The sequence below is a fragment of the Grammomys surdaster genome, unplaced genomic scaffold (genome assembly GCF_004785775.1).
Source record: "Grammomys surdaster isolate TR1022 unplaced genomic scaffold, NIH_TR_1.0 126035, whole genome shotgun sequence".
NCBI classification, from domain to species: Eukaryota; Metazoa; Chordata; class Mammalia; order Rodentia; family Muridae; genus Grammomys; species Grammomys surdaster.
Genome location: NW_021620848.1, coordinates 4,709,448 through 4,769,369, shown reverse-complemented (window position 1 = coordinate 4,769,369; position 59,922 = coordinate 4,709,448). Strand labels below are relative to the sequence as shown.

At 39.5% G+C, this 59,922-nt stretch overlaps 2 protein-coding genes across 2 annotated transcripts in view; both read left to right on the top strand.

Moving 5' to 3' along the window:
• The first annotated feature begins 31,644 nt into the window (after positions 1 to 31,644).
• LOC114610244 (olfactory receptor 1L6-like) lies at positions 31,645 to 32,574 on the top strand. The gene has a single exon (XM_028754741.1). It carries the CDS (start codon positions 31,645 to 31,647, stop codon positions 32,572 to 32,574), a length of 930 nt encoding a protein of 309 aa, XP_028610574.1.
• Positions 32,575 to 57,819: 25,245 nt separating this feature from the next.
• LOC114610247 (olfactory receptor 1G1-like) overlaps positions 57,820 to 59,922 on the top strand; it is a 5,904-nt gene continuing 3,801 nt past the window's right edge. The window contains exon 1 of the mRNA XM_028754748.1: positions 57,820 to 57,981. The gene's annotated coding sequence lies outside the window, so the exon portion shown is untranslated. The remainder of the gene's footprint in view (positions 57,982 to 59,922) is intronic.

The following is a 59,922-nucleotide window of genomic DNA, read 5'->3' as shown; positions in this document are numbered from 1 at the left end:
CAATCCTGCAATCCTACAATCCTGCAATCCTACAATCCTGCAATCCTACAATCCTGCAATCCTGCAATCCTGCAATGGCGAACCAGAAATACAGCAAAGGCAACAGAAACCACCAGCAACAAGGAGAGCAGCAGGGCAAGCAACAGCTGCCTCAGAGCATCCATGGCTTCTCAGAGCATCCATAGCCCTCACTGTGGTTCTCATATTTATATCCTCTCAAAAGTTCTCAGAATCCCAAATATCACACATTCACAGGAACTACCCGCAGCTGGCAAAACCATGGACCTACTATTGCACAAGGAGAATCATAATCACCTGCTGTAAAGAAGAATGTTATCCTACACCTGAGATTAAAACAAAAACGTATTCATATAACTGAGTTGTTTATTGGATGTTTTATTTACATTTCATATGTTATCCCCTTACCCGACACCACCCCCCGCCCAGAAAACCCCTATCCCCTCACTGCTCCTCCTGCTTCTCTGCAGATGTACCCCTACCTACCCCACCCAATCCCACCTCCCCACCCTCAAATTCCCACCCACTGGGGCGTCCAGCCTTCATGAAACCAAGGATCTCTTCTCCCACCTATGCCCAGCAGGGCCTTCCACCCTTACATATACAGCTGGAGCCATGGTTCCCTCCCTAAGTGCTCCCAGGCTGGTAGTTTAGACCCTGGGAGCTCTGGTTGGTTGGTATTGTTGCTCTCCTCATGGGACCACAAACCCTTTCAGCTCCTACAGTCTTCACTCTGACTCTTCCATTGGGAACCCCATGATCAGTTCAATAGTTAGCTGTGAGCATCTGCCTCTGAATATGTCAGACTCTTGCAGACCTCTAAGGAGACAGCTATATCAGGCTCTTGTCAGCATGCACTTCCTGACTTCCACATCAGCATCTACCTTTGGTGACTGCACATGGGATGGATACTCAGGTGGAATGGTCTTCAGATGGCCCCTCCTTCAGTTTCTGTCCCTCACTTTGTCTCCATATTTGCTCCCTTGAGTATTTTGTTACACCTTCTAAGAAGGACCAAAGCACCCCCAATTGGTCTTCCTTCTTCATGAGCTTCATGTGGCCTGTGAGTTGAATCTTGGGTATTTCAAGCTTCTGGGTTAATATCTAATAATCAGTGAATGAATACCATGTATGTTCTATTGTGATTGGCTTACCTCACTCAGGATGCTATTTTCTAGTTCCATTCATTTACCTAAGAATTTCTCGAATTCGTTGTTTTTAACAGCTGAGTAATATTCCATTGTGTAAATGTACCACATTTTTTGTATCCATTCCTCAGTTGAAGGACATCTGGGTTATTTCCAGCTTCTGACTATTATAAATAAGGCTGCTATGAACATAGTGGAGCATATGTCCTTGTTATATGTTAGAGCATCTTCTGGGTATATGCCCAGGAGTGGTATAGCTGGATCCTCAGGTAATGCTATGTCCAATTTTCTGAGGAACCGCCAGACTGATTTCCAAAGTGGTTGCACCATCTTGCAGTCCCACCAACAATAGAGGAGTGTTCCTCTTTCTCCACATCCTCGCCAGTATCTACTATCACCTGAGTTTTTGATCTTAGCCATTCTGACTGGTGTGAGATGGAATCTCAGGGTTGTTTTGATTTGCATTTCCCTGATGACTAAGGATGCTGAACATTTCTTTAGGTGCTTCTCGGCCATTCGAGTTTTCTCAGTTGAAAATTCTTTGTTAGGCTCTATACCCCATTTTTAGTAGGGTTATTTGGTTGTCTGGAGTCTAATTTCTTGAGTTCTTTGTATATATTGGATATTAGCCCTCTATCAGAAGAAATCAAAATACTACACATCACCTTGGTGACCATAGTCATCATTCTAGTCTAAGATGAGTATAACTCTTGAAGAATTCATACTGCCAAGTAAGTACTCTTGTCCAGAAGTAATTCAGATCTTTTATGATCAGAACTTACTAGCCAGGTCATGCCAAGACTCGATCAAAATAAAGGGATCCAATGAGATCTAGCTTTGTTCTTATAAGGCATCCAGAAGTATTTAGTGGCAACATTAATGACAATTACAGAAATGTAATAATGCACAAATTCTCATTTTATCCATCATCTATCTATCATCTATCCATTTTACATTTATCTATCCTCTATTGATCCATCTCCAATCATGTATCCATCCATCTATCCAACCATATATCCATCCACCCATTCATCTATCCAGCTAACAATCTTCTGTCTACTCATCTTTTTATCTATCCATCAATTCATCCATCCATTTAATTACCTCCATCTTTCTCAAATTTATCAGAAGCTCACAAATGTCAGTTCTTCTGTGTCAGAAGGTTTTTAATAGTATCACATAAGACACTTGGCCTAAAAGATATAGCAATAGATATATAGTGTGGAATGGAACACAGGAAAGGCTAGGGTGTAACATCGAAGTTCCTGCCATTGCTTCCCTTTATCATCTTTCAGTAATCAGGCAAAAACCAGCAAGCAAGAAATAAAATGCAACTTGCAATAGCTTTATATCCATACAGGTTCACCTGGAATTCACTTATATCACATCTAGCTCTCAGTTAGATAATGCCATCTATAACATTTGTACAGTTACCGCTTAAGTAATGCCATCTACAAGATTAGTACAATTCCCAATTAATCTATTAATGTGATACATTTTTAATGCTCAGTTCAGTATGAGACATTTTAAAATGTAAGTCATGGCATACATTAAATAAATAAATTCTTTTTTTTATTGGATGTTTTATTTACATTTCCTATGTTGTCCCCTTACCCCATTCCCCCACCCACCCAGGAACCCCCAATCCCCTCACCCCTCCTCCTTCTTCTCTGTGGATGTAACCTCTATCTACCCCCCACTCCCACCTCCCCACCCTCAAAATTCCCACCCCCTGGGGCATCCAGCCTTCATGAGGTCAAGGATCTCTTTTTCCACCTGTGCCCAGAAGGGCCCTCCACTCTTACATATTCAGCTGAAGCCCTGGATTCCTCCATAAGTGCTCCCAGGCTGGTGGTTAGGACCCTGGGAGCTGTGGTTGGTTGGTGTTGTTGCTCTCCTCATGGTGCTGCAAATCCTTTCAGCTCTCCTTCAGTCTTCACTCTAACTCCTCTATTGAGAACCCCATTATCAGTTCAATGGCTAGTTGTGAGCATCTGCCTCTGAGTATGTCAGACTCTTGAAGATCTCTGAGGAGATATCCATAACAGGCTCTTATCAGCATGCACTTCCTGACTTCCACATCAGCCTCTACCTTTGGTGATTGCACATGGGATAGATACTCAGGTGGAGTGGTCTTGAAACAGCCCCTCCTTCAGTTTCTGTCCCTCACTTTGTCTCCATATTTGCTCCCTTGAGTAATTTGTTGCTCCTTCTAAGAAGGACAGAATCACCCCCATTTGGTCTTCCTTCTTTATGGGCTTCATGTGGCCTGTGAGTTGCATCTTAGGCATTTCAAGGTTCTGGGCTAATATCCAATAATCAGTGAGTGAATACCATGTGTGTTCTTTGTGATTGGCTTATCTCACTCAGGATGATAATTTCTAGTTCCATCCATTTACCTAGGAACTCTCGAATTCATTGTTTTTAATAGCTGAGTATTACTCCATTGTGTAAATATACCACATTTTTTGAATCCATTCCTCAGTTGAAGGACATCTGGGTTCTTTCCAGCTCCTGACTATTATAAACAAGGCTGCTACGAACATAGTTGAGCATATGTCCTTGTTATATGTTCGAGCATCTTCTGGGTATATGCCTAGGAGTGGTATATCTGGATCCTCAGGTAATGCTATGTCCAATTTTCTGAGGAACCGCCAGACTGATTTCCAAAGTGGTTGCACCATCTTGCAGTCCCACCAACAATAGAGGAGTGTTCCTCTTTCTCCACACCCTCGCCAGCATCTACTATCACCTGAGTTTTTAATCTTAGCCATTCTGACTGGTGTGAGATGGAATCTCAGGGTTGTTTTGATTTGCATTTCCCTGATGACTAAGGATGCTGAACATTTCTTTAGGCGCTTCTCGGCCATTCGAGTTTCTTCCATTGAAAATACTTTGTTAAGCTCTATACCCCATTTTTAATAGGGTAATTTGGTTGTCTGGAGTCTAATTTCTTGAGTTCTTTGTATATATTGGATATTAGCCCTCTATCAGATGAAGGATTGGTAAAGGTCTTTTCCCAATTTGTTGGTTGTCGTTTTGTCCTATTGACAGTGTCCTTTGTCTTACAAAAACTTTGCAATTTTATGAAGTCCCATTTGTCAATTCTTGATCTTAGAGCATATGCCATTGGAGTTCTGTTCAGGAACTTTTCCCCTGTGCCCAAGTATTCGAGGCTCTTCCCCACCTTCTCTTCTATTAGTTTCAGTGTATCTGGTTTTATGTGGAAGTCCTTTATCCACTTAGACTTGAGCTTTGTACAAGGGGATAAGAATGGATCAATTTTCATTCTTCTACATGTTGTCCTCCAGTTGAAAATGCTGTCCTTTTTCCACTGGACAGTTTTAGCTCCTTTGTCAAAGATCAAGTGACCGTAGGAGTGTGGGTTCATTTCTGGGTCTTCAATTCTATTCCATTGATCTTCCTGCCTGTCTCTGTACCAATACCAGGTAGTTTTTATCACTATTGCTCTGTAGTACAGCTTGAGGTCAGGGATGGTGATTCCTCCAGAAGTTCTTTTATTGTTGAGAATAGTTTTCGCTATCCTGGGTTTTTTGTTATTCCATATGAATTTGAGAATTTCCTTTTCTAACTCTGTGAAGAATTGAGTTGGGATTTTAATGGGGATTGCATTGAATCTGTAGATTGCTTTTGGCAAGATGGCCATTTTTATTATATTAATCCTGCCAATCCATGAGCATGGGAGATCTTTCCATCTTCTGAGATCTTCTTCAATTTCTTTCTTCAGAGACTTGAAGTTCTTGTCATACAGGTCTTTCACTTGCTTGGTTAGATTCACACCAAGGTATTTTATATTATTTGCAACTATTGTGAAAGGTGTCATTTCCCTAATTTCTTTTTCAGTCTGTTTATCTTTCATGTAGAGGAAGGCTACTGATTTGTTTGAGTTGATTTTATAACCAGCCACTTTGCTGAAGTTGTTTATCAGGTTTAGGAGTTCTCTGGTGGAAGTTTGGGGGTCACTATCATATCATCTGCAAATAGCGATATTTTGACTTCTTCCTTTCCTATTTGTATCCCTTTGACTTCTTTTTGTTGTCTAATTGCTCTGGCTAGGACTTCCAGTACTATATTGAATAGGTAGGGGGAGAGTGGGCAGCCTTGTCTAGTCCCTGATCTTAGAGGGATTGCTTCAAGTTTCTCTCCATTTAGCTTGATGTTGGCTACTGGTTTGCTGTAAATTGCTTTTACTATGTTTAGGTAGGGGCCTTGAATTCCTGATCTTTCCAAGATTTTTATTATGAAGGGATGTTGAATTTTGTCAAATGCTTTCTCAGCATCTAGTGAGATGATCATGTGGGTTTTTTTTCTTTAAGTTTGTTTATATAGTGGGTTACATTGATGGATTTCCGAATATTGAACCATCCCTGCATTCCTGGGATAAAACCTACTTGATCATGATGGATGATTGTTTTGATGTGGTCTTGGATTCGGTTTGCTAGAATTTTATTGAGTATTTTTGCATCGATGTTCATAAGGGAGATTGGTCTGAAGTTCTTTTTGTCGGGTCCTTGTGGGGTTTGGGTATGAGTGTAATTGTAGCTTCATAGAACGAATTGGGTAGTGTTCCTTCTGTCTCTATTTTGAAGAGAATTGATATTAGGTCTTCCTTGAAGGTCTGATAGAATTCAGCACTAAAACCATCTGGTCGTGGGCTTTTTTTAGTGGGGAGACTTTTAATGACTGCTGCTATTTCCTGAGGGGTTATGGGACTATTTAGATGGTTTATCTGCTCCTGGTTTAACTTTGGAACCTGGTATCTGTCTAGGAAATTGTCCATTTCTTCCAGGTTTTCCAGTTTTGTTGAGTATTGGCCTTTATAGTAGGATCTGATGATTTTTTGAATTTCTTCAGTTTCTGTTGTTATGTCTCCCTTTTCAGTTCTGATTTTATTAATTTGGATACTGTCTCTGTGCCCTCTGGTTAATCTGGCTAACGGTTTATCTATCTTATTGATTTTCTCAAAGAACCAACTCCTGGTTTTATTGATATTTTGTATTGTTCTTTCTGTTTCTATTTGGTTGATTTCAGCCCTGAGTTTGATTATTTCCTGCGTTCTACTCCTCCTGGGTGTATTTGCTTCTTTTTGTTCTAGAGCTTTTTAGTTGTGCAGTCAACTTGTTAGTGTGTGCTCTTTCCAGTTTCTTTTTGTAGGCACTTAGAGCTATGAGCTTTCCTCTTAGCACTGCCTTCATGGAGTCCCACAAGTTTTGGTATGATGTGTCCTCATTTTCATTGAATTCTAAAAAGTCTTTTATTTCTTTCTTTATTTCTTCCTTGACCAAGTCATCATTGAGTAGAGAGTTGTTCAGTTTCCATGTGCACGTGGGTTTTCCATTGGTTTTGTCATTATTAAAGACCAGTCTTAGTCCGTGGTGATCTGATAAGATGCAAGGGATTATTTCAATCTTTTTGTATCTGTAGAGGGTTGTTTTGTGACCAATTATATGGTCTATTTTGGAGAAGGTACCATGAGGTGCTGAGAAAAAGGTATATTCTTTTGTTTTAGGATGAAATGTTCTATAGATGTCTGTTAAGTCCATTTGGTTCATAATTTCTGTTAATGTCAAAGTGTCTCGGTGTAGTTTCTGTTTCCATGATCTGTCCATTGCTGAGAGTGGGGTGTTGAAATCCCCCACTATTATTGTGTGAGGTGTAATGTGTGTTTTGAGCTTTAGTAAAGTTTCTTTTATGTATGTAGGTGCCCTTGCATTTGGAGCATAGATGTTCAGAATTGAGAGTTCACCTTGGTAGATTTTTCCTTTGATGAGTATGAAGTGTCCTTCCTTATCTTTTTTGATTAATTTTGGACGAAAGTGGATTTTATTTGATATTAGAATGGCTACTCCAGCTTGTTTCTTGGGACCATTGGCTTGGAAATTTGTTTTCCACCCTTTTATTCTGAGGTAGTGTCTGTCTTTGTCACTGAGGTGCGTTTCTTGTATGCAGCAAAATTCTGGGTCTTGTTTGTGTATCCAGTCTGATAGTCTGCGTCTTTTTATTGGGGAATTGAGACCATTGATGTTAAGAGATATTAAGGAAAAATGATTCTGGCTTCCTGTTATTTTTGTTTTTAGAGGTAAAGTTATGTTTGTATAGTTATCTTCTTTTGGGGTTGTTGGAAGATTACTTCCTTGCTTTTTCTAGGTTGTAGTTTCCCTCCTTGTGTTGGCATTTTCCATCAATTATCCTTTGAAGTGCTGGGTTTGTGGGAAGATATTGTGCAAATTTGGTTTTGTCATGGAATATCTTGGTTTCACCATCTATATTGATTGAGAGTTTTGCTGGGTATAGTAATCTGGGCTGGCAATTGTGTTCTCTTAGGGTCTGTATGATGTCAGTCCAGGCTCTTCTGGCTTTTATAGTCTCTGGTGAGAAGTCTGGTGTAATTCTTATAGGTCTGCCTTTATATGTTACTTGACCTTTTTCCCTTACTGCTTTTAGTATTTTTTCTTTGTTTTGTGCATCTGATGTTTTGATTATTATGTGACGGGAGGTATTTCTTTTCTGGTCTAGTCTATTTGGTGTTCTGTAGGCTTCTTGTATGTTTATGGGCATCTTGTTCTTTAGGTTAGGGAAGTTTTCCTCAATAATTTTGTTGAAGATATTTACTGGCCCTTTAAGTTGGGAATCTTCATTCTTATCTATACCTATTATCCTTAGGTTTGGTCTTCTCATTGTGTCCTGGATTTCCTGGATGTTTTGAGTTAGGAGTTTTTTGCATTTTGCATTTTCTTTGACAACTGTGTCAATATTTTCCACCGTATCTTCTGCATTTGAGATTCTCTCCTCTATCTCTTGTATTCGGTTGGTGATGCTTGCGTCTATGACTCCTGATCTCTTTCTTAGGTTTTCTATCTCCATGGTTGTCTCCCTTTGAACTTTATTGTTTCTATTTCCAGTTTCAGATCCTGAATGTTTTTGTTTAATTCATTCTTTGTGTTTTCTTGCATTTCTTTAAGGGATTTCTGTGATTCCTCTTTAAGGGCTTCTATCTGTTTACTTGTACTCTCCTGTATTTCTTTAAGGGAGTTACTTAATTCCTTCTTATAATCCTCTATCATCATCATGAGAAGTGATTTTAATTCTGAATCCTGCTTTTTACGTGTGATGGGGTGTTCAGGGCTTGCTATATTGGGAGAACTGGGCACTGATGATGCCAAGAAACTTTGGTTTCTGTTGCTTATGTTCTTGCGCTTGCCTTTCGCCATCTGGTTAACTCAAGTGGTACCTGCCCTCACTGTGTAAGACTGGAGTCTGTATTTCCAGTTATCTTGCTTATTGCAGAGCTCCTCGGAGTCCAGATGTCTCTCTGGTCTTATGCTCCTAATCTCCTGGGTGGAAGAACTCCTGGGACTCAGGCCACCTCTTGGATCTGGAAATCCTTCTGCTCTGAGTGCAGTGGCTCCTCGGCTGCTCTGAGTGCAGTGGGTCCTTGATGACTCAGGGTTCAGTTTCAGCTGCTCTGAGTGCAGTGGCTCCTCGATGACTCGGGATTCAGTTTCTCCACAGGACAGGAGCAGACCGACTCTGTGTCGGCTGCTCTGAGTGCAGTGGCTCTTCTAAGATGACTCGGAATTCAGTATCTCCACAGGACCGGAGCAGACTGATTCTGTGTCTGCACCAGCCCAAAGGACCAGGCAGGGGCGGAAGGGAAGTGGAATTCCGGAGGGGCGGGGTTTGGGTAGCTGCTGTGCCCTGAATGTCCCTGGCTCCCAGATGTATCTCTGGGGCTTAGGGAGTGAGATGGAGTTCTTACCAGCTGCTCTGAGTGCAGTGGCTCCTCGATGACTCAGGATTCAGTTTCTCCACAGGACAGGAGCAGACCGACTCTGTGTCTGCTCCAGCCCAAAGGACCAGGCAGGGGCAGAAGGGCAAATAAATAAATTCTTAATCATACCTTCCATTATCTTTTAAAGCTAAGCTCTTTAGCCTTAAGAATAGTAATTTATTTGCTTAGCCCTGCCTCACTCTGACATCAGGGCTAGATTTCTTTTTCTCAATAAAAGCATAGCAGTTTACAAATGAGACATGGTTAATCCTACCCTCCTGAAGCCACCAGACCAGTAGAGAAACAGTTGAGTCACCAGAACAAGGGATAAGAACAGCTAGTATCTGATGATGAGTCAGTATCTTGGAGGATAAAACACAAGGCAAACATCAAAGATATACTCTGATGTAGTCTTTGCCCAAAAAACAAGAATGAGTAAAAGTTTTAAAAATAAGATATCTCTGAATTTGAACCTATAACCATAGTTTCTCAACTATGTCATTTTGTCACTGTGTATAATAAAAATGTACCTTACTCTCCACATCTACAAAAATCAACACCTTCAATTGACAACTATATAAAGAAAATATGGTACATATATACTATAGAATACTACTAATTGTGAAATTTGTAGGTAAGTTAATGGACCTAGAAAAGATCATATTGAGTGAGATAAACCAAATCTAGAAAAACAATCACAGGTTTTTGTCATCTAATGTTCCTAGCTCCAGGTTCTCAGATGAACATGTACAACCTGGAGTAACTGTGGAAAACAGGAATGCAAATTGAGAGTATGGGGTGGGGAACAATAGAAAGGGGAATAACAAGTTTCAAGAAATCTGAAGGGAAAATGTGAATAAAAATGCGTTCAAATTAAAGATGTGGATATAAATACAGAAGAAAAGGTAAAATAACAGCAAGGATATCTGAAAATGTTATAAGGAATACACTATCTACCTATAGTAAACATAAGTCTGCATATAAGTATTCATATGTAGTTCAAATAAAAATGTCCTATCTGGGTTGACAATGCTCCACCCAAGAGCCATAGACTCTCCAACAAAAATTCCAACACCAACATGAAATCCTTTTTTTCTTTTTGAGTTGTTGGTCAGAGCTGCCCAAGACCTCACACCATTGGCCCACAGAGATCAAAGGTATGTCCCCAATGCTAAAGCTACCATGTACTTCAGACACGGGACAAAAGGACCTGAGCTGGATGAACTGATAGCCTCCCTGAAAATCAATTCTTATAGTACCAGAAGGTGCCATGCAAGTTTTCAAAAGAAGAAACCGTAAGCCATTGGTGTTCTGTTCAGAAACTTTTCCCTTGTAACCAAGTATTCGAGGCTCTTCCCCACCTACTCTCCTATTAGTTTCAGTCTATCTCATTTTACATGAAAGTTCTTTTTCCACTTGGACTTGAGCTTTGTACAAGGAGATAAGAATGGATCAATTTGCATTCTTCTACATGCTGACCTCCAGTTGAACTAGCACCATTTGTTGAAAATGCTGTCCTTTTTCCACTGGACAGTTTTAGCTCCTTTATCAAAGATCAAGTACCCATAAGTGTCTGGGTTCATTTCTGGGTCTTCAATTCTATTCCATTGATCTTCCTACCTGTCTCTGTACCAATTCCATGCACTTTTTGTCACTATTACTCTGTAGTACAGTTTGAGGTCAGGGATGGTGATTCTCCCAGAAATTCTTTTGTTGTTGAGAATAATTTTCACTATCCTGGGTTTTTTGTTATTCCAAATGAATTTGCAAATTGTTGTTCTTTCTATCTCTATGAAGAATTGAGTTGGAATTTTGGTGGGGATTACATTGAACCTATAGATTGTATTTTATATTATTTACAACTATTGTGAACAGTGTCATTTCCCTAATTTCTCAGCCTGTTTACCTTTTGAATAGAGGAAGGTTGCTGATTTGTTTGAATTAATTTTATATCCAGCACTTTGCTAAAGTTGTTAATCAGGTTTAGGAGTTCTCTGGTGGATGCTTTGGGGTCACTTAAGTACACTATCATATCATCTGCAAATAGTGATATTTTGACAATTGAGACCTCATAAAATTACAAAGATTCTGTAAAGCAAAGGACATTGTCAATAGAACAAAATGGCAACAGATTGGGAAAAGATCATTACCAATCCTACATCTGATAAAGGGCTGATATCCAATATATACAAAGAACTCAAGAAATTAGACTCCAGACAATCAAATAACCTATTTAAAAATAATGTACAGAGCTAAGCAAAGAATTCTCAACTGAGGAAATTCGAATGGCCAAGAAGCACCTAAAAAAGTGTTCATCATTCTTAGTCATCAGGGAAAACAACCAGTCAGAATGGCTAAGATCAAAAATTCAGGTGATAGCAGATGCTGGCACAGATGTGGAGAAAGAGGAACACTCCTCTATTGTTGGTGGGGTTGCAAGCTGATACAATCACTCTGGAAATCAGTCTGGTGGTTCCTCAGAAAATTGGACATAGCATTACCTGAGGAACCAGCTATACGACTCCTGGGCAGATTCCCAGAAGATGCTCCAACATATAGCAAGGACACATGTACCACTATGTTCATAGCAGCCTTATTTATAATAGCTGGAAGCTAGAAAGAACCCAGATTTCCTTCAACAGAAGAACGGATACAGAAAATGTCATATATTTACACAATGGAGTTATTACTCAGCTATTAAAAACAATGAATTCAGGAAATTCTTAGGTTAATGGATGGAACTAGAAAATATCATCCTGAGTGAGGTGACCCAATCACAAAAGGACACACATGCTATGTACTCACTGATAAGTGGATATTAGCCCAAAAGCTCGCAGTACCCAACATACAACCCACGAACCACATGAAGCTCAAGTTGAAGGAAGACCAAAGTATAGGTGCTTCAGAACTTCTTAGAAGGAGTAACAAAATACTCATGGAAGCAAATATGGAGACAAAGCATGGGACAGAAACTGAAGGAGGGGCTGTCTGGATACTGTTCCACCTGGGTATCCATCCCATGTGCAGTCACCAAAAGCAGAAACAAAAGCATGCCAGGAAGTGCATGCTGATAGGAGCCTGATATAGCTGTCTCATTAGAGGTCTGCCAGAGGCTGACATATACAGAGGTGGATGCTCACAGCTAACCATTGTACCTCATGGGGTTCCCAATGGAGGAGTTAGAGAGAAGACTGAAGGATCTGAATGGGTTTGTGGCCCCATGGGTAGAGAAACAATACCAACCAACCAGAGCTCTCAGGGTCTAAATCACCAGCCTGGGAGCACATAGAGAGGGACTTATGGCTCCAGCTGTATAGGAGCTGTAGGATGACCTTGTTGTGCATAGGTGGGAGAGGAAATCCTTGGTCCCATGAAGGTTGGATGCCTCAGTGTGGGGGAATTCGAGGGTGGGGAGGTTGCAGTGGGTGGGCGGGTGGGGGCACATCTTCATAGAAGCAGGAGGAGGGGCAATAGGATAGGCGGTTTCTGGGTGGGAGGAAAATTGGGAAAGGGGATAACATCTGAAATGTAAATAAAATATCCAATAAAATATTTAAAAAAGAAGAAGAAAGCAACCAACAGTTCTATGCAGCTATTACTCCTGTGAACCCAACAATAGACAGGGGAATAAAGGAGTTCAAAATGGTATAGTAACAATAAAGGTGTTGTAGTAAGTATTTAAAATGGCCTCAGGCTCAGACCAACTATTTAAGCTGCAGATAGATAGTCTAGCCTGTTTTTCCTAGCCCAGAAAGGGCTCTGCCTAGCCCAGCCACCATGTTTCTCCAGCCACGTGCACGCTGCAGTTAGAAATGGCCAACTAGAAACACCTGCCCTACCACCCACAAGATGTTAGCATGGGAGATGGCTCAATCTCCCATGCTGTCTCTGCAAGGCTGGGCATTGCCTAGACCATCCCACCATCCATGCAGGCCCAGTAAGAGAATGAGACTCTAATTCTTATAGATTAATAAAAGGCTTATATATTTGGTAATGATCAGTAGCAAGATGCCCATACAATCAGAAGAGTAACCCAATACCCAACCTATATATACCAACTACCTTTGACTGCTACAAACACGTGAATATCTGCCTCCATCTCCTCTCTGTCTCTCGTTCTCCTTGCCTCTCTCCTAGCTCCTCCTCTTCCTTTTTCTCCTCCCCCCTTACTCCACCTCTTCCTCTCCTAACTCCTCCCACCTTAGCTCCTCCTACGTAAAGGTGTAGTAGTGGCACACTTATCTTAGTGGTAATCAACAGCTCTCTATTGGAACTTAAGACTGACTCATCAAGATGGAAAGAATACCTAGTACCGGAAACTAGCCAACTCCTCTACACTAGTATAATCAAACATTTTGCATGAGAACCCACAACTACCACTTCAATAAACTAGCATAATCTCTAAATATACTCTAAATACTTATTTATCCTTTACCCATAGATAAATGTAGTTCTTATCCTACAATCAAGAAAACTTCTCTTTGCAACAGATGGAGACCATTACAGAAAACTAAAACTGAGCAAAGTGCACAGTTATGGAGCCCAGTTCCAACTGGTACATCTACAACATATATTCTGGATCTAGGGAATCATTGCAGAAATGGAGGCAAAAAAGATTTTAAGATCCAGAAGAACAGGAAATTAGCTGTGAGATTATGTCTCCTAGAAATGTCAGAGAAGCTATACCCATGAAGTAAGTCTTACCAACGTGACTGCCTAAACATGACCTGATCAAATACAACACCAATAAGCATATTAATTATTGGAAGACATACTAACTATATTGACTTGCAATATTAACATATTGTGAGAGGGAACACTTACAGGAAGTCAATTCTAGACAAAACAAAACTACAGGCACCTAAGGATCACTCAGCATGGGAGGAATGATCTTCCCCAGGGAATAGCACATCAGCTGGTTATCCAATACCAAATGGTCATCCCTGAAAATGTATATAAAATGGCATTATATAAACTGAGAAAATTGTAGCTATATATTTAGGAATGTGTGTGTGGACAAAAAAAGTTTTTAAAGAGGCTATGAATTTGAATAAGAGCAAGGGGGTACATGGTAGGTGCTAGAGAAAGGAAAGAAAAGGGGAAATTATATAATTATATTATAATCTCAAAAATTAAAAATGCATGAAAATATAAAGAACACTATACTTTTAAACATCTGCACAAAATGTCACATAACTGCTCAGTTGATTGCCACCATGTGACCATGTTCTTGTCTCTGAGGCTGTTTGATTCTCCAGGCAACCTTCTCTTACAGCTTATATTAGTAACCATCTAGATGAAGACCTTGAATTCTAGAAAAACTACAAGTTGCCCCAAATCACAGCTTCTCATTACCTGACTCAAGTCCAAGAATCTCCTCTCCCTGGATTTTCCTCACAGTAGTAGACATACTCTGGCAACTTCTCCAGGCCTAACCCTTTTCAATGTACTTCTGTTTTCTTCAAAATCACAATAACAACAAACCACTAATTATTTGAGATGTGAAGAAACTTGTGAATCCTGAAGTTCCAAGGAGTCTACTCCCCCAAGTCTCCTTCTTAATGAGATCCCTGGGGTTGATAGATGGAAAAACTGTCTGTCTCCTTGGGTGAGGTCATATGAAGGTCCCCACACCTTCTTCACCATTAATGAAATCTAAAGGGGCCAGTGGTGGTAGCTCTGGTGAGAAAAAGCCATACATTTCTCATGTCTGGAGCCACATTTGAAAGATTATTACTCTAAAGGAAGAGAGAAGAGTGGTGAGAAGACAAAGATACATGTGTGCCCACAGGTACACACATGCTCACACACAGACACATAAACTCAAAAGGTGTCTTCACACACACCAAGCCTGAAAAGCCTTTTACTTTTTAGCCTGACATGAAAGCTTTATCTTCAAATCCCCTCTTCCTCTTGCCAATAATACTGATGTGAAGATGCCTGGATGCTTAATTGGGTACTCTGGAAGTCATCAACCTTTATCTGAGTAAGTGTTTGTTATCTTTAACCCCACCACTACTCACAAGTCCTATAATCATGGCATGTTATGGATGGAAATTATTTATGTTTATCATACCCTCTTTTTACAAGTATGAAATTTGGGGCCGAACACAGCTGAGACTACAAATCAAGTTGTTTGCCTATAGCTCCCTACATGTTGGGCCTGATCCTTAGACTTCTAGTACTACAGTCTTCATACTTACATAATACAGGAAGGATTTGGTTTTAATAAAATTCTACCAATAAAAAGGGTCTCAATACTTTGTAAGAAAAAAATGGTAGGAGTCATGAGGATGACAAGCAAAAGTCAGCTTCTCTAATCCCAACCCTACCTACTTGTCTCTAAACTCAGAACTGCTGGAGAAAGCTCCATATTCTCTGCCCTCGTTCCAACCTCTAAACACCTTCAGAGAAACATGGACTATGTGCTCATATGAGACAGCATAGAAGAGGGAAAACTTCTGGTAAGGCTGGGTTGTCATAACACTCCAACTCATATGTTACCTCAAGGAAATCATTCCCTCACTGAACTTCAATTTTTTCTATTAAATTAAGCATCTGACACAGTGATACACACCTGTAATCAACAAGAGTATCAAGAATTTGAGGATATTCTGGGCTTGGTAAAGCAAGTCTGAGGCCAGCCTAGATAACAGTCTAAGAATCTTGCTTAAAACATAGACAAAAAGCACATTATTTTAATTTTTCTCATACTATATCTTATGTGGTCACTCAATAAATGAAATACATAAATATAATTTCCACAGTTAAAGAAAACACCTAGAATCTTTCCATCCAGCATTTCTATCAGCCTCCTGGCTCTTCCTAGATGCTCCCTGAATCTCCCAGGGAGCACAATTTGGAAACTTATGAAATAGACTAGTTCTAAAATAGTTCATAATATTAGGCCAGGAATCACATGCTATATTCTGTTCCCCATGATTTTATATTGTAACATTAAATGTTTTACCACATGGGGAGGTTCCTCTTTGTCCCTAGTGTCCTGAAATGAAGCCCAAACTTGAGTGTATTCTGGATCAAATAGCCTAAGAAAGATGGACACCAATATCACCAGGAAGCAGTGATGTCAGCTAAGAAGAGGCTAGTTAGCTTCTGCTCCCAGGCTTAGTGAGTTCCAATCCATCTTTTGTAGATTTCAAAGTATCAAATATTATGATTTAGAATATGACTGACTATGCTTAAATTGGATGGCTTGGTACCTTTGTTCCTTGCATGTTCACACTTTGGGGAGCAAAACAGAAAAAGAAATCCCCTGAGTTCTATTTAAGACTTGAGATTCTTTTTCTTTTTTTCTATAGGAAACTTAGCATCTTTTTCAGGGTTATGATTAGGTTTATGTTTAGGGTTAGGGTTTGGGTTAGATTTAGGGCTAGGCTTAGGGTTATGGTAAGGGTTAGAGTTAGAATTAAGGTTTGGGGAAAAGTAAGGGTAATGATAAAGATTAGTGCTAAGGTTAAGAGTTAGATGTAGGAGTATTTCTAAAGTATAGTGGTAGAGGTTGGGTTAGAGGTAAAGGTTTAGGTGTTGGTAAAAAGGTAGGGTTGGGGATAAGGTTGGGCTTAGGTTTAGGGTTTGAGCTGGGGTTAGGGTAAGGGTATGGGTAAGTATGGGCTAGGGTCTAGATTATGGTTAGGGTAAGTATAAGAGTAAGGACAGGGGTAAGTGTAGGCATAGGGGTCGGGGTTGGAGTAGGGGTAAGTATAAAGGTAAGCTTAGGGGTTGGTTAAGAGTCAGTGTAAGTGTAAGTGCAAAGGTAAAGGTAAAGCCATTGGTTAGAGAAGCTTTAGCAGTAGAGTTAGTGGTCGGAGTAGGGTTGGAGTTAGGGGTAGATCTAGAGAAGTTGTTAGAAGTAGAGGTAGTGGTAGGAGTAGGAATCTGTGTTGGGGTTAGGTTTAGGATTGGGGTAGAGCTAGGGGAGGGAGAAGGGAGGGGTAGTGTGTAACAGTAAAGGAAGGAGTAAGGGTAATTTTAAGATTATGGACAAGTAAAATGTAAGGGTTAGGATAAGGTTAGGAAACTTATGAGCTGGATTTGCATTTAGTAATCTCTACTCTGGAAGTGGCTTGGTTTACTAATAGGACATTGTTCTTTGTTACTGTCCCACACTTTGGCATGTGTGAGTGTACAGCTTACAGATAGGATTAGTGTTAGGGTAAGGGTTAGGGTTAAGATTAGGGCAAGTATAAGAGTTCAGGTCATGATTAGGGTTAGTGTTATAGTAATGGTCAGAGTAAGGTTAAGCTTAGGGGTAGGGGTTGGAGTTGGCTTTGGGGTAGAGGATGTTGTTGCAGTTGAGTTGAGGTTGGGGTAAGGGTAGGTGTATGGGTAAGGTAAGGTGTATAGGTAAGGATAACAGTAGGTTTGTGGTAAGTATAAGGGTGAGTGGAGGGGTAGGTATAGGAGTAGGTGTATGTGTAGGGTTAGGGGGAAGGGTAGGGATATCAGTAGAGTAAGGTAAGGGGTAAGGGTCTGGGTAAGTGGAAGAGTAAGGTATAAGGGTGTGGATAAGGTTAGGATGTGAGTTAGGTTTGGGATAAAGTAAGAGTTAGGTTTAGGGTTAGTGTAAAGATTAGCATTGGGGATAAGATTTTTTTAGGTTTAGATTTAAGTTTAGGGTTAAGGTTAGTGTAGGTATAGGATTTGTTGTTGGAGTTTTGTAGGCATAGGTGTATGGATTTGGATAAGGATAAAAAATGGGTAAGGTTAAGGGTAAGTGTAAGGGTAAGAAGGATAAGAGTAAGGGTAGGTGTAAGGGTCAGAGTTGGGGTAAGTGTAAGGGTTAGGGTAAGTATAATGGTAAGTGTAAGGGTCAGAATTAGTTTAAGGGTAATGGTTAAGGTAAGGGTAAGGGAGAGTTTAAGTGGGATTCTTTTTCCTATATAGACATAGAATACAAAGAATTAAATTAGCCACATGTTACCAGTACTGTACCACTTTAGTTTTATTTGTTCCTCTCTGTTCTTACTTACCTGTGAACATGTGTGTACTGGCTCCTTATGTTTCTTGATTCAAATGTGTGTAATATCCATCTGTGTGCAGGGACTCTTGTTACTGTACTTCATCTTAACTTACATGAAGCATGTTTTGCTGTGACTCTCATTCATTTTTATATTCTTTTCACTCAGAATATGTATTTCTTCTTAAAACCCATCAGTGTTGCTCTGGTAAATTCTAGTCCATTGTTGATACAAAGCTCCATGGTGTGGTTCTGTCACATTTATCTGTCCAGTGGTAGACTATAGCAGTAGTTGATTAATCTGCTCTATTCGCCCAGCAAATTCCTCACTTCCTCCCCAATATTTTGGATTCTCAAATGAGAGGCACACACATATGACCATATATTTAATATGCCCTAAGCAGCTCAATGGCAGAGCCACTCTCAAACTGCCACCCAGATAGCACATTCTCCCCTCCAATATTCCTGAATTACTTACTAAAACCTATGTTCCATCCTGACCTCCCCAGCCTGCAGCTCTCCTGGGCCACGATCCCTGACCCTTACATGTTGGCTGTCTCTCTGTCTTGCACTCTTCAGGCTTGATCTTTCTGCTTCCCCACCATGACCTTCTCTGGACCCCTTGCTCGAAAAACCTAGGGTCCTGCCTCTGTCTCCCTGCCCAGTCATTGGGCACTGACAACTTTATTTACCAATCAGAGTCAGCTGTGTGCAGGGAGCCTCAGCATCTAATAAGCAGGATTCTCGTTCAATTTTGGAAACCCATAATGCAAACCTTAAACCAAATCCACAACAATAGACACCTAGATTGCCTCAAACAAATGACAGCACAAAGTATTTTTATCTGTGAGTAACCCTATGACTGTATCTCCCTGGGAAATACATGTAGAAAAACTTCTGGATGAGAAAATACTGAAAAAAACTATTTGGTCTTTATTACAGTGTACCAGTCTACACAAAGGGTATACAAGAGTCCACACATACCCATATCCCTATCAGCCTATGTCCTTAATTTTCACACTAGCATTTATTAAGCTAAAAAAAAAAGTAAAAAGGAAATATTGCTTTTTTGTTTTTTTGTTTTTTTATTGGATATTTTATTTTTTTACAATTCAGATGTCATCCCCTACCCCACTTGCCACATCCCCAGAAACTCCCTATCCCATCCCCCCTCCTCCTTTCTGCTTTTATACCATTTTAATTACAAGCAAACATTAAGGTCAGTTCTAGGTTGAGGCACTAGCAATACAATAGATGCAAATAGTCAAGGAACAAGCAAGACAATAAACACAAATAGTAAAAGAACAAGCAAGGCAATAAACAAAGTTCTGTGATCACCCCCATGATCACTGTTTCTAAGAGCTTATTCTGACAAGAATGGCTTCCTTATCCATCATGGAATATCCATTATCAAAAGCAATGCACTTCTGTCTTAGGTTGGTAATGCTCTGTGCAGAATCCTACCCACCCTTTGCTTGCCAGCCTGTTAAATTAATAACTCTATCTGGGGGTCCATTTTCAAGTTTAAGCCATGTACTTTGGCTGCCAACATGTTGATATTGTTAAAGACAAGCTTTAACACAATGGGAAAGAATAAAAGTATTCCCAAGACAAAAAGGGCTAGCATGATCTAGCTATATATGCCATTCTTGAAGCTTGACCAAAATAGAAATACTGCCCTCAGACCATGAGTAATTTTATCAGCAGTATCTACCACATTAACACACAACAGAGCAGCATTCTTTAAATTCATACACTAACTATGCAAAGTTAAAATTTCCAGAGAAGTGTTAGATTTATGCCAAATACACTGCAACTGCCTTTAAACTTTTCTTAATTATAATATCTATCATTGTTAATTTTAGAAGTAACACAAATCCAATGGTATTTGACATGACACTTGAGATGGCTCCTTACTCTTAAACTCTGAAACTTCTTCCAATAATTTGAATAGGATAAAGAACATCAATCCGTTCTTTTAAATGTCTATCTAAATTTTCTTGTATAATCAACACATTAGTAACATTTTTTTGCTAAGTGACTGACAAAAGTAGCTGTCTGAACTTCTTGTGTCAAACCAATTGCAGAAGCAGTGGTGCTAGCAACTGATGTAATTAAAGCTGTTATACCAGCAATAATCAAGCCCACTATCCTCTTGCTTCTGCTTAAAGACTGACACACTTCTTCTAGTACTTGAAAGCTTTTTTCAGAAAACCAAGGTTCTATAACACTCAGGGCAATAAAACAAAAGCTGGTTGATAGACCTAAATAGCAGACATGCCAGGTTTCAACACACTAACACAATTAAAAAGTGTACAATCAATGCAACTTACATTAAATACTGTAGAGAAAACAAAAGTAATTTTTACTTGAGAATTAAAAGAGCCTTAACACATGTACTAACACTTGTTTGAAATCCAGATCCTTTCCCAACTTTATCTCTTACTAGCATAACATCATAGACAACTGCAGCTAACTTCCAAATATGTCTCTGAAAATGGCCAGAACCAGCCTTCCAAATGAAGACTGTTATTTCCAATATTGGATTGACTTCTAGACCAGTCCATGATTGAGTCTGAATAATTGATCACATTTAAGAAAAATAGAAGAGTCATTATAACTTCTCTTTTTGATTCTTTGTTCAACAGGGTCTAAAAACTTGAGGCAAGGCAGCTTGTCCCATCTGGGATGTAGGCAACCATAGGTGGGTCAGGAACAGATCAGCATCATTCTTTGTCTTGGCATCAGCATGTCTCACCTGTCACTCTGGCATCCACCCATGCTCCTTCAGCATCCTGCAGAAAAAACACAAACATGCCCTCTTCCCCATATTAAATACCTGATCAGGATCATGCCATATGCCAGTAAGTGGATCCTTCCTTTTCACCTAGGCATAAGTATTCATAGTTGTAGGGTGCCATAGGCACTCAGCAGAAAGTTCCATGGCATCCAATTTTTTTTTAAATTTTAAATAAAAGGAACATGATTTAAATAAATTTGTGGTGTATGGAGAAATACCTCCCCCTTCTTTATTTTATAAAGATATTGTTTTAAAGATCCATGAGCCCCTTCCACAGTTCCTTGTCCTTGAGGATTATAAGGAATCCCAGTAATATGGGTAATATTAAAGTGTTGACAAAAGTCTTGAATGTTTGACTGCAATAGCCAGTTCCATTATCTGGTTTTTTTAGTTGGATAATTTATTTATCTACATTTCAGATGTTATTCCCCCCCATAAACCCCTTATCCCATCCCCCATCCTCCTACTTCTATGAGAGTGTGCCCTACCCATCCACCTACTCCCACCTCCCCACCCTCAAATTCCCCACACTGGGGCATCTAGCCTTCATGGGACCAAGGCCCTCCTCTCCCACTGATGTCCGACAAGGCTATCCTCCACTACATATACAGCTGGAGCCATGGGTCCCTCCATGTGTGTTCCCAGGTTGGCTGTTTAGACCCTGGAAGCTCTGATTGGTTAATATTGTCACTCTCCCCATGGGGCCACAAGCCCCTTCAACTCCTTCAGTCTTCTCTCTAACTCCTCCACTGGGGCCCCCTTGATAGTTCAATGGTTAGCTGTGAGCATCCACCTCTGTCAGACTCGAGCAGAACCTCTCAGGAGACAGCTATATCAGGCTCCTGTCAGCATGCACTTCCTGGCATCCACAACAGTGCTTGCATTTGGTGATTGCACATGGGATGAATCCCCAGGTGGTGCAGTCTCCAAACAGTCCCTCCTCCAGTCTCTGCTACATACTTTGTCTCCCGTATTTACTCCCATGAGTATTTTATTACTCCTTCTAAGAAGGATTGAAGCACCCACACTTTGGTCTTTCTTCTTCTTGAGCTTCATGTGGTCTGTGAATATTGCTTATTTTAATATTCTTCTGAAATTATCTTTGAGTTTGAGCATCCATTCATATACTTGCCAACTTTTCAACTTTCTCACAAATTCTACTGGTCTATTTGTCTCACTCTGGATATTAGCGCCTCATCTGTTAAGCATTGCAAGCATCCATCTAGTCTTTTGATGTGTCCGTTCTATTTATTATTATGTTGTAAATAATTTGCTTTTGTCTTTTAGCTTTTTTAACCATTGGGCTTGTTGTCTGAATACTTACCCCTACCACCAACAGTCCTCCTCTTCTCCTTCTTCTTCTTTTTCTTCTTCAATGTACCTCTGGCTATCCTAAAACTCACTATGTAGACCAGGCTGGCCTCATATTCACAGAAATCCACCTTCTTTTACTTCTTGATTGCTGGAATTAAAGTCATATACCATTATGACCAGTGTTCTTCCCCTTTGAAATCACAAATTCACTTATATTTCATTTTCTGTGTGCTCCATAGAGTCACACATTGTATGTAAATCATAATCTATATGAATTCCAATTCTATTATAATTTGAATTCTAATTATTCTTGATATAGTAAACTGGTTTTTTCAGCATACCAAAACGTTATCTCTCCCGGTGACTTCTTGGGGCCATCATTTTCCTGTATTAAGTTCTTAGATAAATGTCAATCTTATGTTGGCAGTGGTACACTGAAATCCTGGTTAGAAATGGGGGATATTTAAATTAGATAATGGAATTTTTAAAATTATTTCTGTCTTCTTGAACATTATTCTAAAACAAGACTAAGAGAAAAATAATAAATAAATATGGGGTTTGGTGATGGCTCAGCAATTAAAAGCATTAGCTGCTCCTATAGAGGACTCAAATTCGATTCTCAGCACCCACATGGTGGATCATATAATTATCTGAAACTCCATTTAGAGCTAAGGCTTTGTGAAATTCCCCCATCCAAGTTGCCATATCAACTAGTGTAGTCATTATGCAGGACTTATTTAGGTAACAATATTGATATTTCATAAGTACAACATTCCTTCCATATAAAGAATACTATCTTGAAGCAGACATTCTGATCCTCTGGCTCTTGAAATCTTTCTACCCCTTCTTCACAGATGGTCTCTGAGCCTTAGATGTAGGAAGTTGTGATGTAGTTGTCCTAAGTCGGGCTCAGTCACTTATTCTCTGCAATTTAACCAGTTATAGACCTCTATAATGGTTTTCACCTCATACAAAAAGATGTTTCTTTGATGAGAGGTAAGAGCTACACTTCTGTTTGTTTGGATTTGTAACCAACATCTATTAAATTGAACTTAAGGACTCAATACAAGGGAACTAGACACTGTAACCTAGTCAGCTACCCATGGCTGTGAAGCTGTAGACTTTACAGGAGAAACTAGTACATTGACCCTCCTAAAGCAATTCAGCTTCTAAGTGTATTCTGATCTACATTCTATATAAAAATTTTTACTGGTCTATTGTCTGTTCTTACACTAAAACACATTATTTTTTATTATTAAAGTCTTTGTTCATCTTAATTTCCAAAAGAAGTAATTTTTATTTCATCTTTGTTGTTGTTCAAATTTTTTATTGCTCACAAATAGCATGTTTTGGTCAAATCAGATGCCCTCTCCTTCCCCAATTCCTTCCCTATTACCAATATGACTACTTCCCTCCTAATCCACATTTTATAGAAATCTTTGATTCTATAAGTTTTTTATAATTTATTTATTTATTCATTTATTTATTTTTATGTACATTTAGTGTTTGATCTACATATATCTCTGTGTGAAGGAGTCAGATCCACAGGAACCTGAGCCACAGACAGTTGTGAGCTGCCATGTAGGTGCTGTGAATTGAACCCAGGGCCTCTGTTAGAACAGCTTTTATCTGCTGAGCCATCTTCCCAGCCCCACTTTCTACATTTTTTTAATTATAATAGATACATTCTCTTTTCTCATTTTTACTTTTTTTGTTTTGTTTAGTTTGTGAGGTTTCATTTTCATTTGGAAATTGAACCCAGAGCCTCATGCATGCTAGACAAGCAATATTACAAAATTACATTCTCAAGCCATTTAACATTTTAATTGAGATACAAAGTCTCGCTAAATTGCCGGGGCTGACCAAGGAATTAAGATCTTCTTACCCATGATGAGTACCTGGAGATACCGACTTGCATTTACACACCTAAATTTCATTTCTATTTCATCAGTACATAAATTCTTATGGAATATTGTAAGAAAAAGTACACTACTGAGGTGTTTTCTTGTGTATACTTTTTATCTATCTTTTATGGCATTCCCATATAAGCTATAAGGTTCTTGTCCAGAGATCTTTCTCTATGTCTTTGGAATTCTTTTTTTTTTAATCAGTAATATCTTTTTTATTGGATATTTTATTTACATTTCAGATGTTATCCCCTTGCCCCATTTACCCCCACCCACCCAGGAAGACCCTATCCCATCCCCCTTCCTCCTGCATCTATGAGGATGTGCCCCCAACTACCCCCGACTCCTACACTTGAATTCCCACACACATGGCATTCAGCCTTCATGGGACCAAGGATCTCCTCTCCTACCTATGCCTGACAGGGACATCCTCCCTTACATATATAGCTTGAGCCATGTGTCCCTCCCTAAGTGCTCCCAGGCTGGTGGTTTAGACCCTGGGAGCTGTGGATGGTTGGTATTGTTGCTCTCCTCATGGGTCCACAAACCCTTTCAGCTCCTTCAGTCTTCACTATAACTCTTTCATTGGGAACCCCTTGATCAGTTCAATGGTTAGCTGTGAGCATCTGTCTCGGAATATGTCAAGCTCTGGCAGACCTGTAAGAACACAGCTCCTGTCAGCATGCGCTTCCTGATATCCACATCAGCATCTATCTTTGGTGACTGCACATGAGATGGATACCCAGGTGGAATGGTCTCCAGATGGCCCCTCTTTCAGTTTCTGTCCTTCACTTTGTCTCCATATTTGTTCCCTTGAATATTTTATTACTCCTTCTAAGAAGGACTGAAGCACCCCTAATTGGTCTTCATTTTTCATGAGCTTCATGTGGTCTGTGAGTTGAAACTTGGGTATTTTGAGCTTCTGGGCTAATATCCAATAATCAGTGAGTGAATACCATGTGTGTTCTTTTGTGATTGAATTATCTTACTCAGGATACTTTCTAGTTCCATCCGTTAGCCTAAGAATTTCTCAAATTCATTGTTTTTAAAATCTGAGTAGCACTCCATTGTGGAAATGTACCACATTTTTTGTATCCATTCCTCTGTTGAAGGACATTTGGGTTCTTTCCATCTTCTGGCTATTATAAATAAAGCTACTATGAACATAGTGGAGCATGTGTTCTTATTATATGTCAGAGCATCTTCTGGGTATATGCCCAGGAGTGGTATAGCTCAGTCCTCAGGTAATGCTATGTCCAATTTTCTGAGGAACAGCCAGACTGATTTCCAGAGTGGTTGCACCATCTTGCAATCCCATCAGCAATGGAGAAGTGTTCCTCTTTCTCCACATCCTCCCCAGCATCTGTTATCACCTGAGTATTTGATCTTAGCCATTCTGACTTGTGTGAAGTAGAATCTCAGAGTTGTTTTGATATGCATTTCCCTGAAGACTAAGGATGTTGAACATTTATTTAGGTGCTTCTCAACCATTCAAGTTTCCTCAGCTGAGAATTCTTTGTTTAGCCCTGTACCACATTGTGTAATAGGTTTATTTGATTGCCTGGAGTCTAGTTTCTTGAGTTCTTTGTATATATTGGATATTAGCCCTCTATCGGATGTGGGATTGGTAAAGATCTTTTCCCAATCTGTTGGTAGCCATTTTATCCTATTGACAGTGTCCTTCGCCTTACAGAAACTTCGAAATTTTATGAAGTCCCATTTGTCAATTCTTGATCTTAGAGCGAAAATCATTGATGTTCTTTTCAGGAACTTTCCCCCTGTGACCAAGTATTCAAGGTTCTTCCCCACTTTTTCTTCTATTAGTTTCAGTGTATCTGGTTTTATGTGGAGGTCCTTTACCCACTTGGACTTGAGATTTGCACAAGGAGATAAGAATGGATTGGCTTGCATTCTTCTACATGTTATCCTCCAGTTGAACCAGCACCATTTCTTTAAAATGCTGTCCTTTTTCCACTGGACAGTTTTAGCTCCTTTGTCAAAGATCAAGTGACCATAGGTGGGTGGGTTTATTTCTGGGTCTTCAATTCTATTCCATTGATCTACCTGTCTGTCTCTGTACCAATACCATGCTGTTTCTTATCACTATTGCTTTGGAGAACAGCTTGAGGTCAGGGATGGTGATTCCTCCAGAAGTTCTTTTATTGTTGAGAATAGTTTTCACTGTCCTGGGTTTTTTTGTTATTCCAAATGAATTTGAGAATTTCTTTTTCTAACTCTGTGAAGAATTGAGTTGGGATTTTACTGGGGATTGCATTGAATCTGTAGATTGCTTTTGGCAAGATGGCCATTTTTACTATATTAATCCTGCCAATATATGAGCATGGGAGATCTTTCTATTTTCTTTGATTTCTTTATTCAGAGATGTTTTTGTCATACAGATCTTTCACTTGCTTGGTTAGATTCACATCAAGGTATTTTATATTATTTGCAGCTATTGTGAAGGGTGTCATTTCCCTAATTTCTTTTTCAGCATGTTTATCTTTCATGTAGAGGAAGGCTACTGACTTGTTTGAGTTGATTTTATAACCAGCCACTTTACTGAAGTTGTTTATCAGGTGTAGGAGTTCTCTAGTGGAAGTCTTGGGGTCTCTTAAGTATACTATCTTATCATCTGCAAATAGTGAAATTTTGACTTCTTCCTTTTGAATTTGTATCCCTTTGACTTCTTTCTGTTGTCTAATTGTTCTGGCTAGGACTTCTAGTACTGTATTGAATAGGTAGGGAGAGAGTGGGCAGCCTTGTCTAGACCTAATTTTAGCAGGATTGCTTCAAGTTTCTCTCCATTTAGTTTGATGTTGGCTACTGGCTTGCTGTATATTTCTTTTACTATGTTTAGGAATGGGTCTTGAATTCCTGATCTTTCCAAGACTTTTACCATGAAGGAATGTTGAATTTTGTCAAATTCTTTCTCAGCATCTAGTGAGATGACCATGTTGTTTTTTTCCTTGAGTTTGTTTATATAGTGGGTTACATTGATGGATTTCTGAATATTGAACCATCCCTGCATTCCTGGGATAAAGCCTACTTGATCATGATGGATGATTGTTTTGATGTGTTCTTGGATTCATTTTGCTAGAATTTTGTTGAGTATTTTTACATCGATATTCATAAGGGAGATTGGTCTGAAGTTCTTTTTCTTTGTTGGGTCTTTGTGAAGTTTAGATATAAGTGTGATTATAGCTTCATAGAACCAATTTGGTAGTGTTCCTTCTGTTTCTATTTTGTGGAATAGTTTGAAGAGAATTGATATTAAGTCTTCCTTGAAGATCTGATAGAATTCTTCACTAAAACCATCTGGTCCTGGGATTTTTTTGGGGGGGAAGGGAGACTGTTAAGGACTGCTGCTAAGTCTTTAGGGGTTATAGGACTGTTTAGAAGGTTTATCTGCTCCTGATTTAACTTTGGTACCTGGTATCTGTCTAGGAAGTTGTCCATTTCATCCAGATTTTCCAGTTTTGTTGAGTATAGGCCTTTGTAGTAGGATCTGATGGTTTTTTTTTTTTAATTTCCTCAGCTTCTGTTGTTATGTCTCCCTTTTCAGTTCTGATTTTATTAATTTGGATACTGTCTCTGCCCTTTGGATAATCTAGCTAAGAGTTTATCTATCTTGTTGATTTTCTCAAAGAACCAGCTCCTGGTTTTATTGATACTTTGTATAGTTCCCTTTGTTTATACTTGGTTGATATCAGCCCTGGGTTTGATTATTTCCTGCAGTCTACTCCTCTTGGGTGTATTTCCTTCCTTTTGTTCTAGAGTTTTCAGGTTTGCTGTCAAGTTGTTAATGTATGCTCACTCCAGTTTCTTTTTGTAGGCATTTAGAGCTATGAGTTTTCCACTTAGCACTGCTTAATGGAGTAACACAAATTTTGGTATGATGTGTCCTCATTTTCATTAAATTCTAAAAAGTCTTTAATTTCTTCCTTGACCAAGTTAACATTGAGTAGACCATTTGTTCAATTTCCATGTGCATGTGGATTTTCCATTGGTTTTGTCATTATTAAAGACTGGCCTTAGTCTGTGGTGATCTGATTGAATGCAAGGGATTATTCAATCTTTTTGTACCTGTTGAGGCCTGTTTTGTGACCAATTATATGGTCTATTTTGGGGAAGGTACCATGAGGTGCTGAGAAAATGGTATATTCTTTTGTTTTAGGATGAAATGTTCTTTAGATATCTGTTAAATCCATTTGGTTCATAACTTCTGTTAATTGCAATGTGTCTCTGTTTAGTTTCTGTTTCCATGATCTGTCCATCACTGAGAGTGGGATATTGAAATCCCCCAGTATTATTGTGTGAGGTACAATGTGTGCTTTGAGCATTAGTAAAGTTTCTTTTATGAAAGTGAGTGCCCTTGCATTTAGAGCATAGATGTTCAGAATTGAGTGTTCATCTTGGTAAATTTTTCCTTTGTTGAGTAAAAAGTGTCTTTTCTTGTCTTTTTTGATTACTTTTGGTTGAAAGTCAATTTTATTTGATATTAGAATGGCTACTCCAGCTTGTTTCTTGGGACCATTGGCTTGGAAAATTGTTTTCCACCCTTTTACTCTGAGGTAGTGTCTGTCTTTCTCACTAAGGTGTGTTTCCTGTTTGCAGCAAAATTCTGGGTCCTGTTTGTGTATCCAGTCTGATAGACTATGTCTTGTTATTGGAGAATTGAGTCCAGTGATGTTAAGAGACATTAAGGAAAAATGATTGTGGTTTCCTGTTATTTTTGTTATTAGATATCTGTTAAATCCATTTGGTTTATAACTTCTGTTTGTGTAGCTATCTTCTTTTGGGGTTGTTGGAAGATTACTTCCTTGCTTTTTCTAGGTTGTAGTTTCCTTCCTTGTGTTGGCGTTTTCCTTCAATTATCCTTTGAAATGCTGGGTTTGTGGAAAGATATTGTGCAAATTTGGTTTTGTCATGGAATATCTTGGTTTCACCATCTATAGTGATTGAGAGTTTTGCTGAGTATAGTAGTCTGGGCTGGCAATTGTGTTCTCTTAGGGTCTGTATGATATCAGTCCAGGATCTTCTGGCTTTTATAGTCTCTGGTGAGAAGTCTGGTGTAATTCTTATAGGTCCACATTTATATGTTACTTGACCTTTTTCCCTTACTGTTTTTAGTATTTTTTTGTTTGTCTTGTGCATTTGATGTTTTGATTATTATGTGACAAAAGGTATTTCTTTTCTGGTCTAGTTTATTTGGCGTCCTGTAGGTTTCTTGTATGTTTATGGGTATCTCGTTCTTTAGGTTAGGGAAGTTTTCTTCTATAATTTTGTTGAAGATATTTACTGGCCCTTTAAGTTGTGAATCTTCCCTCTCATCTATATCTATTATCCTTAGGTTTGGTCTTCTCATTGTGTCTTGGATTTCCTGGATGTTTCAGGTTAGGAGCTTTTTGTGTTTTACACTTTCTTTACAGTTGTGTCAATGTTTTCCTTGGTATCTTCTGCATATCAGATTCTCTCTTCTGCCGGGCAGTGGTGGTGCATGCCTTTAATCCCAGCACTTGGGAGGCAGAGGCAGGCGGATTTCAGAGTTCGAGGCCAGCCTGGTCTACAAAGTGAGTTCCAGCACAGCCAGGACTACACAGAGAAACCCTGTCTCGAAACCCCCCCAAAAAAAAATTCTCTCTTTTATCTCTTGTATTCTTTTGGTGATGCTTGTGTCTATGACTCCTGATCTTTTCCTAGGTTTTCTATCTCCGGGGTAGTCTCCTTTTGAGATTTATTTATTGTTTCTATTTCTATTTTTTGATCCTGGATGGTTTTGTTTAATTCCTTCACTTGTTTGGTTGTATTTTCTTGCACTTCTTTAAGGGAGTTTTGTGTTTCCTCTTTAAGGGCTTCTACCTGTTTACCTGTGTTCTCCTGTACTTCTTTAAGGAAGTTACTTAGGTCCTTCTTTAAATCCTCTATCATCATCATGAAAAGTGATTTTAATTCTGAATCCTGCTTTTCTAGTGTGATGGGGTGTCCAGGGCTTGCTATGGTGGGATAATTGGGTTCTGATGATGCCTAGTAACTTTGGTTTCTGTTGCTTATGTTCTTGCACTTGCCTTTTGCCATCTGGTTAACTCTAGTGTTACCTGCACTCACTGTGTCTGACTGGAGTCTGTCTTTCCAGTTATCTTGCTTGTGTCAGAACTCCTCATAGTCCAGATGTCTCTGTGATCTTATGATCCTAAACTCCTGTGTGGAAGGACTCCTGGGACTCAGGCCGCCTCTGGGATCCTGAAATCCTGCTGCTCTGAGTGCAGTGGTTCCTCTAGGATGGTTCAGGATATGATGTCTTACAGGAGCAGACCAGCTAGGTGTTCACTTGTCTGAGTATAATGACTCCTCTAGAATGGCTCAGGGTATGGTGTCTGCTGCTCTGAGTGCATTGGCTCCTCTAGGATGGCTCAGGATGTGGTGTCTCCACAGGAGCAGACCAGCTAGGTGTCTGCCCTAGCCAAAAGGACCAGGCACATGGCAGAAGGGAAGTGGTGTTCTAGAGGGCCAGGGTTTGGGTTGTTGATGAGACCTGAGCACCCCTGGCTCCCAGTTGTAATTCTGGGGCGTAGGGTAGTGGGAGAGGGTTCTTACCCGCAGCTCTGAGTGCAGTGGCTCCTCTAGGATGGCTCAGGATATGGTGTCTCCACAGGAGCAGACCAGCTAGGTGTCTGCCCCAGCCAAAAGGCTGTCTTTGGAATTTTTAAGTCTTTGGCTAAGAATATTTCTGAAGTGTCTATGCTTTGATATCTCTGTGTTGGGCTCTCAGACTCAACTTACAAGTACAGATTTTTAAACACCCAACTTTAAGGTTATACTTTTTATCCTTGGAAGCAATGCCCCATTCAATGTCCACATCCACATATAATCCTGTGCCTAACCATGCATTTTCCACTTTCTTCTCTGCCTCTTTCCTCTCTAACTAAGCTTGACACTGTCCACTCTAGAGCATGAGAAACTATCTGTGTGGAACACAAAACACAATGTTAATTAAATAGAGTCCTATGAGAAGTAGTTCTTCACCTTCCCATTTACCTTAGATGGTTACTCATCCTGTTTGACATGTGAAATTTCCAGAGCAAGCCACTCTTACCCTAAACTTTTGCCCCATATTTTAATTTACCAAGTGAATTACAAAGGCATTTTTTCCTCAAAAAGAATTTGACTCAGGAACACATTTCTACAATGTATATATGACTTCTGCAAAGAAATATTGGGTCCCCTAATCTCCTTACAAAGAGGGAGGAAAACCCTGGTCAGAGCATTAAATAGAGACTGATGTTGCACAGAAGAAGAAAGAACTGAAATAAGACAGGGCAAAGAGATGTCATGGATGCACATGTGGAAATTGAACAAAATGATTATCTTCTACATATTTTTCATATGATTAAAACAGAATGTGGTATTATTACTTATGGTAATAAGTATGTCTTCTGGACAAAGAACAAGAGTTGAAGCACTTCATGTGAGTCCACAAAATTAGTCACAAAATTGGAAATGAACCCAAAGCACCATGGTGCCAGTCCTATGAAGTCAAAATACAGACAATATGGCAACCAATATCAGCAGCTTCCTTGTGCAATGCATGAACTGGAATACCTATGAGGAATCCCCTCCATCAGGCTGAAGACTCCAAGCCAAAATGCACATCTAACATTCCTTATATATATTTTGCTTGCAGGACAGTAATGCTCCAGGAAAACCAGAGCCACATGACAGAATTCCTCCTTTTAGGACTGACCAGAGACCCCAAACAACAGGTATGGCTTTTTGCCAGCTTCCTTGCCATGTACTTGGTCAATGTGATTGGCAACTCAGTCATCATTGCATCCATCCAGAGAGATGCTCGTCTACACACTCCTATGTACTTCTTTCTCTCCAACCTGTCCCTGGTGGACATCTGCTTTACCACGGTCATTGTGCCACAGATGTTAGTGAACTTGCTGACACAGAGAAAGACAATCCTCTTTGCCCAGTGCCTCACTCAAATGTACTTCTTTGTGGCCTTTGGTATTACAGACAGTTTCCTCTTGGCTGCAATGGCCATTGACCGCTATGTTGCTATCTGCAATCCACTTCATTACAACATATCCATGAGTCCCAGGCGCTGTCGATTGCTGGTGGTGGCATCCTGGACAGTATCCCATCTTCACTCTCTTACCCACACAATTCTCATGGGTCGCCTCTCTTTCTGTGGACCCAATGTCATTCATCACTTCTTTTGTGATGTCCAGCCACTGCTGACACTCTCCTGTTCAGACACCTCTATCAATGAGCTTTTGGCCTTCACAGAGGGCTCTGTGGTGATCATGAGCCCTTTTGTCTTTATTATTGTCTCTTATGTCTATATCGCTCGGACTGTTCTGAGGGTCCCCTCAGGAGAAGGAAGGTACAAAGTCTTCTCTACCTGTGGGTCCCACCTCACAGTTGTGGCATTGTTCTATGGAACCATAATATCAGTGTACATTCGCCCCTCATCCACCTACTCAGTGACAAAAGACCGAGTGGTCACTGTCATCTATACAGTAATTACCCCTATGCTGAATCCTTTCATCTATAGCCTTAGGAACAAAGACATGAAACAGGCCTTGAGGAAATTGACTAAAATAACAGAGTAGAATCTGTATATTTTACTACTTGTAGGAATTAAATCAATCATTTGATAACATGTTGCTCTGTTGTGGTATGTCTGTTTCTAGACAATGACAGAACATTAGAGTATTTCACATGTACTAAGATAGGTTCATTCCAGAGGTTCTTAGAGCCATTTTGAAGAACTACTTAGAGTCTAGGGTGCCCCAATGGCCAAAACTTTCTGTTCCTGGTCTTTGCTATTTTGTGGGTTCTTCTTTCTCCTACCCTTTATATGCCCGCCAGGTTAACCCACTAACATGAGATAGGAGAGAAATCAGGATAGAGGGAAGAAAGATTAGGAAACTTCCTGAAACTAATTTTTTTGTTTCTTCTTTGAGCATGACAACTAACAAACAGCAACCAAGCCCACAAAATGAACAACCACACCACTACCACCATCCCACCTCTCAGAGCCCTAGCATTTATATACCCTCTGAAAAGTTCCCAGAATTCCAAATATCATACAATTGTAGAAAATATCTGGAGCTGGCAAAATCACATCTCTGCTAGAGCATGAGACAAATCAAAGTCAGCTCCTTCAGTCAGTTCAAAGCAGCCCCATATCCCCACACCTGAGATTAAAATTAAAACACTTTCTTGTAATACTTCTGTATTTTTTAAAGAAACCAAAAGTCCCAGTGATCAGCCAAGCATCCAGGTAGACTGAGTCAATCAGCAATGAGTGGCATCAGTGGTTGCAGAGACAAAAGTTGCAATTGCTCTTTCTTTGTCTGGTCTTTGTGGGGTTTGGGTATGAGTGTAATTGTAGTTTCATAGAACGAATTGGGTAGTGTTCCTTCTGTTTCTATTTTGTGGAATAGTTTGAAGAGAATTAGTATTAGGTCTTCCTTGAAGGTCTGATAAAATTCAGCACTAAAACCATCTGGTCCTGGGCTTTTTTTAGTGGGGAGACTTTTAATGACTGCTGCTATTTCCCTAGGGGTTATGGGACTATTTAGATGGTTTATCTGCTCCTGGTTTAACTTTGGAACCTGGTATCTGTCTAGGAAATTGTCCATTTCTTCCAGGTTTTCCAGTTTTGTTGAGTATAGGCCTTTGTAGTAGGATCTGATGATTTTTTGAATTTCTTCAGTTTCTGTTGTTATGTCTCCCTTTTCAGTTCTGATTTTATTAATTTGGAGACTGTCTCTGTGCCCTCTGGTTAATCTGGCTAACGGTTTATCTATCTTATTGATTTTCTCAAAGAACCAACTCCTGGTTTTATTGATATTTTGTATTGTTCTTTCTGTTTCTATTTGGTTGATTTCAGCCCTGAGTTTGATTATTTCCTGCGTTCTACTCCTCCTGGGTGTATTTGCTTCTTTTTGTTCTAGAGCTTTTTAGTTGTGCAGTCAACTTGTTAGTGTGTGCTCTTTCCAGTTTCTTTTTGTAGGCACTTAGAGCTATGAGTTTTCCTCTTAGCACTGCCTTCATGGAGTCCCACAAGTTTTGGTATGATGTGTCCTCAGACCAATCTCCCTTATGAACATCGATGCAAAAATACTCAATAAAATTCTAGCAAACCGAATCCAAGAACACATCAAAACAATCATCCATCATGATCAAGTAGGTTTTATCCCAGGAATGCAGGGATGGTTCAATATTCGGAAATCCATCAATGTAATCCACTATATAAACAAACTCAAAGAAAAAAAACCACATGATCATCTCACTAGATGCTGAGAAAGCATTAGATAAAATTCAACATCCCTTCATGATAAAAGTCTTGGAAAGATCAGGAATTCAAGGCCCATACCTAAACATAGTAAAAGCAATTTACAGCAAACCAGTAGCCAACATCAAACTAAATGGAGAGAAACTTGAAGCAATCCCTCTAAGATCAGGGACTAGACAAGGCTGCCCACTCTCCCCCTACCTATTCAATATAGTACTGGAAGTCCTAGCCAGAGCAATTAGACAACAAAAAGAAGTCAAAGGGATACAAATAGGAAAGGAAGAAGTCAAAATATCGCTATTTGCTGATGATATGATAGTGACCCCCAAACTTCCACCAGAGAACTCCTAAACCTGATAAACAACTTCAGCAAAGTGGCTGGTTATAAAATCAACTCAAACAAATCAGTAGCCTTCCTCTACATGAAAGATAAACAGACTGGAAAAGAAATTAGGGAAATGACACCCTTCACAATAGTTGCAAATAACATGAAATACCTTGGTGTGAATCTAACCAAGCAAGTGAAAGACCTGTACGACAAGAACTTCAAGTCCCTGAAGAAAGAAATCGAAGAAGATCTCAGAAGATGGAAAGATCTCCCATGCTCATGGATTGGCAGGATTAATATAATAAAAATGGCCATCTTGCCAAAAGCAATCTACAGATTCAATGCAATCCCCATTAAAATCCCAACTCAATTCTTCACAGAGTTAGAAAAGGAAATTCTCAAATTCATATGGAATAACAAAAAACCCAGGATAGCGAAAACTATTCTCAACAATAAATGAACTTCTGGAGGAATCACCATTCCTGACCTCAAGCTGTACTACAGAGCAATAGTGATAAAAACTACCTGGTATTGGTACAGAGGCAGGCAGGAAGATCAATGGAATAGAATTGAAGACCCAGAAATGAACACACACTCCTATGGTCACTTGATCTTTGACAAAGGAGCTAAAACCGTCCAGTGGAAAAAGGACAGCATTTTCAACAAATGGTGCTGGTTCAACTGGAGGACAACATGTAGAAGAATGAAAATTGATCCATTCTTATCTCCATGTACAAAGCTCAAGTCTAAATGGATAAAGGACCTCCACATAAAACCAGATACACTGAAACTAATAGAAGAGAAGGTGGGGAAGACCCTTGAATACTTGGTCACAGGGGAAAAGTTCCTGAACAGAACACCAATGGCATATGCTCTAAGATCAAGAATTGACAAATGGGACTTCATAAAATTGCAAAGTTTCTGTAAGGCAAAGGACACTGTCAATAGGACAAAACGACAACCAACAAATTGGGAAAAGATCTTTACCAATCCTACATCTGATAGAGGGCTAATATCCAATATATACAAAGAACTCAAGAAATTAGACTCCAGACAAGCAAATAACCCTATTAAAAAATGGGTTATAGAGCTTAACAAAGAATTTTCAATGGAAGAAACTAATGGCCGAGAAGCACCTAAAGAAATGTTTAGTGTCCTTATTCATCAGGGAAATGCAAATAAAAACAACCCTGAGATTCCATCTCACACCAGTCAGAATGGCTAAGATTAAGAACTCAGGTGATAGTAGATGCTGGTGAGGGTGTGGAGAAAGAGGAACACTCCTCCATTGTTGGTGGGACTGCAAGATGGTGCAACCACTTTGGAAATCAGTGTGGCGATTCCTCAGAAAATTGGACATAGCATTACCTGAGGATCCAGCTATACCACTCCTAGGCATATACCCAGAAGATGCTCAAACATATAACAAGGACATATGCTCAACTATGTTCATAGCAGCCTTATTTATAATAGCCAGGAGCTGGAAAGAACCCAGATGTCCTTCAACTGAGGAATGGATTCAAAAAATGTGGTATATTTACACAATGGAGTATTACTCAGCTATTAAAAACAATGAATTTGAGAGGTTCCTAGGTAAATGGATGGAACTAGAAATTATCATCCTGAGTGAAGTAAGCCAATCACAAAAGAACACACATGGTATTCACTCACTGATTATTGGATATTAGCCCAGAACCTTGAAATGCCCAAGATGCAACTCACAGGCCACATGAAGCTCATAAAAAAGGAAGACCAAGTGGGGGTGATTCAGTTCTTCTTAGAAGGAGCAACAAAATACTCAAGGGAGCAAATATGGAGACAAAGTGAGGGACAGAAACTGAAGGAGGGGCCATTTGAAGACCTTTCCACCTGAGTATCCATCCCATGTGCAGTCACCAAAGGTAGATGCTGATGTGGAAGTCAGGAAGTGCATGCCGATAAGGGCCTGATATGGATGTCTCCTCAGAGGCCTTCAAGAGTCTGACATATTCAGAGGCAGATGCTCACAACTAGCCATTGAACTGATCATGAGGTTCTCAATGGAGGAGTTAGAGTGAGGACTGAAGGAGCTGAAAGGGTTTGTGGCACCATGAGGAGAGCAACAATACCAACCAACCACAGCTCCCAGGGTCCTAACCACCAGCCTGGGAGCACTTATGGAGGAATCCAGGGCTTCAGCTGAATATGTAAGAGTGGAGGGCCCTTCTGGGCACGGGTGGAAAAAGAGATCCTTGACCTCATGAAGGCTGGATGCCCCAGAGGGTGGGAATTTTGAGGGTGGGGAGGTGGGAGTGGGGGGGTACGTGGGGGTTACATCCATGGAAAAGAAGGAGGAGGGGTAAGGGGATGGGGGGTTCCCGGGTGGGTGGGGGATGAGGTAAGGGGATAACATATGAAATGTAAATAAAATATCCAATAAAAAAAAAAAGAAAAAAAAAGTTGCAATTGCTAAGGCAAAAGTTGCTTACTATTTGGCTTTTTTTTTCTTCCTTTAACTCTTCTGGTATTTACCTCCTGATGTTCATAGCAGGGAATTAAGAAAAAAAGCTTAGTTACTAAGTTGTCTCCACTCTGGTTCAAGGGCCCCTCAGTGACCAAGTGAGAGGCTCAGAGTTTGTTAACTTTTCCTGAATCAGAGAGAAAATAAAAGAAAGAAGAAAGGAAGGAAGGAAGGAAGGAAGGAAGGAAGGAAGGAAGGAAGGAAGAAAAAAGTAAGGAAAAGAAGGGTCACTCACACATGCAAAAAACACACATTCTTGACGAAACAGAGAAAGAAAGGCTCCAACAAACCTTTATTTCTCAGTACTTATATTATGTCTAAAGAAATTATTTCATACAACTCTCAGGTAGAACTGTTGCAACAGGATAATTAATTACATATTTTCTAAACACTTTTACATTCCATAAGTTCATAGTAAGTTTAAGGCTATAGTTCATGTCATAAATAGATAAGACTTAAGGAATAACAGAAGAATTGTTTACATGTCTTCCCATTAAGACTAGTACCCTTCTAATCTTCATTGTCTGTTACTAGCTCCATGGGTTTATTATAAGTTTAAAACAATAATTTTTATGTCACAAGTTAGTGTGTTTTTTTCAAAAGACAAATCACCTGAATACTGTCTTACTGTTTTGAAGTTTTGTATAAATAAGTCAGTCATTATTTTAATATTTGTCCTTGTATCTACAATAAATTGTCCATTTCCAGTTTATGACCTTTAGTTACCAGATGATGGTCTCATTCCTAAACTAGAAGGAATGTTTTCCTTGATTGTGAATTTGTTCCAAGCCTTTCTTTCTCTATTGCAAGTATTCCTTGACACATGAAGGTTTTCAGAGCTCTATTTGCAGCTTTTTATTCTATAGAGGTCTTGAAATTATTTGCATTAATTCAGGAATTCTATAAAAAATCATTATTATGAATTATGAAATCATCAATTTATCTACACAACATTACTACGTGAAAGTATATCTTCATATTGATCTTGCAGGAAATCTGCCCAATAGGGTGGACTATTGCCAAGGAATCATTAGGCTATATGATAGTGACAGGAAAAGGCATATCAGAAGCAAGAAGAAATCCTGGGGTGAAGTCTCTAAGGACCCTGCATCTCAGAGCTCACCCATAGCAGACCATGCAAAAGAGTGGCCATCTCCAAACCTCACTTACACACCTTAACCTTTCCTAGACAGTGTCTGACAACTCTCAAATCCTTCCACTGTAGACCAGGATTTACAACACTGATTCCCCTTTTTCTCAGGCCTTTAGAAATAGACTACATTGGATTTTCTATGTTTCTACCTTTCAGACAATCATAACCCCATTTAGTTTTTATAATCATGTGAAGACATTCCTCAATATTTCCCCCCTCTGTGTGTGTGTGTGTGTTTGTGTGTGTGTGTGTGTGTGTTTGTATGAGAGAGAGAGAGAGAGAGAGAGAGAGAGAGAGAGAGAGAGAGAGAGATTACAGCTTGGCATCTTATTCTCTTAACAAAGATCTTAACAAATGCCTAAAACAATGACCTAGTGAACAATTCTGCCCCTTGGCAAACACTGTAAAGAAACTTGTACAAGAGCATCAGGAGATTATAGAAGATATTTACAGCAAAAACTAAACATGAAAAAATATTTTTAATTTCATTTTTATGGTTTTACTCTCTTGCCTATAATAATAATACTAGCCTCATCTAAGTGCAATAGTGAACAAAATATCAGATTCCTGACCACTTCTAATGAAATAACAAATTGCTGGCTATTACTAAACTAGCAAAGGTGAGCACAAAACACAATGTGTTATTGTTACTGTAGATGTGTACTCTTTTGGTAATGGTGGTCTCAAAGTGTTTATCCAACTCATGTTCAAGTTTTTAAAGAAGAAAAAAATACACACTTGGGGATCCAAGGCATGTTTATTTAACTGTCATTTATTTATTTTTATGATGATAAGTGTTCCACTCAAGGTTATGATTTTTTTTGAATAATGGAATGAAGGTAACAACAAACTTAAATGTTCATCAACAGAAGAATAAATAGCTGAATCATGATGCAATCTCACAAAGGATTGTAAATTTCAAGCTGCAAATCTGAAATTCGAAAGACAGTTCACAGAGTTTGAGTTAATTTATCATATAGCCACATCTGAATAGCATTGATATGCAGCTATTTACTCCATTTTATATGACCATTTAGCTACCAAAATATTAATGTGTTTTATGACAGTATGCCTAGAAGTTACTAGTGGTACCTACCACACAGTAGATAACCTGTTCATAAAATTCTTTCCTTCATAAAATGGGAAACAATGAGAATTTTAAAACTTTTTAAATACCCTAGTAATGATAATGAGAAGGACAGTGTGATACATCAATATAGTGTGGTGGGAAAAAGAGTAACCTATAGATGAATATCAAAAATATCATATTGACTTTAAAAATATGAATGAATGACTCCATCTGTACTGTGATGGTTTGTATATGTTTGCCCCAGGGAATGGCACTATTAGGAGATGTAGCCTTGTTGGAGTGGGTGGATCACTGTGAGTGTGTTCCTTAATACCCTTGTCCTAGCTGTCTGGAAGTAGTCTTCTGCTAACTGCCTTCAGAACAAGAGGTGGAACTCTCAGCTCCTTCAGCCCTATGTCTTCCTATATGCTGCCATGCTCTTGCTTTGATGATAATAGACTGAATCACTGAACCTGTAAGCCAGCCCCAATTAAATGTCATCCTTATAAGAGTTGTCTCAGCCATGGTTTCTGTTCACAGCAGTAAAACTCTAACTAAGACATATACAAAGGACAAACATAGGCAAATATAAATAGTATTTGGTAGATGATATATGATAAAGTGTAAGGAAATTGTTCCTATGTTTTGTACATGTTTATAAATTATTACTTTAACATTTCTACTGTTAAATTATGTCTCATTTATAAAGAATTTTATCTGTTCTTAGAAAATTTTGTGTGTACAATATATTTGATAATGTATCTGCCTCCTAGTACCTCACCTCCAATTCCTTCTCATATATCAACCTCATCATATCTCTCTCCCAGTTTCATGTACTTTTTTAAAAACTGAGTTCAGTTGGTGCTGCTGGTATGTGCAAAGGGGTAGGCTCTTGAAGCAATCCCACTAAAATCAGGTACCAGACAAGGCTGCCCATTATCCTCCTATCTATTCAATATAGTACTCAAAGTTCTAGCCTGAGCAATTAAAGAACAAAAGGAGTGAAAGAGATACAAATTGGAAAAGAAAACGTCACGATATCACTATTTGCAGAAAATATGATAGTATACATAAGCAACTCCAAAGATTCCACCAGAGAATTCCTACAGCTGATAAACAACTTCAGCAAAGTGACCAGATATAAAATTAACTCAAACAAATCAATAGCCTTCCTCTAATCAAAGGATAAATTGGCTGAGAAAGAAATTAAGAAAATGAAACCCTTCACAACAGTCACAAATAAAATAAAGTATCTTGATGTGACTTTAACCAAGCAAGTGAAAGATCTGTATGACAAGAACTTCAAGTCTCTGAATAAAGAAATCTAAGAAGACCTCAAAAGATGGAAAAATTTCCCATGCTAATGGATTGGCAAGATTAACAGAGTAAAATGGCCATCCTACCAAAAACAATCTACAGATTCAGTGCAATTCCCATCAAAATTCCAACTCAAATTTTCACCAACACAGAAAGAGCAATTCTCAAATTCATCTGGAATAACAAAAAAACCAAACAAACAAAAAAAAAAAAACAAAACAAAACAGGATAGTGAAAACTATTCTTAACAATAAAAGAACTTCGGGAGAAATCACCATCTCTGACCTCGAGTTGTACTACAGAGCAATAGTGATAAAAACCTCATTGGTATTGGTACAGAGACAGGCAGGAAGATCAATGGAATAGAATTGAAGACCCAGAAATAAACCCACCCACCTATAGACACTTGATCTTTGACAAAGAAGCCAAAACCATCTAGTGGGGAAAAAAACAGCATTTTCAACAAATGGTGCTGTTTCATCTGACCGTCTGCATATAAAAATTGCAAATTTATCCATTCTTATCTTCTTGTACAAAGATCAAGCCCAAGTGGATCAAGGACCTCCACATGCTGAATCTAAAAGAAGAGAAAGTAGGAAAGAGCCTTGAACACATGAGCACTGGGGAAATTTTCCTAAGCAGAACACCAATGGCTTATGCTCTAAGATCAACAATTAACAAATGGGACCTCATAAAATTGAAAAGCTTCCCTAAGGCAAAGGACACTGCCAATAGAACAAAATGGCAATAGACTGATTGGGTCAAGATCTTTACCAACCCTACATCTAATAGAGGGCTAATATAAAAATTTACAAAGAACTCAAGAAGGTAGACTCCAGAGAACCAAATAACCCTATTACACAATGGGGTACAGAGCTAAACAAAGAATTCTCAAATGAGGAATCTTGAATAGCTGAGAAGCAGCTAAAGAAATGTTCAACATCCTTAGTCATCAGGGAACTGTAAATCAAAACAACCCTGAAATTCCACCTCACACCAGTCAGAATGGCTAAGACTAAAAATTCCGGTGACAGCAGATGCTAGCAAGGATGTGGAGAAAGGAATAATCCTCCATTGCTGGTTGGATTGCAAGCTGGTAAAAACCACTTTGGAAAACAATCTGACAGTTCCTCAGAAATTTGAAAATAGTTCTACCTGAAGACCCACTGTACCACTCCTGTGCAGATATCTAAAAGGTGCTCCAACCTAAAACAAGGACACATGCTCCACTATGTTTATAGCACCCTTATTTATAATAGCCAGAAGCTGGAAACAACCCAGATAACCTTCAACAGCAGAATGTATACAGAAAATGTAGTACATTTTCACAATGGAGTACTACTCAGCTATTAAAAACAATGACTTCATGAAATTTCACAGGCAAATGGATGGAACTAGAAAATATCATCCTGAATGAGATAACCCAAACACAAAAGAACACACATGATATTACTCACTGATAAGTAGATATCAGCCCAAAAGCTCAGAATACACATGGTACAACCCACAAACCATATGAAGCTCAAGAAGAAGGAAGACCAAAGTGTGGATGCTTCAATCTTACATAGAAAGGAGAACAAAATAATCTCAAGAGGTATAGAATGGGAGGGACATGGGAGGGAGTGAGGATGGTGAGGGGAAAAGGGGGACAGGATCAGGTATGGGAAGAGAGAGGAGAGAGATACAAAGGGTCAGGAAAATGAATAGAAATATGTACCAGTGGAGGATGGGGAACTGGAGGCAACCACTAGAAAGTCCCAGATGCCAGGGAAGCGAGAGACTCCCATGACCCAACAGGGATGACATTAGCCAAAATACCCAACAAACGGGAAATAGAGCCTGTAGAGACCACCTCCAGTAGATAGATACAACCCCCAGTTGAGAAATGTTTAATCCGGAATTGTTCCTGTCTAAAGGAAATGAAAGGACAAAAAATGAAGCAGAGACTGAAGAAAAGGCCATCCAGAAACCACCCCATCTAGGGATCCATTCCATCGGCAGATACCAAACACCAACACTATTGATGCCAGAAAGTGCTTGCTGACAGGAACCTGGTATGACTGTCCCTTGAGAGGTTCTGCTATCACCTGACCAATACAGATGCAGATAGTCATAGCCAATCATCAGTTTGAGCCTGAGGACTCCAATGGAAGAGTAGGGGAAGGACTGAAGAAGCTGAAGGGGATTGCAATCCCAAAGGAAGAACAATATCAACATTAGACAACCCAGAGCTCCCAGGGACTCAACCACCGACCAAAGAGGGATCCATAGCTCCAGCTACATGTGTAGCAGAGGATGGCCTTATCTGGTATCAGTGGGAGGGGAGGCCCTTGATCTTGTGGAGGCTTGGTGCCCCAGCATAGAGGGATGCTAGAGTGGTGAGGTGGGGATGGGTGAGTTGCTGGAGAAGCACCCTCATAGAGGCAGTAGGGAGCGGGGATGGGAGGGGGGACTGTGGAGGGGAAACTAGGAAGGGGGATATCATTTGAAATGTAAACAAAATGATTAATAAAACTAAATGAATAAAAATAAAGGAAATCAGACTTTTTTAAAAAACGCTCATCAAAACAGAATATAATGGGTGGTTGCCAGGGAAGATTACATGGTAGAGTACATGGTAGTTACCAGGATAAAATGATGTTTGCAAGCTATACAGTGTACTCGAGATTAATGTCTAAGACTAATTGTTCTGCCAAATTTCTATATGCTTCACTGAGTTCTAGGGAATGCAAAGACACACAGGTGGCCTGAATGCTCCGCTGCCTTGGGGAGTGCCTCAGTTTCTCAGAAACTGAAAGGCATACAGTGCACCAGGAGCCATGAACTCTAACCTGAAAAACCTATGACACATGCCTCTCAAGCCAGCTAGACCAGGCCAACTCCATAATTCCCTGAAGGAAAGGTCTCATGTTTCCCAGACCTGGTTACTATAAAGTGAAGGTGTTATTGATACTGCTGGGAATCAAGATTCCAGAGTCAAGAGGCACAGAAAGGTGATTTAATATCTGCTCCATCTTGCCTCTACCTACCATGCCTGAGAATGGGTTCTAAAAGATACACATGAATAGCTCATAGACGTTATGCCTCTGTTTCTTGAGGCATTTAAGTCCAGCCCTTCTTGAGTCTGTGCTGTTATGAAAGGAACTCTGAAGATTTTATCAGTAGGAAGCAGATCCAACAGGGAAGGCAGACTGCTCCCAGTGGTGACAAAGGTTCTAAGGATGGTCAAAAATTCCAGAGAAAGGTTCAAGAAGGAAGTCTGTTCTCTCCAAATTCTTCTCTCACATGCACACACTTCCTGCTTCTCCCTTATTACTTCCTTGTTTCTATTCTGTCCTCACTTTTAACTAGATACAACCTGGATGTTGTGATCATCCAGAGGAAGTCTTGATTTCATATTCATGAATGATTTGCTACTCTGAAGCTGATCATCCATATCCAAGTTTCTAAAAAAGCAAAGACATCATGACTATTCTCCTAGTTAGTGTTTCTATGGCTGCACACAATAACATGCCATGATAAAAAGCAAGCTGGGAAGGAAAGGGTTTATTTGGCTTGCACTCCATATTGTAGTGCATCATTGAATGAAAGCAGAACAGGAACTCAAACAGGGCAAGAACCTGGAAGTATGAGCTGATGTAGAGACCGTATAGAAAGGTGTTGTTTACTGGCTTGCTCCACATGACTTGCTCAGTATGGTTTTTATACACTCAGGACCACCAACCCAGGGATGGTACCAGCCACATGATCAAAACACTCACCAGTCAGTCACTAAGAAAATGCCCTACAGACTAGCCTACAGCCTGATCTTCTGTTACCATTTTTTTAATTGAGATTCCAGCCTCTCAGATGACTTTAGTTTGTGTCAAAATGAGCAAAGACTGAAGGAAAGGCCATCCAGAGACTGCCCCACCTGGAGATCCATCCCACATATAGTTACCAAACCCAGACACTATTGTGGATGCCAAGAAGTGCTTCTTGATAGGATCCTGATATAGCTGTCTCCTGAGAGGCTCTGCCAGAGCCTGACAAATACAGAAGTAGATGCTTGCAGCCAACCATTGGACTGAGCATGGGGTCCCCCATGTAGGAGTTAGAGAAAGGACTGAAGGAGCTGAAATGATTTGCTCCGTGTGAGCTGTATGGTTGTTTCCATAGGAATAACAACAATATGAATCAATCAGACCCTCCAGAGTTCCCAGGGACTAAACCACCAACCAAAGAGCACACATGGAGTGATCCAAGGCTCCAGATACATATGCAGCACAGGATGGCCTTGTCAGGCATCAATGGGAGGAGAGATCCTTGGTTCTGTGAAGGCTCGATGCCCCAGTGTAGAGGAATGCCAAGTTGGGAAAGCAGGAGTGAGTGGGTGGATAGAAGGAACATCTTCATAGAAGCAGGGGGAGGGGAGATGGGATAGGGGGTTTTCAGAGGTGAAACCAGGAAAAGAGGTAACATTTGAAATGTAAATAAAGAAAATATCTAATAAAAATTTTCAAAAAAAAACCCAAAAATACTTGAGACTGGAAAAAATACTATGCAGCACAACTGTGTGCTAACAATGCTCAAGATCTGTTACAGAGAGACAAGTCACATCACTGTTAGCATAGTTATTCTCAGTACACAATAATTCCATGTCACTATAAAAGTCCAACAACAATCTCCACAGCTGATTCTCTCTTCCTTCTTTCTTCCTTCCCTCAGAATCATTTGAGGTCTTTGCTAATTTAATTTCATTCTACAGCTGGATCTCTGACAAGCTAAATGACTGACCAAGGAAACAGAGCTGAGACAGAAACCTAGGTGTGTGCACACAAAAGTGCATGCCTTGTCTTGACACTGCTATGTCAAGCCATCATCACCTAAATGTTCTGATAATTGGAGTGGCAATGACAGCTGTGTTGTTGTTTTATGGTTATTGAATTCCAACTTCACATAGATGAAATGACAGGGTAACTTCATATTCCAGTTCTCTGGGAATGAGAAGATTCTCTGGAAGTGAGACTTTCCATTTTAAAAACAGGAAAGGACTAGGAAAACGTACAGGTCACTCCAGATACCACCTTCATTTTGTTGATTCATGAGAAGTATGTACTGTGTCACATACTCATCATTGTCAATTTTTAAAATATAACCACTCTTCCGGTCTGGGCCGGCGCATAGAGCAGGTCACAGGCAGCTCCGTACCCAACCCCAGAAAACCGAGAGAAAGAGGGACTCCCAGGAGCTTTAACTCAGGCAGCATCCCAGGTAAAAATGAATCACCTGTGATGTCTGCAGTTAGAAGTTCTAATCCAGATGCTGGCCTCCGAACTTACACTTCTCAGACCTTTGAAGGGCCACTGACAAGAACATCAAACAGCTAGAGATTGACATCACTAATCTGAAGAAATCCCTCGTTTCGCTGTCTGAAGAGACCTCCTAAAATCGCAAAGATCCTTATGGGACTCAATTTACTCTATCACAATAGAAAAGGCTGTGTACAGCTCTTGACTGTGTACAACCCTCAAAGAAGAATGTTGCCTTTACACAGACAAGACAAGGAGGGTTAAAGAGAGCATGAAACAGGTAGTGAAGGCCCTAAAAAAAATCAGAGAGAGGAAGAGACAGATGAATGCTGGTACAAGAATTGGTTTTCAGCCTCTCCAAGGTTGTTAACCCTATTTCCTTCCATCTTGGGACCATTATTTGGGTTTTTTTTGCTTTTTTCTGCTGGTCCCTGGCCCTCAAATAGGCAGACTAACTCTGTGATACAACAGATAAATAATTTGGTAGCAAAACCTACTCAGATACATTATCATAAGTTAGCTATGGAGGACCACGAGACTCAAGATGAGGTTGTTACTTTATACAGAGTGTTTCCAAAACCCATCTCCACCCAACCTAAAAGGGGGGTCTTCTGCCCCTAGACCAAGCAGAGAGGGGCCACCCAGAACCCCCTCTGACAGGTGATCTGAATTCTTGCTTAGGCTTCGAGGCTAAGCACTGCAAGGGAATATAAATAAAAGATAAAAATATCTCTCTGGGTTCCCTGAGAGACAAGCCTGACTGCATAGGGGTTGATGTCAAAAGTATCCCCTCTCCAGGAAAAAGACATCACGATTTGTATGGCCCTCATGCCTCACTGGACAACGACAGGGGGACTGGAACCATTACAAGGTCCCCTTCAAATACTGGAGGTCAGGCCTCTATCCTAGCCTTCTCAAGTTTAGAATTGCCACAGCCCTTCTATACTTAGAGAAGGGAGGAGATGTCAGGGGCAGCCCTGCTTACACACTGAAGGCCTAATATCAGCCATAGACCTAAAATCAGCAATAGGCCTGTCATACATGTATACTAACACCAAGTCTTGGGTCTCAGTGGAAAAACATTGAAACAGATGGCTATAAGCTAATGTAAACAGGCAGCTTTTGTGGAAATGTATAAGCCTGAGTAGTCATAGACCTTGTAAATAGGTAGCCTTGGCAGACAATACCAACTTAGATAAGGACAAGCGAGTCATAGGCAGAGTCATAGTGAATTGTCCCCTGAACCTTCACCTAGCTGATACCCGGTTCTGAAGATACCTGTATTCCCCCTGAACACCCACACTCCAGTGTCATTCCCTTCCCCACATCCTGCCTTTCTGTGGTTATAACCCCTGTGTGAATTAATTACGATTTGAGAAAAAATAAAAAATAAAAAAAATAAAATTAAAAAAGGAAATAAAATAAAATATAACCACTTACACATAATTTGCATAATTTGTCTTCAGTTTGTTTCTAGTCAGTTGTATATTCTCCTGTGTTGAGAAAACACTTTTTCATGAGTTCTGTCCACATTACCATTATTCCTGAAAATCTTGGCTAAGATTACATCACAAGATAAGCCCATTTAGATATAATTCTTTTCACTGATGCTATGTGACTTGAGCTTTTTTCCCCTTAATTTGCACTCCAGCCATTGCCCCCTGTCCTCCCCTCCCACAGTTCCTCATCTCATTCCTCCTCCCCACTGTCGCTGAAAATATGCTCCTCCTCCACCAGGCCTCTTCCCTCTCTGAGGTCTCCCTCATCTCCCACTGAGCCCAGATTAGGAACTCCCCTGCTATATATGTTTCTGATCTTAGACCAGCTCTTGTGTGCTGCCTGGTTGGTGGCTCAGTGTGTGGGAGCTCACTGGGGTCCAGGTTCGTTGAGATTGCTGGTCTTCCTGTGGGGTCACCCTCTTCAGCCTCTTCCATCCTTCCCTAACTCAAACATAGGGGCCCCGACTTCACTCCAATGGTTGGGTGTAAGTATCTGCATCTGTCTCAGTCAGCTGCTGGTTGGGCCTCTCAGAGGACAGCTATGCTAGCCTCCTGTCTTTAAGGATATAGCATCAGTAATGGTGTCAGGCCTTGGTATCTCCCCATGAGATGGATCCCAAGTTGGACTGATCACTGGATTGCCTTTCCCTCAGTCTCTTCTCCATATTTGTCCCTGTAATTCCTTTAGATAGGAACAATTCTGCGTCAGAAATTTTGATTGTGGGTTGGAATCCCATCCCTCCACTTGAAGCCCTATCTATCTACTGGAGGTGAACTCTACAAGTTCCCTCTCTCTCTCTACTGCTGGTTATTTCTTCTATGATCACTCCCATTGAGTCCTGAAAGTCTCTCACATCCTGGGTCTCTGGTACTTTCTAGAGGGTCACTCACCTGACAGTGCATAGTTCTGTCCATTCTGCTGGCCTTTTAGGCTTCTTCTCCTGTCCCACCCCACATGCTGGATCTTGTTCCTCTTTTTCCCTCCCCTTCCCCTTCCCACCTCCTATCCAGATCCTTCTCTCCCTTTGCCTCCCCTAACTACTTTCTTCCCCCTTCCAAGTGAGATTGAAGCACCCCTACTTGGACCTTTCTGCTTGTTAAACTTCTTAAGTTCTGGGTGTTATATCCTAAGTATTCTGTACTTTTTTGGCTAGTATCCACTTATTAGTGAGTGTAGCAGGATAGTTTCCTGCTGCTGCTACATTATCTACAGTAAAGCTAATGTGGGAGGAGCAAAGAGAGAGAAGGAGAGGAAGAGGAGAATGAAGAGGAGGATCAAGGGATGAAGAAGAGAAGAGCAGGAGAGAATATGGCTGGAGACGTCTAAGTGTCTCTAGCAGTCTCGGGTAGTTATTCATATCTAGGTTAGTTAATTGGGTTTACAATTCTAATTGTGTGGGTATCTTGTTAAATGAGCATTTCCAAATATATGTACCAATTGGATAGCCATTAAGTATTAATAGTCTTCATTCTACCGGGTACTGCAGGATGGCGGGTATTATCTGGGCTCAGCCAAGCATTGTGGACAGCATGGTGGATTGGCTGATAAAGTTACCACAGTGGCGTCTCGTAGGTGCCAGGGCCGGTGCTTCTGGCCGGCCTGAGCCGAGGTCTGAGCCTAGCAGCAGCGGGAGCACGCCTCCGCTCTTGGCCTCGGGCCTTGTCTAGTCAGGAACATGGCAGCCCCATAAGATCCAGTGTCACCGTTTTAAATATTGCCCTCAACAAGTGAGTACGTATGTCCTTTTGGGTCTGAATTGCCTCACTCACTCAGGATGATATTTTCTAGTTCTATCCATTTGCCTGAAAAACTTAAGATATCCTCATTAATAGCTGAGTAGTATTCCATAGTGTAAATGAATCACATTTTCTTTTTCTAGTCTTCCATTGAGGTACAACTGGGTTGCTTCCAGCTTATGGCTATTACAAACAAGGCTGCTATGAACATAGTTGAGCATGTGCCCCTGTGGTATGGTGGGACATCTTTTGGGTAAATTCCCAAGAGTGGTATAGCTGGGCTTCACGACGATCTATTTCCAATTTTCAGAGGAATCTCCAGGTCGATTTCCAGAGTGGTTGTATCAGTTTGCAATCCCACCAGCAATGGAGGAGTGTTCCTTTTTCTCCACAATCCTCTCGAACATACGCTATAACTTGAGTTTATTGATCTTAGCCATTCTGACTGGAGTAAGGTGGAATCTCAGGGTTGTTTTGATTTACATTTCCCTAATGACTAAGGACTTTGAATATTTCTTTAAGAGCTTCTCGGCCATCCAAGATGCCTCTGTTGTAAACTCTGCTTAGCTCTGTATCCCATTTTTGGTTTTTGTGTTTTGTTTTGTTTTAATTTATTTATTTTTACTCTTCAATCTTTTTTTACAGTTCGGAATTTATTCCCCTCCAGGTCCACCCTCCGATTCTTCCACATCCCATACCTCCTCACCTTCTCTGTCTCCAAGAGGACATCCCCACCTCCCCCACCTCCAACCCACCAGTCCCTGGAGCAGCAAGTATCTCAAGGGTTAAGTGAAGCTTCTCTCACTGAGGCCAGACCAGGTAGTTCTCTGCTGTATATGTGTCAGGAGCCTCACATCAGCTGGTATATGCTGCCTGGTTGGTGGCTCAGTGTCTGAGAGATCTCGGGGCTCCAGGTCAGTTGAGACTGCTGGTCTTCCCAAGGGGGCACCCTCCTCGTCAGCTTCTTCCAGTTTTTCCCCAATTCAACCAGAGGTGTCCTCAGCTTCTGTCCATTAGTTGAGTGTTAGTATCTATTCTATTTCACAGATCAACCTGTCCATCTCTGTACAAATACCATGTGGTTTTTATCACTATTGCTCTGTAGTATAGCTTGAGGTCAGGGATGACGATTCCCCCAGAAGTTCATTGATTGTTAGAAATTGTTTTTACGGGGCTGGAGAGCTGGCTCAGCAGTTAAGAACACTGACTGCTCTTCCAGAAATCCTGAGTTCAGTTCTCAGCAACAACATGGTGGTTCACAACCATCTGTAATTGGATCTGATGCCGTCTTCTGGTGTGTCTGAAGTCAGCTATAGTGTACTCATATAAATAAAATAAATTTTAAAAAAAAAATAAAAAAGAAATTGTTTTTACTGTCCTGGGTTTTTTGTTTTCCCATATGAAATTGAGAATTACTCTTTCTGTCTCTGTGAGGAATTATGTTGAAATTTTGATGGGGATTGCATTGAATCTGGTAGAATGGCCATTTTTACTATGTTAAGCCTACCTATCCATGAGCATTGGAGAGCTTTCTATCTTCTGAGGTCTTCTATTTCTTTCTTGAGAGACTTGAAGTTCTTGTCATACAGACCTTTCACTTGTTTGGTTAGAGATACCCCAAGATATTTTATATTATTTGTGACTATTGTGAAGGGAATTGTTCCAGGTTTTCTGTCTCAGCCCTTTTAGTATTTGTATAAAGGAAGGCTATTGATTTGTTTGAGTTAAATTTATATTGGTTCACTTTGCTGAAGTTGTTTATCAGGTGTAGAAGTTCTCTGATAGAATTTTTGGGATCTCTTATGTATGGTATCATATTATCAAGTAGTGATACCTTAACCTCTTTTCCAGTTTGTGTCCCTTATATCTCCTTTTGTTGTCTTATTGTCTTTTGTCTCCATGTTGTCTTATTGCTCTGGACAGAATGTCAAGTACTATATTGAATAGATATGGAGAGAGTGATCAGCCATGTCTTGTCCTTGATTTTAGTGGGATTGCCTCAAATATCTCTCCATTTATTTTGATACTGGCTGTTGGTTTGTTCTATATTGCTTTTATTATGTTTAGGTATGTGCCTTAAATTTTTGATAGCTTGTATATTGAACCATACCTGCATCCTTGGGATGAAGCCTACTTGAGTATTGTTTTGATGTGTTTTTTGCATTTGGTTTGCAAGAATTTTATTGAGTATTTTCACATTGATATTCATAAGCAAGATTGACCTGAAGTTCTCTTTCTTTGTCTGGATCTTTGTGTAGTTTAGACATTAAAGTAACTATAGCTTCATAGAATGAATTAGGTTGTATTCCTTCTATTTCTATTTTATGGAATTGTTTGAAGAGTGTTAGTATTAGCTCTTCTTTGAAGGTCTGGTAGAACTCTGAACTAAAGCCATGGGCTCTTTTTGGTTGGGAGGTTTTTAATGACCTCTACTATACCTTAGGGGATGTGGGCCTGTTTAGATAGTTTGCCTGATCTTGATTTGACTTTGGTACATGGTATCTGTTTAGAAAGTCATCCATTTCATCTAGATCTTCCAGTTTTATTGAGTAAAGTCTTTTGTAGTAAGAGCTGATGATTGTTTTAATTTCCTCAGTTTCTGTTGCTATGTCTCTCTTTTCATTTCTGATTTTGTTAATTTGAGTACTGTCTCTGTGCCCTCTAGTTAGTTTGGCTAAGGGATTACCTATCTTGTTGACTTTCTCAAATAAGCACTTTTTAGTTTTGTTGATTCTTTGTATCATTTTCTTCATTTCAAATAGGTTTATTTCTGCCTTGAGTTTGATTATTGCCTGCCATCTACTCCTCTTAGGTGTGTTTGCTTCTTTTTGTTCTAGAGCTTTCAGGTGTGCTGTTAAGTTGCTAGTGTAGGATTTCTCCAATTTCTTTCTGAGGGCACTTAGTGCTATAAATTTTCCTCTTAGCACTGCTTTCACTGTGTCCCATAAGTTTGGGTATGTTGTGCCTATACCCAAACTCATTTTCATTAAATTCTAAAGTCTTTAATTTTTTCTTTATTTCTTCCATGACCAAGTTATCACTGAGTAGAAAGTTGTTCAGCTTCCATGTGTATGCGGGCTTTCTGTTGTTTTTGTATTTATTGAAGACTAGCCTTAGTCCATGCTGGTCTGATAGAATGCATGGAATTAATTTAATCTTCTTGTATCTGTTGAGGCTTGTTTTGAGTCCAATTATATGGTAAGTTTTAAAAAAGGTAAATGAGGTCCTGAGAAGAAGGTATATTTGTCTTGTTTTAGGATGAAATGTTCAGTAGATGTCTGTTAAATCCATTTGGTTTATAACTTCTCTTAGTTTCACTGTGTCTCTGTTTAGTTTCTGTTTCCATGACCTGTCTATTGGTGAGAGTGGGGTGTTGAAGTCTCCTACTATTATTGTGTGAGGTTCAAATGTGTGTTTTGAGCTTTAGCGAGGTAACTGTTATGAATGTGAGTGCCCTTGCATTTGTGGCATAGATGTTCAGAATTGAGACTTCCACTTGGTGGATTTTTCCTTTCATGAATATGAAGTCTTCTTCCCCATCTTCTTTGATAACTGTTTGTTGAAAGTCTGTCTCACTAGATATTAGAATGGCAACTCCCAATTGTTTCTTGGAACTATTTGTTTGAAAGACTTTTTTCCAGCCCTTTACTCTGAAGAAGTATTTGTCTTTGTCATTGAGGTGTGTTTCTTGTATGCAGCAGGAAAATGCTGGATCCTGCTTGCATTTCCAGTCTGTTAACATGTATTTTTATTGGAGAATTGAGTCCTTTGGTGTTGAGAGATATTAAAGACAGATGACTATTAGTTCTTGTTATGTTTGTTGTTGGAGGTGATATTATGTGTGTGTGAGATTCTCTTATTGAATTTGTTATGAGATGATTTATTTCTTGTTTTTTCTCTGGTGTGAATACCTTCTTTGGATTTGAGTTTTCCATCTAGAATCCTCTGTAGGGCTGGATTAGTAGATATATATTGTTTAAATTTGGTTTTTGTCATGGAATATTTTGGATTATTCATCTATGATAATTAAGATTTTTGCTGGGTATAGTAGCCTAGGCTGGCATTTTTGTTCTCTTAGGGTCTGTATGACATCTGCCCAGAATCTTCTCACTTTTAAAGTCTCTGTTGAGAAGTCTGGTGTAATTCTGACCAGTCTGTCTTTATATATTACTTGGCCTTTTTCCCTTACAGATTTTAATATTCTTTCCTTGTTCTATACATTTAGTGTTTTAATTATTATGTGATGAGAGGATTTTCATTCTAGTCCAATCTATTTGCTGTTCTGTACACTTCTTGTACATTTATGGCCATCTCTTTCTTTAGATTGGTGGAGTTTTCTTCTTTGATTTTGTTGAAGATGTTTTCTGGTCCTTTGAGCTGAGAATCTTCACTCTCTTTTATCCCTATTATTCTTAGGATTATCTTTTCATTGTGTCCTGGATTTCCTGGATGCTTTGTGTTAGGAATTTTTATGCTTTGCATTTTCTTTGACTGTTGCATCAATTTCTTCTTATTTAATCTTTTATTCATTTATTTATTTATTTATTTTAAATTCCAGGTTTATTCCCCTCCCGGTCCACCCTCTGACTTTTCCACATCCAATACCTCCTCCTCACCCTCCCTGTCTCCACAAGGATGTCCCCACCCCCCACCTCCCCACACCCCACCAGATCTCTAAACTATCTTCTACACCTGAAAGTTTCTCTTCTATCTCTTGTAGCCTGTTGGTGATGCTTGCATCTGTAGCTCCTGACCTCTTTCCTAGGTTTTCCATTTCCAGGATTGCCTCCCTTTGTGATTTCCTTACTGTTTTTACTTCCATTTTTAAGTCTTGGACCACTTTAATTCCTCCACCTGTTTGCTTGTGTTTTCCTGTATTTCTTTAAAGAATTTATTTGTTTCCTTTTTAAGGGCTTCTAACTGTTTAACTGCGTTTTCTTGTATTTCTTTAAGTGAGTTTTTTATATCTTCCTTAAAGGTCTCTATTATCTTCATGAGATGGTATTTTAGGTCAGCATCATGCTTTTCAGGTATGTTGGAGTATCCAGGGATTGCTGTGGAGATAGAACTGGGTTCTGAAGGTGCCAAAGTATATTGGCTTCTGTTGCTTATGAACTTGTGCTTGCCTCTTAACATCTGGTTATATTTGGTGTTAACCGGCCTAGGTGGCTCTGTCTGGAGCCTGCATCTTGTATCCCTGGGTTGCAGATCTCCTGGAAGACCTGTGGCCCTGGCTGCAGCAGATCTACTGGTAGGCCTGCAGACTATTGGGTGTTGAGAGAGGCAAACATGCTGATCTTCCCCAGTGGGAGGTGCAGACTAGAAGGGAATAGCCTTCATGTGGAGGGGAGGGTTTGCCCATCTGCTGAGCATCTTGGGAGTCCAAGCTGCTGCGGTTATTGTGTGGATGTCTTACTTGTTGCCCTGGCTGCAGCAGATATCCTAGGAGACCTGCAGGCTGTGGGGTGTTGAGAAGGGGCAGACACTCCTATATGCCCCGTTCAAGGTGCAGACCAGACGTTGACTTAAGCTTTCTAGGCATTCAGTATTAGAAGTGAGGATGCAATGAATCTCAAAAAGAAGAATGTATTTATACTCTGTGATCTTTAATGTTTCAGAAGTAGACTGTTTAAGTAGAATATTTTAGATCTATTTATTTATTTACTTACTTATTCATTCATTTTGCCAAAATGCATTGGAATACCTTTCATCTGTATCCTCTTAGACTCTGGTTCTCACATTCTCCATCTGCTTGTAACAATGATGTGTTCAGTCACCCCTTGGCTTTAGTTTTCATTTCTTATGCTATTAGTGCAAGAAATATCTTTCTGGATCTGATTACCTGTTGCAAAGTTTTTCTTATTGCGTGTTCATGTTTACTGATCCATTGTCTTCATGGCAATTTTAAACTGAGCCAGAATGGCTTTTTAACATCAATGATATCAGTATATTTTTGTCTTCTTTGTCTTAGAAAGTATCACAGATAATTCTTTATTTTTCCATAGTGTTTTATTCATTCATTTTAGCTAATGTACAAAACATGTTTTGTTATGTCACTTTTATGTACATATGTCTCTGTACTTTCTCATATTCAGTTCTTGTTTCCCACCTTTACCACTAGTCTGCACCCTCTGAAATAGTTCCCTTCTGTTTGCATGAATCCTGGTTCTCCATAGGAGAAGAAGCATACATTTGTTGTGTATTTGTGTGGTCATATATATGATAGTGTTTATAATGTATGTGTTCATAGCAGAAGATCTTGTTCTTTGTAACTACTTTCATTGAGATTCTGTCTACAAAAATCTTCCCCATTCAAGATTAATGAAAATAATCTATGTATTTTGATCTCCTGGTAAGATATAGTGCTTTACTATATACAGCCAGGAATTTCTATAGTGCGAAGTCACTTGGTTGAAGTGATCTTCTCTCTTTCTGTAAATGATACCCCATTTGTTTGTGTGTTTGTTAACAATTATAAGTGTGTTCTTTACACAGGAACTTAAAATAGTATTCTATGATTCTGGCCATGCTCTAGCTCTTTATCTGAGGACAGTGATATGTGTTCACTTTCAGAAAATTCATTATACTCTATATATACAGTTCTGTCCATTTCCTGGATATAGTAACAAATACTTTTTAGACTGTCTCCTCAGTGTACCTAAAATATAGAGAGACTTAGAATAAAAGAGTTGAAAATAATGTCATAAAAGTATTGACATGGATAAATTATTTTCAAATAAATAGATTTTAAGGAATTATTACAACATAATAGTTCATATAATGAACCTTCCATTTACCAAAAAGGCAGAATTTTATTTTTTACTTATAAATATGTATGAATATGATTAATAAAACAAAGAAAAACAGATAATGGCATTCTTTAAGGGGAGCTATAGGAATTGAACTCTAGACATTAGGCTTCCTGGCAAGAGTCTTTACCTGCTGAATCATGTAACTGGCCCACAAATCCATTCTTATTAACAGAGTTCTAATATATTGATTGTAATTTATTGAGTTTATATATTGGTCTAAACTCAGTAATGACATATAAAATATGAAAAGTACAATTAGCAACAGACACATATAGGATATTGCAGTCAACACTTGCAGATGAATGAAAGAATGCAAAGAAAAAAATATACCTTGCTCACATACTGAACCATTAAAAAAAGCCTCAATAAATGCCAATAGACTAAAGTCATACAGACCACATTAATTGAGTTAAAAATCCTAACAAAAATGTGACTAGAATGCCTGGGGAGATGGCTCCATCAGAAATGTAGTTACTACACAAGCATGAAGGTCTGAGTTTAGTCCCCCAGAACTCTTGTTATAAAGTTAAAAAAAGAATATATGAGTGCAAGTACAATTCAGTCCAGACTGGGGGAGATGGAGACAGCAGGATCCCTGAGTCTTGCTGGCCAGCTAAACTAGCTAAAATGATAAACAAACTCCAGATTCAGTGAGAATTACCTATCTCAGGAAAACAAGGTAAAGAACAACCGAAGAAAACAATTGATTTGACCTTACACACACACACACAAACACACACACACACCTAGAAATTCTCATATGAATGGAAGTTGGAAACTCATTAGGAATAATCTAGGAATAAAAGAAGTTGACCTTTGGTCTACACAAACAGATATGCACACACAGAAAAAGAGAGAGAGAGAGAGAGAGAGAGAGAGAGAGAGAGAGAGAGGCCCACAAACACAACTAGATATTCCCATATGTTTGAAAGTTGGAACCCAGTATAAATAGTCTAGAAATAAAAGAAGTTAACATAAAAAAGCAAAAGACTATATCTTCTTGTCAGTACCTCATGGAACTTTCTCCAAAATTGACCATATAATCAGTCACAAAACAATGCTCAACAAATGCAAGATTGAAATAACACCTTGCATTTTATCAGATCACCATGGACTAAGGCTGGACTTCAACAACAACAGAAACAAGAGAAAGCCCACATACACATGAAAACTGAACAAATCTCTACTCAGTGATAACTTGCTCAGGGAAGAAATAAATAAAGAAATTAAAGACTTTCTAGAATTTAATGAAAATGAAGGCATAATATATGGAAACTTATGGGGCACAATGAAAGAGCAGTGTTAAGAGGAAAATTTATAGCACTAAATGCCTAAATAAATAAATAAATAAGAGAAAAAGAAAGATTAGGCACAATACCCATACCCAATGCATAGGCTACACCTTAATTAGTATTATCTCTAATGCCTAGAGTCATAGAAAGTAAGAGTTCCATTTCATTTGCATGCCTTTTGCAGGTATTTGAGATTCCTAATCAGTTTTATTATTCACTTGTTATTTTCTGGAACATGTATATTTTGTCCATGAGTACTCAGCTCTTATTAGAAATCATACCCTCCAAAACAAGGAAGACGCTGCTCGGCATAAGAGATAATGGCAATGATGATATAGCCTGAAGCCCAGGAGAACAGCAAGCACAAAAACCCTGTGCATTGTGGCCCTGGTCACTCTGAATGGAGCTATCAGTAACATGGATGGGACTCATGGGAGTGTAATCCAGAGGAGACAGCTGGTCATTGGACGATTGCCCTATCTTGTCTAACTGGCAGGTCTGGGACTGGGCCCCAGGAGACATTGCATATGAAAATCACCAGCTCTTCTTGCTTCTTAGGCCTGAGGGGTCATTACAGACCTGAGATTACAATCTGCAGTGCATCTACAAACAAGACAGACACTCTGACTACAGTCATGTTTTCTTGGGGTGACAATGAGGCAGTGAATTTAACTACCTTGGTGGAAAAGTCACAATGTGAGACTGGCCAGATCTCCAGGTAAGACTGGGATACAGTAGAGGGTGGGGACAGAATCTGCCTATGACTCATGGAACATGTCTTCATAGACACATACAGTGTGCATAACTCCTCTTTTCTTTCTGCCCTTCTTCCTTTTTGGCAACCATTTTCCAAATCTTCTGTTTAGCATATAAAGGGTCTAGCATAATATGACACTCCTAGGATCACTTCAGTCTTCAATTTTAATTTATATTATTCAAAATACTTGATATTCATGAATTCCTTCTTGGTCCAGTATTTAACTGACAAATAACTAAAACATATACTGTTCTTTTGTGGTGTATAATAATACTATTTGTACCATGACAATTAAGTTACTTGACAAGTTGTTGTGTGCTATTCATATGCCAAAAAATGAATACTTTTATGTGGATTGTTCTGAGACTCACAACCACTCAAAGATGAAGGGCATAATGTGGGTGAAGTCAATAATTCTCACTTAATATTGATACTTCACAACCTACAAACCCGATGTTCAGGCAATAAAAAATACAATAAAAATAAACACCCTCTTTTATTAAAATTATGAATTATTCCAATAATATTTTACTGAGTACTTCCTATGTGCTAGATTTATTTTAAATAATTTAAAGTCATTATCAAATTTAATTATCATAACATTCCATGATTCCACATTATTATCCCACTTAAGCAAATTTTTAAAAGAAAGCCAGAGATGTTAAATGATGTTCTCAATATCTATACAGAGAGGAAGAGTAGGGAAATCCTGTCACACTACAAGAAACTAAATGTACATGACATTAACACCAGCTGTCACTGAATAGTCACTTAATTTGTCCCTCCCCATAGTTGAACAGAAATTCTGAAATTTCTCCTTTAGGTTATACCCTATAGTTCGTGAAGGAAATTCAGATGACCCCAGCATTTGGGCTTCTCAACAGCCTTCTCAGGTAAGGTTTTAATCTACATTTTGTGGATCAGAAAAGCAAAATTAAAAATGAGTAAATAGTTCCCAAAACTTACAAGGCACACAAGGAACAGAGCTAGAAGCTAATGAGCTGATGCTTCCCATTGCATTGTGTCCCAGGCTCCCATCTCACCAGCGACTATTAATTCTGGCAATCACACACATGCACTCGTGTGCGCACACACACACACACACACACATACACAGAGACCGAGACAGACAGAGACGTGACAGAGATGAGGCAGAGAGACAGAGACAGACAGACAGACAGACAGACAGACAGACAGACAGAGGATGGCTTTCTGATCTCTAGGAAGTCAGTATCCTGAGTGAAAGATGGTGATGACGTTGAGGATGAAGTGAAAATGATGCATCCTGACAATGTTGTGCTTTTCAGGTTCACAGCTGCATTAGCTAACTACGTGGTAATGAGACACAACGGGGATAAGCATGCCAACATGTCTAAGCCCCAGCTAGCATCTCTGTGAAGAAATGCTATTTCTGTCTTCCTTAAAATGCATGCAGAAAAATAAGTGGGGAGAGAGAGGGGGTGGGGTCTGAGAGCAGGAGAAAGAAAAAGAACCTTTTGTACTGTCTACTAAATTTTAGAAATAAATTGCGTCAAATGAACTGTAACCTAAGAAACTGAGGTTGAAACTGTAATCTTATGGGTCTTTATAAAGGAGTCAAGATTAAAGAGGTATAAATTCCAGTTTAGGGGCTGGAGTGATCTCTCAGCAGTTAAGAACACTGGATGCTCTTGCAAAGAACCTTTTTCAGTTCCCTGTACTCACAGAGCAGCCCTCAGCTGTCTATAACTCCAGTTCCTTGGCATCCACTGCCCATTTCTGGCCTCTGTGGGCACCAGGCATAGATGTAGTATACATACATGCAAGCCGGTAGAACATTCATACAGAGATATAGACGGAGAGAGGGAAAGAGAAGGAGAGGGAGAGGGAGAGGGAGAGGAAGAGGGAGAGGGAGAGAGAGAG

Bases quoted from the DNA above. Each gene is read 5' to 3' on its own strand.
- LOC114610244 (XM_028754741.1), top strand. From the start codon at position 31,645: ATGCTCCAGGAAAACCAGAGCCACATGACAGAATTCCTCCTTTTAGGA.